Below are 63,802 nucleotides of genomic sequence, written 5' to 3'. Positions count from 1 at the left end.
TTGTTTGTTTGGGGGTTTTTTGCTTTTCTTTCTAGGCCTGCGGCTCCACACATATTTGAGCTTGATTCCTTCGCCGCTCAATTCTCCAGGGGAGTTTAAATTTTTGACCTATCCGGCATCCAAAGCATTGAGGTTACATCAAATCTGAATGATGCGTTTCACAAACTTCAGATAGTAAGTGTGTAAAGATATTAAAGTTCGTTCCTGTCCCATTGTGACTGGGTGGGACATGAAGCTTCCCAGGTTCTGCAGCTCGCGCTGTACTCTGGTTCACAAACGCCTTACCTTGCGTCTTCCCCTCACCTCGACGTGCACAGAGAGCTCTACTAGACGAAGGCTGTAAACGTTGCTCTTGTTAATAATCTTCCTTTCACTTTTAGAATGTCTTGCAAAGACTAATGGTACCCGAGTCACAGCCAGGAAATCACCCAGGTGGAGGAGGTTTTGTAATAATCCACAGGACATGCCTTTAGGGTGGGGGACATACCCACAGGAGGACGCTCTGGCTTGTCCTTCTTGTCCAAGAATGTTTTCCAAAATGGTTGAGTTTTTGATCTTGAGAAACAACAGATTCCAGAACACAGTAAAGTCAATCGCTTTTTCTCCCCCTTCTTGTTACCAAATGAAATTCCCTTGCAAAATATGTCTTCTGTGGTCCGGATTTAATTAGGACGTTCAAAGTATGACGTTTGGAAGGTTTCTGAATCACCTGTGTACTGTGATTTACATCGGCACTTCCTTTTGAATCTGGAGGCAGAGGATGACTGCGTGTAGAGGACGCACAGCTGTCTGGACAGATGGGCAGGTAATTCCCAATTAATCATTGCCCTACAGCAGGTCTTGAGTAACGTCTTCCAGAGGTGACCTGGACTGGCAGGGCGGTGACGCCAGCCTGTCGTCAGCATGTCATCAGCATGTCGTCAGCATCACCTCAGCATCACGTCCTTCCTCTAAGGGAAGTGTCAGACTGCTGAGTGAGCCCGGCCTGGGATGGGCTGCGGGTGGCGGGCAGGGGGAGCCCTCCTAGGTCACATTCACAGCCTTGCCTTCCTCCAAGCTACCCCTGGGAAAACACTGTGCAGCGGGTTTAGTAGGACGTTCTTTCTGACGTTAATTATATTTTGATTTGAAATTCTATTAAGAAAGGTCTAGGGGATCCCTGGGTGGCTCAGTGGTTTAGCGCCTGCCTTTGGTCCAGGGCGCGTGATCCTGGAGTCCCGGGATCAAGTCCCACGTCGGGCTCCCGGCATGGAGCCTGCTTCTCCCTTCTCCTATGTCTCTGTCTCTGTCTCTGTCTCTCTCCCTATGTCTGTCATGAATACATAAATAAATCTTTAAAAAAAAAGAAAAAGAAAGGTCTAGAAAATGGATTACTTGCTGTTAAGATGGGGGTGGGGGATGGAAGCTCAGAAATTGGAGGTTTCAGAAGGGTTTAGAATTTTTTAGGGAGAACAGCATATTTTATTATAGGTACTGTTTTTATTTGTTTAAAGGAATTGGTCTTTTTTTCCTCTAGGAGTCAAATGCATTTACTTTTCGATACCCACCCAACGAACCGCTTCATCCTCACTCCGAGATTCCTTGACATCTTTCTGTTACTGCAGAACTCTTCCAGGATGTAAGGTTAAGGAAAAGCCATTTACCAAAAAGCTGAAGTGCCTTTAACAGTATCCGTCTTCAAATCTTATAATTTTGGGTGACACAGACTTTTGCGGGCTTGACAGATTCGGGGCGGCCTCAGACTTTGTGCGGAATCAGGGTGATCCTGCTGTCTGGGTACAGCAGCAAGGGGAGAATTTAGCCTTCTTCTTCTTTTCTGGAACGCCCCTTAATTTTGTATTGATGTGGGGAGCTGATGGTCCCCACCTCGTCCACTTACAAACCACTTAGGTCAAAAAAAAAAAAAAAACAAAAAACAAACCACTTAGGTCCTGAGCATCTCTGATGAATTAGAACAGGTCAGAAGGTCCTCAACTGCTCCACTTCCGAATGGGAAGCACACGCGTCGGCACATTTTAAGATCGGGCAGCATGTGGCTGGGCTCGCATGACCCAAAATAAAATCTGCTGTCCGACTAATGATATTTTCCAAATTCGAGGCCCTGTTCACAGTAGCTTTTCTCGTGGGAAATGTCAGTTGAAATAAAACAGCTTCTTCTGTGCACACACACACACACACACACACACACACACTGATTCACAAATTCAATCCAAGTTCTAAGATTTTCGGTTAGCATTTTATTTTATTTTTTTTCAAATTTTATTTTATTCATTGACTTAAATAATCTCCATGCTCAGTGTGGGGCTCAAACTTATGACCCCGAGATCAAGAGTCTTGTGCTCAATGGACTGAGCCAGCCAGGCGCCCCTCGATTAGCATTTTAGAACAGATTTTTTTTAAAGATTTTATTTTTTTATTCATGAGAGACACAGAGAGGCAGAGACACAGGCAGAGGGAGAAGCAGGCTCCATGCAGGGAGCCTGACGTGGGACTTGATCCCGGGTCCCCAGGATCATGCCCTGGGCCGAAGGTGGCACTAAACCGGTGTGGCTTAAATATTCATTTAGTTTGTCTTTGCAAGTAAGTGTTAAATATGAGTAAGGGGATCCCTGGATGGCTCAGCAGGTTAAGCATCTGCCTTCATGGCCCAGGGCATGATCCTGGGGTCCTGGGATCAAGTCCCACATCGGGCTCCCCACAGGGAGCCTGCTTCTCCCTCTGCCTGTGTCTCTGCCTCTCTCTCTCTCTCTGTGTCTCTCATGAATAAATACATAAAATATTTTAAGAAATAAATAAAAATTGATTAGAGTCTACCAAAGCCACAGAATGAACTAAGATGAATCCCCAGAGAAAGTGAACACTTAATTTTTTAGAATAACGACAGTTGACGCTAGATCCTGAGTCTCCCTGTAATGAGGAGTTTTATGGGGTTGTTCCTTGGCCCGTGATTTGATGCTGAATAGCCTAGAAACCAGTCTGGTTTGCCCAGCAATGACTACATCTCTCTCAATTTCTAGGTTTGCCCAATGGCTGTTTGCAACTTTTGTGCCCATCTGCCCTGTGGGCCGCCCCATTCTCCCTAAGCTGCCTTTAGAAGTTGCCAGAAGTAACCCCCACAAGTAATTAGAGCTTATGGGAAACAGAATCTGTACATTTATTCCAGACAGTGGACATTCCTTTAATAATCTTTGATACCAAAGTAGGCTTTTGGAAAAAAGCTTTTACGTATTTATTTGAGAGAGAGAATGGGGCAGGGAGAGCAGAGGGAGAGGGAGAAGCAAGCTCCACGCTCAGCAGGGCTCGATCCCACAACCCCAGGATCATGACCTGAGCTGAAGGCAATTGTGCCCTAAAAGCAGGCTTTTTAATAAGGCATACAAATTTCACGGTGGTTCCTTGCAGAGGCTTTTGTTTTGCAAATAGGAGAGTTGAAACCTTGAGTCAGAAAACCTGTCCTGGTTTAAGGGTTCCCTTGGTTTCCTTCTCGTCGGCTGTCGGAGCGCGTTGCCCACCGTGCGGTGTGGCTTGCACGTGTCGTCTCTGACACGTATGGCCTTCGGCTGTGGTTTCTGTGATACCCGGGGAGCGTCGAGGGCAGGTGGGGAGACCGGGTAACAGCTTGGCCGTAGATCGGGGACCCGGGTGGCGGGGCTGCCAAATGTCCACGTGGGACGTTTCACGGACCCTGTACCCCGAGTCTTCTGACTGTCCTGCAGGAGGGTAAGTAGAGTCCACAGAATCTGCAAGCAGGGCCAGGAGGGCAGGTTCCACGTCCTGGGCCTCTCCCTGGGGCCTGCGTCCCCACTCCCTGGCCTGCATCCACCTGGCCACGCAGCTCCGCAGGTGCCAGCCCTGGCCGCGTGCACCCGGCCTCCTTCTCCCTAGAACGCCTCTGCCCTTTCCTGCGCTCGCCCACAGATGCTTGCTAGTTTCGGGAACATTCCCTCCACAGAAAGTGAAAGTTTTTAAACCCTGATCTACAATTGCGGAGAAAGGAGAGCCTTAGGAAGCGTCATTCACGTATTTAAAATGGTTTGTTAGTTTAAACGTTAATGAAAATTTCTGAGCCAAGGGTCAATAATCGGTGCTGCTTCATAACTGGGGACGAAGTACCACATTCACGCCAGATGCCAGTAAGGCCGGGCCCTGGGCGACGGCGAGGGAGCCAGGGACCGAGGGTAGATGGGAATCCTGTGCTTTCCGCGTCACGTTTCTAAAACATCACAACAAAAGCCGTTTTAAAACCGCTCTGAGAGAGGGATCCCCAGGTGGCTCAGCGGTTGAGCATCTACCTTCAGCCCAGGGCGTGACCCCGGGGGTCCTGGGATCGAGTCCCACATCGGGCTCCCCTGCTCCTCCCTCTGCCTGTGTTTCTGCCTCTCTCTGGGTCTCTCGTAAATAAATAAAATCTTTTAAAACAAAAACCTGCTCTGAAAATGAAGTGTGCTGTTTTGTTAAAAGGCAATTTATTATTTTAAAGATATGGATATAAAAATAATAAAGGTATGGATATATATGCAGACATACACGTGTGCACGCATCTGTGTGTGCGTACGTGTACGTGTATGTATATGCCTGTGGGTGTGTGTATAAGCGTGTGTGTGGACGTGAATATGTCTGTGCCAAGCATCCGTGGGCGGCCAGAAGGGCCAGGCGCCTGTGGCCTGAGGGTCTGTGGGTGACCCACATGTCTCCCCCTGCAGCCGAGCCCCGCGGCCGGGTTCCCCCGGGTGGGGGGGGGGATGCAGGCACACTGGGGGCCCCCCGAAGGCACGTGCAGCAAGGGCCTGGGAAGGCAGGGGTGCGGCGCCGCCTTCTTGTCCCCTCGCCTTTCTCAGGCTGGGTTGGGTCCCGCTTTCCGGACAGCGGCACACAGCATGGGCCGGGGGGTGCTGGGAGCGTCACCCAGGACCAAGCCGCGGCCCCCTCCCTCCCAGCCGGGCCCGCACGTCGGCGCCTCCCCTCTGGCTCTTGCGGTGTCTGCAGCGAGGCCTCGGCCTTTCCAGGTTCAGGGTTGGCTGTCATCTGCAATTCCTGAGACTTCTTTCTGCTTTGGGAGTCCTCTCTCTTCCCACAGCCGTGTCCCAGTGTCGCCGGTGCCGCATCTCCTCCCCGGGGTCACAGGGCTTCTGGAGCCAGGACGCCAGCCCTCCAGCCCGTGTCTGCACGGTGTCCTCCCCCTCTGCTTTCCTGATTGCTTTCTCCCTCTCACGCTGGAGGAGCTCCCCAAATCCCTGGGTCCTGAAGGTTCCTCGGGGACACATAAGGTGGCCGAGCAAGGTGCTTCCACACTCACTTGCCCAGAGCACCCCCAGATGCGGGATGTGGGACGTGCGGGGCTGCCGTGTGGCGGTTGCTGGCTGTGGGGCTCTCCCGGCTGTGAGCTGGCCTGGGGGTCCCGTGCAGCCGAGTGGGGAGACTGGCTCAGGGTCACACACATGTGCACGCATGCACACACAGGCATGCACACATGTGTACAAATGTGCACGGGTGCATGCATGTGCACACACGTGCACTCACACACGCGTGTGCACACACAAGGACACGTGCAGATACACATGCATGTGCTTATGCATGGGCACACACTTAGACGTGCACACATGCGGGTGTGTGCATATACTCACGCATGTGCATACGTGCATACACATGCACATGCATGCACACACATACACATACGTACACATGCACGCACACACAGGGTAAAGTCCATCTGACCACAGGAGGGAGGCCGTCTACAGATAAAGTTTCGCATAAGTCACTTTTTTCATGTACTCTACAGTCGTTCCTTTGATCTCTTCCTGCTTCCGACGACACAGGTTTCACATTTGAGTCATTTTCCGGAAAAATAAATATTGGCTTTTCTCTCAACAAATTCAAAACGAGCATTTAAATGGCGCACCATTTGTTTAAGCTTTAAAGTACACACGAAATCAGTCGTCGCAAAGCAGGGTTGCGCTGCAAAATAACTGAAAGATCACAAAACTGAAGTCGCTTTCGTCTGAGCCCCTCTAAGCTGTAGGACCACGAGCGAGCGCGTCCGAGCGTCGCGTGGCCCGTCTCCTGGGACAGGATGGGGGTGATTGTACCGCCCGCACCTCCCAGACCTTCTCATCAGGACTCAGAACGGGAACTGGTCACGGAAAGCAGGCAAATCCCAATTCCTGCAGAGCCCATTCCGCACAGTCGCGTGTGTAACGTGGACCTACTGTCGTCTCGTGACTTTTAAACGATAGATTATTATAGAAAAATGAATATGTTTTCTCTGGGCTCCCCCATCAATAGGGAACATAAAGTCCGACAATCTGCCCATTGTTTACAGATGGATGTCTTTCACCTTGTGTTCTCAGAAGGCCCTAAAGTTTCACTACACTAAATCAACGCAGCTCATTTAGGTAGAAATGGGAGTTTCCTGTTTATATAAAATCAGTTGGCAGGAGGGGCAGAGGGAGAAGAGAGAAGGTACTGCTGTTGGAGGAACCACCCGACCCCCCTGCTGCAGATTCACACTTGGATGGATAACTGGCCCGAATCACAGCATGTTGGCATGTTTTTTAAATTAATTTTGCGTATTATTCTGTGCTATTTCCATGACGAATTCGAGGCTCCTAACCTTCTGTTCTCACATCAGATATCTCCGTTCCCCGTGACACAGGTGATGATAGAGTCTGGGCATCACATTTGCTTTATCCCTCAACACATGCCAGTCCCGGCATAATCACACCCACAGCATAACTACTGGGAAAGGTCCAAGGTTGCTCTTGGTTTTTCATGGTTCTTTTCTCTTTGTCATGTCTTTTCCTAGAAGAACTTTCTCACCTCCACATTGTCAACGCACTTGGAGCAGCTCCCTCTGGTTGGTGAGGCCACCCAGCGCGTGGATACACACTCGGCTCGTCTTATTTTATTTCTGATAGATTTCGATATGCTTCTAACAAACTTGATACGTTTTTGCTTTTTAAGAGTTAATTTTGGGGAGCGCCTGGGTGGCTCAGCAGTTGACCATCTGCTTTGGCCCAGGGCATGACCCCGGGGTCCTGGGATCGAGTCCCGCATTGGGCTCCCTGCAGGGAGCCTGCTTCTCCCTCTGCCTGTGTCTCTGCCTCTCTCTGTGTGTCTCTCATGAATAAATAAAATCTTTAAAATTAATTAATTATTTAACTTAAAAAGTTAATTTTGTTTTATAAGCATGTGAGATATTTACATGGTCCTCAAGTCCCATCTATAAGACAAGGTGCATACAAAGAAGTTTTATCTCCATCCCACACCCTTCAAAAATGGATAACCTCCAAAAACGCTTATGGATTTTTCTCCCACTCCCTATTTTTTTAAGATTTTATTTTTTTTTATTCATGAGAGAAACACACAGAGAGGCAGAGACACAGGCAGAGGGAGAAGCAGGCTCCCTGAGGGGAGCCCAATGCGGGACTCGATCCCGGGACCCCAGATCACGCCCTGAGCCACAGGCAGACGCTCCACCACTGAGCCACCCTGGCACCCCCACCCTTATTTTTAAAATAGAAGCAGATGAAGAGGTGACAAATACATAGAAGAAAGATGATAGAGAGTAGATAAATTGTAGATAGATGATGGATGGATGGATAGATGGATGGATGATAGATAGCTGGCTGCTTTTCTATTCTGCTTTTGCAAATTATATGGTATTTTAACAGAAATGGGTCTCATTTTGGAAATGGCTGCAACTTGCTCTTTCACTGAATACATTTTGATATCATTGTATTTGTCCACGTTGATGGGCTTAGTGGGAGATTGCACGGCCTCAGAGCAGCCCTGAAAGCGCCCCCAAGAGGGAAGACAGTCGAGGCAATGCTGGCCTAGGGCCCAGGGCATGCAGACACTGTGCCGGGAACATGTTCATTTATTAATCCCCACAGCACTGTGAGGTAGGGACCCTCAGTTCCACCTTCTCATTCTACAGAGGGAGGAACTGAGGCAAGAGAGCCCACTTCGCCTGCCTCCTCTGGGCTGGATGCCTGGGATTTCACGGAAGCCTGGATGGAGAGACCCAGGAGGGCAGAGCCAGGCCACCATCACTCGTCCCTCATCCCTTGTCCTGAGGGCAGCGCCTGGGCCTACAGCAGGTGCACCGCAAATATTGGTCAAGTGAATAAAAGACCGCGTGGCTCCTCCACGGATTCCCCGGCCGCCCGGCTGCAGTTCCCACGCTCCATCCGCAGATGGCAGATGGCCACCTCGTGGAAACGCTCCCTTGAGAATCTGGCACGGCCACCAGGGTGTGTGTGAGAAATAGTACCCGAGGAGCATTCCTTTCCAAATAGATGTCTTGGGGAGAAGAGTCTTGGCTGGTGATGTCTGATGGGGAGCCGCGATAGGAGAGACCCCGCTGGCAGAGCCACACGCGTGCAGGGCTCACAGCCCTGGGGTGGGCGTGACTCACGTGGATGTTGGCGGGGAGGGCAGCCCCATCCTGGCCCAGGGCGGTGGGAAAGCTCAGCAGAGCCCGGCGGCTGGCCGACCGTCAGACGCCTTGTGTTAGGATCCTTTCAGTAGGGCTGGTTCGGCTTCCGAACGACAGCCCCTGACTTCCCTGCCTCTTTTTGTCAGAGGATGTGCCCAGACAAGTGAAGTTTCCTGCCCTGCGACTGCTCATTTCACTGACCTTGAACTACTGGTAGCATCAAGCTTCACTGCAGAGGCTTAGAAATGACTTCAAAAAAACAAAAAACAAAATAGGGGCACCTGGGTGGCTCCACCAGCTACGTGTCTGACTCTTGGTTCTGGCTCAGGTCATGATCTCAGGGTCCTGAGACTCCTCAGCAGGCAGAGTCTGCCTGGAATTCTCTCTCTCTCTCTTTTTCTCTCTCAAATAAATAAATTTTAAAAATCTTAAAAAAAAAAAAAGAAAAAGAAAATACAGAACAGCCTGCAGAAATGTGAGGCTACCATTTGGGCCGACAAGAAGACTGGCCTGGCTTCAGCAAACAGGATTGAAGTTAAACGGGAAGCTGCAAGGCCCTGCCTGAACTGGGGCTCTTCGGGGGAGCGGAACCCCTGGGTTCAGTCTTACAGATGCAGAGATTTATCATTAGGAACCGGCTCACACGATTTTGGAGGTTCACAAACCCCGAGATCTGCAGGCCGTGAGGTGAGCTCCAGACCCTGGAGGGCTGATGTTTCAAAGGCCGTCAGGCCAGAGGAATGTTCTTACTTCCTTTTTCTATTCAGGCCTTCGCCTGATTAGACGAAGCTCACCCACAGATGTGGGGTCAGAAAGCTGCCCTAGCTGGTCCAGCGATCCCGAAGTTAGTCTTATTGAAAACACTTCACAGACACACCCAGAATGTCGGACCACCCTGTGGGCCAGTAGGGTGACACGTAGAATTAACCACACATTTCCCCCCCACCCCACCCCCCCACCCCCTGAGATGACTTATTGACCAGCTACGGTCAGCCCAGAGTGAACACAGAGAAATTTAATATCTCTTGTTTTTGGACAAAATAAAGGATCCTTAGACACGTGGATGGGGCTGGCTCTGTCAGCCTCCCGAGGCTGCTGTACTCAAGCGCCAGGCACCGGGGCCTTAGCCATACAGAATGTTGTTCTCTCCCAGAAGTGTGAGGTCCAGGCGTCGGCAGGGCGAGGCTCCCTGTGAAGGCTCTAGGGAACATCCTTCCTGCCCCTTCCAGCTCCTGGCGTTTGCCAGCTCCTGTTGGCTTCCAGATGCGTCACTGCAGTCACATGGCCACCTTCTCCTTGTGCATCTTCCCGTCACCTGTCCTTCGTGCATATGGGTCGAAATGTCCCCTTGTAGGGACACCAGTCACACTGCAGTAGCCTCCTCCCGACCCCCATGACCTCATCATCACTTGACCATCTGCAAAGACCCTATTTAGAAATAATGTCACCTCCGCATTTAGGAGCACAGAGGGTCTTTGTGGGAGAGTCTTGGGGTCTGGGCCATGCTCCCTGCCTCCATCGTCGGGTCCCTGCAGACCTGTGTGCTGGTTTGGCCACCAACGTCCTGGAAACAGCTCTGAGGACCCCACAGGCAGCTCGCAGCTTTAAGACGATGCCGATGAAACATGGGGGGCTGCCCCGTTCCTTTCAGCTCTGTGTCCCCGGGTCTGGGAATCAGTCGGGGGACCCGGCTCACCAAGCTCTGCTCAGTCTCTGGGCTGTGTTCGCTGGCCTTGAACCTATTCCCCACAGGGCCCCCCTCCTGAAGGCCTGGCCCCCGCAGGTAGGCCCTTCCCCACAGCTCAGGCCGGTTCATCATCCATGACCACCTGGCCCCTGAGGCTGTGAGCTCAGCAGGAGGCCCACCAGCTCTCCCCAGTGGGTGGTGTAACTGTGCAGACGTCCCCCACGTGTCCAGTAAAAATAAACCAGGGTCACTTTCCGGTCCCAGTCCGGTGCTGGGCTCTGCCGACCTGCTTTTTGAAATCAGTTGGGCCTTTGCAAAACTGCTCGAGATAGGCATCCAGCTGCTGGAAAGGACCATTTGGCTGCGATTCTGGAACCCCCACCCCGACCCAGGGCGTCTCGCCAGCCGTAGATAAGATGGGTCCAGTCGCTGCTTCGCCGCTGAGATCATCACCATTTCTGACACGAGATCTGGTTCCGATCTTTACAGCCCAGAGCGGACAGCTTCATCTCCAGCTCTCAGCTCCAGGCCGGTGATAACCTGGGAAGTGAAACGCTCTGCGGGACACACCTGTGACCACGCGGATGCAGGCCGCTTCCTCCGCCAGGTGCCTTCCCTATCTCCTCTCACCCATCCGGCCCCCCGGGGGACACTTGGGTTGTCTCAACTCCTGTGAATAATGCTGCTAGGGACGCTTGTGTGCAAAGTTTTGTTTGAATTCCTGTCTTCTGGGTATGCACCTAGGGGAGGTGGCTGCGTCAGGTGGGCCTTCTCCATTTCACTTGTTAAGGAACAGCCACGCTGTTTTCCCATGAATGCTTTTCTTTTTTTTTTTTTTAAGATTTTATTTATTTATTCATGAGAGGCAGAGACACAGGCAGAGGGAGAAGCAGCTGGGACTCGATCCCAGGACCCTGGGATCACTCCCTGAGCTGCAGGCAGATGCTCAACTGCTGAGCCACCCAGGCGCCCCTAAAGTTGTTCGATCCTAAGTACCTAATAAACGGAAGTGCTGGGCATTTCTTTGTCCCCAGGGCCGCTGTAGAAAGATCCTAGAGGCACAAAGCTTGATCCTGCTGGCCCAGGCCCTGGGGACGCTCTTTCAGTGACCACCCAGCACCCAGCCCGGAGTAACGGAGCAGCCATGCATTTCAGGATGCTGTGAACAGAAAGAGAATAACCTCCCAACCTCCAAGAGGCTCCAAGGGGTGGCATCCAGTTGGGCTGGATGGGTGCTTTTTAGATGGGTCACCTGGGAAGGCCTGGGGGAGGTGGTGACATTGCACAAAAGAGGGGAAGGCAGGTGAGGCCCCCTGGGGGTGAGTGCCAGCATATCCTCTGAGAGGAGCTGCAGGAGTGTGCTCAACTTGTGGAAGAAGGAAAAGACTGGTGTGGCCAGGACTGGGAAGTGTGATGGTCAGTGTTGAACCCGGACAGCGGGCAGTGGAGGGAGAGGGGACGGGTGTCATACAAGAGCTTCTGCCCGAGGAGCGGCCCAGAGTGGAGGAGCCAGGTATTCATCAGCAGACCCAATAAACACGCTGATACGCCCAGCTACGTGCCCCATGAGCTTGTTACGGAGGAATCTGACTGAGGTAGGCTGAGTGGGAGTAAACCAGGCATCAGCTGAACTTTCCTGATTGGCAGGACAGCTGGTGCAAAGGCCCTGTGGAGCTTGAGTCAGACCACTTGGGGTGGGGGCAACAGCCAGAGAGCTGAGAGCAGCAGACACCAGAGGATGAACCTAGAGAGGCAGGCCATTTCCACCCTAAGACGATGGGACGCCTGGGTGGCTCAGTGGTTGAGCGTCTGCCTTTGGCTCAGAGCGTGATCCTGGGGTCGTGGGATTGAGTCCCGCATCGGGCTCCCTGCAGGGAGCCTGCTTCTCCCTCTGCCTGTGTCTCTGCCTCTCTCTCTGTGTCTCTCATGCATAAATAAATAAAATCTAAAAAAACTTAAAAAGAACATCCAAAACATATACAGAACTAATATAACTCAACACCAAAAGCCCAAATAATCCAACTAAAAATGGGCAGAAGACACGAACAGACATTTCTCTGAACAAGACATCCAGATGGCCAACAGACACACGAAAAGATGCTCAACATCTCGTGGCATCAGGGAAATGCAAATCCAAACTACACTGCGAAGCTCCCTCCCACCTGTCACAATGACCAAAATCAACAGCACAAGCAACGACAACTGTTGGCAAAGATGTTGGGAAAAAGGAACCCTCGTGCACTGCAAGCTGGTGCAGCCACCGTGGGAAATAGTACGGAGGTTCCTCAAGAAGTTAAAAAGAGCATTACCCTATGATCCAGTAACTCCACTCCTGGGTATTTACCCCAAAACACTACTTCGAAGGGATCCACGCCCCCGTGTGTTTACTGCAGCAGTAGTTACAACAGGAGGGTATGGACGCAGGCCCCGTGCCCAGTGCCGATGATTGGATACAGAAGTGGGGTGCACACACGATGAAATATTACTCAGCCCTGACAAAGAATGAGCTCTTGCCACGTGTGACACCGTGGACAGACTTAGAGGGTATGAGGTCAACAGAGAAAGACGGATACCATATGATTTCACTTGTATGATCTAAAAAGTAAAACATAAATGAGCAAGGGAACAAAAACCAGAAAAAGATGCTGAAATAGAGAACAAACTGGTGGTTGCCAGCCAGGGCTCGGGGTGCGCGGGGAGGCGGTGGACACATGGGTGAAGGGGGGCAGGAGGTCCAGGCGCCCAGCCCGGGCCGGTGAGTCAGGGGCTGAGCGCACAGCACAGGAATATAGCTAATGGTACTGTCACCGCGTGGCCTGGTGACAGGTGGTGGCTGCACTTGTGCTGAGCCCAGCAGGACCTGCAGAGATGGTGAATCACCGCGTCCTACCCTTGAACGCAACGTTGTGTGTCACCACGCTCCCATTAAGAGCAAGGACAACACCTGGTGAGAGCTGGGAGCTGGGAGTCGGGCCCTCTCCCCTCCTGGGGCGGCGGTGGCCACGGGGGCGCGGGGGGCGGGGGCGCGCGATCTGGCTCCGGGGCCCTCACAAGCTAGGAACACGGAAGGCGGCGGGGACGAGTCCTGCTCTAGAGCAAGTAACGTCCAGCTCCTGCAGGGAATTCTCAGGCACAGCCGAGCAAGTCGCAGCAGGAGGCGAGCGAGGCCACCTTCCTGGGGCGGAGCCTGCGGGGCGCGCGGGGCGGGACCTGGGGGAGCCTGGGGGGGAGGGGAGCGGGGGAGGGGCGGGGGAGGGGAGGGGAGAGGCGAGCTTGAGGCACCTGGGGGAGCCTCCCCGGAGATGGAGAGGGGCGGGGGAGGGGACGGGGCGGGGGCGGGGCCAGGGGGAGCCTCCCGAGGAGTGGGCGAGGGGCGGGGCGGGGGCGGGGAGAGGCGAGGAGCAGGAGGGGTGGGACCCAGGGGAGCCCCCCCGGGAGATGGAGAGGGGCGGGGGAGAGGGGGCGGGGCGCGGGAGGGGGCAGGGGAGGGGAGAGGCGAGCATGGGTAGGGGCGGGACCTGGGGGAGCCTCCCGGGAGTGGGGGAGGGGCGGCGGAGGGGGAGGGGAGAGGCGAGCATGGGTAGGGGCGGGACCTGGGGGAGCCTCCAGGGAGTGGGGGAGGGGCGGCGGAGGGGGAGGGGAGAGGCGAGCATGGTGGGGGCGGGACCTGGGGGAGCCTCCAGGGAGTGGGGGAGGGGCGGCGGAGGGGGAGGGGAGAGGCGAGCATGGTGGGGGCGGGACCTGGGGGAGCCTCCAGGGAGTGGGGGAGGGGCGGCGGAGGGGAGGGGAGAGGCGAGCATGGGTGGGGGCGGGACCTGGGGGAGCCTCCCGGGGTGTGGGGGAGGGGCGGCGGAGGGGGAGGGGAGAGGCGAGCATGGGGAGGGGCGGGACCTGGGGGAGCCTCCAGGGAGTGGGGGAGGGGCGGCGGAGGGGGAGGGGAGAGGCGAGCATGGGGAGGGGTGGGACCTGGGGGAGCCTCCCGGGGAGTGGGAGAGGGGCGGGGGCAGGGGAGGGGAGAGGCGAGCAGAGGGCGGGTTCCTGGGGGAGGGTCCCGGGAGCCGGGCGGGGGCAGGGGTGGGAGAGGGGAGCCAGCAGCCGGCCCACGCCCTGCGCCCCCCCCCAGCCCCGCGGCCACCGGAGGCAGGGGCCCCCCTCGGCGGGGCCAGGGCGGCAGTGCCTCCCGCGGTCGCAGGACCGTCCGGCACCTGCCTGCTGCGGGGCGGCGGGGTCGGCGGGTTCCCCCCGAGGGGGAGAAGGGGACCTCCGGGCACCCCGGGGCCCTGGACGGGGCTGGGGGGGCGCCCCTCGCGCTGCAAGGCCCCCGAGGTAGGACGTCGCAGCCTCGCCACTCGGTCGGGGAAGGGCCGCTGAGTCCCGGGGCTCGCCCTTCCCTCCCAGGGCCCTGCCCGCCTCGGCCACCCACCTGAGCCCGGGGAGGTCGGCTGTCACTTCCCCGGGGGCTCCCCTCTCCCCTCACCCCGCCCTGGAGCCCCGGGGGGGGGAGTCCCACTTCTGCGTTGAGTTCTTGGGGACGCGGGGGCCACCGGGCTGTGCACAGCCTTGGCCACTAATCCTCCCCACGGCCACTCCAAGTCTGGGCTGCAAGACTCGCACTCACATATTTGTCAGTCCATTTCTATTTTTCCCTGAAATATGTTAGAAGCGAGGCAAATATATTATATGCCTTGATGAAAGGTTTTCATTGACCGCGTAGTGGATTCAATCATTTCAGAGAATAGGTGTGCTTACAGAATTATGGATAAGCTTTCTCTTTTGATGATGAAAATTGCTACCGCTCATTAAGATGGAAAATTCACCTCAATGTACGTTTTGTCTTATTCGATAATATTTTGATGACTTGCTGTATTTTAAAGCTAAGTTAAAAGCTTTAAATTCCAAGGTGTTTATGCTCAATCTCATACCTAAAATGATATGTTTAGTATTAATTTTTTTAAAGCTTCTAAGTGATAGAAGACTCGAAAATGACGATCTTTATATTGTGTCCTTTCAGTGATTTAGAGCACCTCAACTAAGTGATTTGCCGTGTTCATTTTAGATCTTTTTACCTGTCACTTGTACTTGCTATGTGTTTGTGTTACGTATCTGCACAACAAAATAAAACTAAATATTTATTCTCTTTAAGCACTTGAGTGTCACCATACCTCAGTATAAAGCAAAGTTGTTGTTTTTTTTTTTTTTTCTGTCAAAAAACGGTAAGATATCTTCTACTTCTCCACTATCTTTGGGGTTTTCTTCGATGGGCACAGAGCAGCCACCAAGGCTCGTCTCCTCACATTATAAAATACACAATAGTAAAATAATCATTAAATTATTGAGACTGTAAGTTACTTTTATACTTAGAAATGCCCTCCTTACCAGCCTGTGACCAGCGACCATTACCATAAACAACACTATAGGCTCTAGAGCCTGGGCTCTGTTCACAATCCTGCAAGCTACTTTATTTTCCTTTTACAGATTAAATTACTGAACTTCCTACTGGGGTGAGTGGCCTGCGTGAGGAACACCGCCAAGTCCAAGGAGGAGCCAGCCGGGCCCACCCAACTCTGGCCTTGATCTTTGTACCTGTCGGCTTGCTGCTGGGCTTGCTGCTGGGGACCGTCTACCCAGGCTGCTGCGGGCTCTGGTTGTCGGCCCAGGGACCCAGCACGGGGCCTGCAGCAGCCACTCCATAAATATTTGTTAAGTGAAGCACCAGATGATTAAATAAATGAAATTGCTGTATTTTATTACTAGAACAGTGTGGGCGGTTAGTCACTTATGCGGCTGAACCTCTTGCAGGAAGATTCTAGAGCACAGGAAGTCTGGAGAAAGGTGCCTCTAGCTGAGTTCCGGAAACAGTGTCGCCAAGTGACTCATTTTCTAGTTGTCGATTCATTGTTTTTCTCCACCAAAACAACCACTATGTTTACTTTCACGTGATCTTGGTGTCTTTAAAATCCCAATTATTTTTAAGATGTGAGTGTAAATGTTTAGTTACATTTGCTACGATCCATAACCACTGGCAGCTCCAGTCTCCTCCAGGAGATCAATCCTGAGTTTAAGATTATGGGGAGAAGGAGGAGTGGGCCTGGGCTTCCTTCCTAAGAGGCCCACGGTGGGTGGGAGGGTGTGGGGGTGTGCTGGAGGGGTCAGCACTCTCCCAAGAGCACCCCTGTCAGGGAGGGGGCAGTCTGCAGCCCCAGAGTTCCATTACTGGCTGTAAAATAAGACAAACATGCCCCGTGGAAGGTAAAACCCATAGAAATAAGTTTGAGGCTTCCACATGCCAGCTAGGTTCTCCTTCTTTGGGTAACACAAAAATAGCGCATTAGAGTACCCCCTCCTTGACCCCCTCCCCGGTCCTACCTCCATTCTTCACCTCATTGGGCCCAGAACAAACCTCGCCTCACTCTACACTCCTGCAGGACTGAATGTACAGTGGTTTTTAGGCTGGAAGTTTGCAGTCACACTGCTTGACCTCTGACTTAGATATCAGCTCATTCAGGGCTGGGGACTTTTTTTTTTTTTTCTCCCAATGGTGGAAAAAAACACATCTCTCCTTCCGATTTATTCCACGTGTACAAAAGATACTGTTCTCTGGTAAAGGATGCAGGAACCCTACTGTCTTTCAAGCGCGCTTTAGATTTGCTGTCGGGGTGATTAAAAAAAGAAAAAAAGTTACTTCCAATGTGGAACCTTCCATGTAGAAAAAAGCAAGACAACTAATTTCCAGGAGTTATGCTTCGTTAAAAAAAAAAAAAAAAAAAGCGAGTTCCAGGGGCACTTGGGTGGCTCAGGGGCTGTGCATCTATCTGCCTTCTGCTCAGGGTGTGACCCCAGCGTCCCCAGATCTAGTCCTGCATCAGGCTTCTCGCAGGGAAGCCTTCTCCCTCTGTGTCTCTGCCTCTCTCTGTCTGTGTGTCTCTCATGAATAAATCAAATCTTTTTATTTATTTTATTTTATTTATTTATGATAGTCATACAGAGAGAGAGAGAGAGAGAGAGAGGCAGAGACACAGGCAGAGGGAGAAGCAGGCTCCATGCACTGGGAGCCCGACGTGGGACTTGATTCCGGGTCTCCAGGATCGCGCCCTGGGCCAAAGGCAGGCGCCAAACCGCTGCGCCACCCAGGGATCCCCTAAATCAAATCTTAATAAAAAAAAAAAAAATCCAGTTGCAAAAGATCCCACGCTGTGTGATTCCTGTGTGCAAACACGTAACATATTTCGAAATAACACCATTTTAGAAATAGAGGGAAAAGACGCGTGAGGGCCAGGGCTCGGGGGTTCAGCTCTAAAGAGGGGTGCAGGAGGGGTCCTTCGGGGGTGGACCAGTTCTCCATCGGGACAGCGGTGGCAGGTCCGGGAGCTTCCGCAGGTGCAGAGCTGAAGGCCCCCTGATGAGAGAAGAGGTGAGCCCGGGGACCTCCCAGCAGGATCCGTGGCCGGTGGGAAGGTCAGTCTCCGGGGGGGGGGCGGTGGTGGGGGGGGTGGCTACCTTTTCCCTTTTTTGGCAAAGCTGTGCCCAGTGGCGCTGGCCGCCGAGCCGCCCGCTTCTCACCACCGCGCAGGACCCCACGCGCGCCCCGGGGACTCCCGCGGGGGCCCCGGGCCGGCCCGGGTTGGGGGTGGGGGTGGGGGTGGGGGGTGGGGGTGGGGGTGGGTTGGGCGCGGGGGGCGGGGCCGGCGGGCGGCGGAAGTGGCGTCAGCGGGCGGGGCGCACACCTGGGCACCTGGGCGGCCGCGGCGGCGCGGGGCGGCTGCGAGACGCGCGCGATGGAGGGCGAGAGCGGGCGCCCGTGGGCCTTGGGGCTGCTGCGCACCTTCGAGGCGGGCGAGTTCGCGGGCTGGGAGAAGGTGGGCTCGGGCGGCTTCGGGCAGGTGTACAAGGTGCGCCATGTGCACTGGAAGACGTGGCTCGCCATCAAGTGCTCGCCCAGCCTGCACGTCGACGACAGGTCAGCCGCCCGGGCGGGGGCGCTGGGGCGCTGGGGCGCTGGGGCGCTGGGGCGGGCGGGTCCCGCGGGGGGTGCAGCGGGGGGGGGTCCCCTCGCCACCTGGGTCGCCGCAGGTGCGCGCGGAGGGCGAGCGGGGCGCCCCCGGCGGGGTCCGCGGAGGCCGGGCCACCTCCGGGGCCCCCGGGCACACTCCCGCGAGGGGTCGCGTCGGGGGTCAGCCTTGCGGGGCGCCCCGGGGGCTGCTCCCTGGGCTGCGGTCTGCGCTCGGCTTAGAAAAATTGCCGTGTGGGGATCCGGGCTTTGTGAGCGAGTTAGGCTCCGTTCGACTCACTTAGTAATTTACGCCGGAGCACAAATTGGTGTAAGACGGTAATTATTTCGGTCGGAAGCCCTGGCTTGGCTCGGCCGGGCTTCCCCGGCGCCGCGGGGCTCGGGCTGGGCCCGGGGGTCGCGGGCCCCCAGCGCCCCCTGGCCACACGCTGCAGCCGGAGCCTCCGGGGACGGGCCCGCACTGTGACCCCCTGCGCCCCCGCGCCCCGGTCCCAAAGCCACAGCAGAACGGCTGCCCCGGAACAGGGGTGCTCAAATGAATCGCGATTGGAGAGCACGGGAAGCCCTCCCCGCCCCCCGTCCACCACCGCTTGAACCCAGTCGCCGCATTGGGAGCTGTGCATCATTTTGGGGGGTGGAGGTGGGAGAAGCAGGTGTGGAGCAGCAGCCCTTGTGTTGTTTCCAGCTTTTACGTTTGCATTTTAGTCGTTTCCGTGTAAGCCCCCGTGGAGCCCTTTCGAATGCTCATTTGGTGAAAGTTCGCTTTCTACGCGGGCGGGCGGGGGAGGTCGTGTCTGTTAATATTCTGTGTGGAGATTGCCCTTCCTTGCAGAGTCAGCCCCGAACGCACAGCCGTAAGGAAATCAGCTTGTTTATTTATTTAGGATTTTATTTATTCGTGAGAGAGGCAGGAGGCAGAAGCAGGCTCTCTCCCCTGCATGTGAGCTTGAGCCCAGGACCCCTCCCCCCCCCATCAAACCTGACCTGAGCTGAAGGTAGTCGCTCAACCACTGAGCCACCCAGGTGACCCCCAAACGCCTCCTTTTACTTTATTATATATATATATTTTTAAAGATTTTATTTATTTATTCATGACAGACACAGAAAGAGAGAGAGGCAGGAGGCAGAGACAGGCAGAGGGAGAAGCAGGCTCCATGCAGGCTCCATGCCCGACGTGGGACTGGATCCCAGGGTCTCCAGGATCACACCCCGGGCCAAAGGCGGCGCCAAACCGCTGGGCCATCGGGGCTGCCCTTACTTTATTATATTTTATTTATTTATGAGAAACGCAGAGAGAGAGAGAGAAGCAGAGACACAGGAGGAGGGAGAAGCAGGCTCCATGCAGGGAGCCCGACCTGGGACTCGATCCCGGGACTCCAGGATCACGCCCTGGGCTGAAGGCAGACGCTAAACCACTGAGCCACCCAGGGATCCCAAATGCCTCCTTTTAAACCCCACATAGCCTTTGCTGTTTCAGACACCTGGTTTTTAATCCTTGGCCTATTGAATGTTGGGGCCTCGGAACTGGTGGGCTGGTTGGCGGCAATGCTCTCTTTTCTCGGGGCTGTTTGGGTGCCCAGGACTAAGGCAGAAGGATTGCAGTGCTTTCTGCGGCACCCTACGGTAGCAAATGGGCCCTGGGTGCTCGCTGCGCTGTGTATGTGTCCCGGCCTAGGAGCTTAGACAGTGCAGCCCGTGGGGGTTCCTTGCTCTAAGCCTCAAACCCAGAGTTCCTGGGAAACCTCCGTAGAGTGGTGACAAGTGCTGGAAAAATAGCACCAACAAAGATGAGGTGGTGTGCAAGGCCCTCCTCCCTTCTTTGCTGGGGAGCCTGGGAACTTCTCAGGCCGGGAGGGGCGCTGTGGTTATTTTGATAAAATCCAAACCACTTTGAATAGCAGCCCAGGGTTAGAGCCTGAAAGGCAAGACCCTCGCCCTAGAGGCCTTTTTGTGCTCTTGGGGACATGTGACTGACAGGGAATCTTCTCCTGAAAGCGAGCTTTATTCATCAGCAGTGCTTTTCACACCAGCTTCTTGTGTCGGGAGAGCAAACAAAAAGTACACAAGCCCGGCCCGGGCTGACTCATCAGCCTGCATCCGCAGAATCTGTGATTTCCAGCCACCAGGCCCTCGTTCCCTGGGTGGCCCAGCTGGAGGTAGGGTTTCTCCACTTGAGGCGGATCACTGAGGATATTGCAGAGCCTGGGTGAAAAGTGTTTTGTCTTTTAACTGGAAGCCTTTCCTGCCCGGCCCGAAGCGGGCAGGTGGTGGCATGTCCTGGGCGGCCAGGCCGAGGTCAGCATCGCCCAACAGGAAGAGATTCACCTCTTGCACTCTGCCGGCCGGTAGGGCAGGCTGGAGTTCTTCTGTATTTGCAGCAGTGGCTGATTCCTCCGACTGAGGAGATGGCTAAGGCCTGCTCTTGGAGCAGCCGGCTCCCCTCTTCAGCTCCAGGTTGCGGGCAGGAATTTGCATCCCCTCCCGCAGTGGTGCTGCAGGAGCCGCAGTGGTGCTGCAGGAGCCGGGTGTGCTCAGGCCTGCAGAGTTGCGTCTAGGCCTCGAAATGGTGGTTGTGTGACGTGTCCTGCCAAATTTTGGCAGGTCGGCCTCTGCTCTTTTGATGAACTGCCTCCCATCCCCACCCCGCTTTTTGCAAGATGTCCCTTGAAGTGGGGAATAGGATTTTCATGGGGTTCTGGGTGCAGCCCTCACTGCTGCTGGGGCCACCCCAGCCCCCGCCCCACGCCCCTCGGAGCAGCAGGCTGCCTCAGGCCTGTGTGCATGGACTTCTGTGCAGGGGAGGTCAGGGGCCCCAGACAACCCTCCAGGGTCCGCGGGGGCAGAGAAGCACCTGCCAGAGGAGCTTCCAAGGGGGTCTTCAGGGATTTCACAAGTGATACCCTATTGATTTGTGTTTCCCACTCCTTATGGGCATGTCTGGTGGCTTTGGGGAGATGGGTGGTCTCCCTGGCTCACCTTGATTAGGGGGTCACGAGGGCTCGGGTGGAATCCAGGGATGGACAGGTTACTATTTAGATGAGCACAAGTGACCCCAAAGGCCCCATTTTTCAGCCCGCACCCCTCCCTTGGGCTAAGAGGAAGCCCTGAATAACAGAGCGCCCGGCCCGGGTGCCGGCCCCGGCAGCTAATGCGCCATCGGCACCGGCTAGCCCGGACGAGCCCGAGCAAACCCCGGGTTTGCAGCTACAGAGCTGACAATCTGACAAGCCCGTTTCTTGTCAGTTTTAAAAATAGCAGTGTGGGAACCCGCGGAGGCTCCCTGGGAGCTGACTCCGGCCCGTGCGCCATGGGAAGGCCTAGCCCAGAGGCACCAGCTAACACATGATTAAAGCACCCATTTTCTCTGCTGCCTTTCCCAAAGCTGGCTCCTGGGTCCTGGCCCCCTTTCACCACACCCCATCCTTCCTCTCCTCCTGCAGTGACTGCTCCCCTGCCATCAAGAGATCCCACTGCGCGTCGCCTGGGTGGCTCAGCCCTTGAGCGTCTGATCATGCCCCAGGGCATGATCTCGGGGTCTTGGGATCGAGTCCCGCATCGGGCTCCCCGAGGGGACCCTGCTTCTCCCTCTGCCTGTGTCTCTGCCTCTCTGCCTCTTTCTCTTTGTGTCTCTCATAAATAAATAAATAAAAAAATTTTTTTTTTGTTTTTTAAAAGACCAAAACCATTTCGTCCCGTTCCTTCCTCTTTTCCCCAGTAAATGCCTCCAGAAAGAGAAGCCTTGGTGTCCCTCCCCCACGACCTGTCTTTGGAATTTCTGATTGAACTGTGAGGAGAGCCCCTGGCTTTTTAGAAATGGTCTGATGCTATTTCTGGTATTTCCCCCTGTCCAGATGCCCTAAATGAGAAAAAAAAAATGGAGTTAATATAAGTTCTATTGAGAAAAAGGGGATTGGACGCATCGAACCCCAGCTTGGCCCTGGTAATGCCCAGAGATTTTCCACGGAGGACCAAGAGGAGGTCCTGGGGATGGGGGTGCTTTGTCCATTCCTGCCTCAAGTGGCGAAGAAAAGGGGCCGGTTTGGAAATGATCACAGGAGGGAAGCGTGACGCCAGCCCTGCTGAACGGTGCCTGGTTTTAGATACTGTTAGCGCATCACAATTCTTGGGATGCTTTAACAGAGGCTGGTGCCAGGGGATTCGGGGGGCCTCGAACTTGACTCCTGACACCCCGGAAAGGGATTTGCTGGTGCGGACGGTGACCTGGGTGGAGGTGGAGGCGGAGGCTGAAGTCCCACGGGCCTGGCTCCTCCGGGAACACTAGTGCGCCCGGCCCTGGATCTAGAGTTTCTCCGTCGTCCACAGAAGCCAGAAACACAGCTTGGAGGGAAAGTGTATTTAAAATAAATAATTGCTGTTGACAAAAAAACAGCTGGTGGTTTCTTTCTGTGTGAGGAGCGCCCTGTCTGGTGGCTCCCTGAGAGGCCTGATTTCAGGTGCGTTGCATTGCACATGCCTCCAGGGTTAGCCAGCTGGGCTAGGGGTGTCGCTTCCCTAAGCCCATGGCTCCTGCTGGGGCTAAGTTTGGGGGTGGGGGTGTCCCTGGGGCAAATAAAGAAAACCTGAGAGGTTGGGGTCGTTTGGATTTGGGCTGAGTGCTGAGTAGATAGTAAAGCATTTTTGTGCCAACGCTTCTGAGCAGAACCAGTGCTACAGCTTAGGGGGCTCCGGTCAACCCCACTCCCACTCCCCAGGCCCGTGCAAGGAGTGTCCTCTCCTTGTGCCCTCAGACCTCCCTGGGACTGCCCCGGGACCCCCTTCGTTGCCCCGGGGACGTGTGGTGACGGCTGGGGTCCCCTGAAGAACATTTGTCTTTGGAAACAGACTTATTTTCCAGGCCAGCTGGTTTTCCTTGATGAAATGTCCTTACCTGTGTGGTCAGTTGTGCAAAGCCCGCCTGGTGTTCCTTCACAGAGGGCTCGGGGCTCCTGGAACATTCAAGCTGTGATTAGCATTTGGGAGCAAGCCAGCACTGGGAGCCCTTTTTTGACTTTTTTTTTTTTTTTTTTTGAATTCAGGTGCTTGGGGGTCTCTATTCAGTGGGAAGGGCCTGCGGCAGGGGGAGCTGCGAACCTGCTGAACTCCCCGGGCTGTGGGGAAGCAGGACTGAGTGATCTGCTGCCAACCAGGCTGTGAAGTCTCTAATGAGCTCCACAATCAGAAGTCACCCTGGTTTTCTGCATTGTGCCCTTTGGGCAAATGGAAGAAAACATTTTATTTGCTGAGTAGCTCGGAGCTTCCAGTTAATGAGAAACTGCGCCTTGATGTAATTGGCTTTGTTCTCAGAATCCGCATTTGTTATCTGTCAGGCTTGGGGTGGAGGCCTCATCTCAGGGGGTCTCGGGCAGGAAGGTGACCCTCCCTCGTCACCGTCCAGCCTGTAGTCCCCGAGCCTTGCCCGTTGCAGGTGGGCCTCTGCACATCCCGGGGGCAGGACACGGGGCCCCGTGGACGCAGTGCCCTCCGAGCACGCACACGGGGAGGCCCGGGGCGACAAGCCTTCATTAAAGGAAAATAAAAGGGGTAGGAACAGACAAGTTCTGACACTGATTCGTCACCAAACAGGAAACAGAAGCGGCCGCCGGTGCTGCGTCCACTTGCCAGAGCTTAGGCGTGAATCCTGTTAGAAGCGGTAGCCAGTGGTGGTAGGGAGTGTCAGAAGTGCTGGTTGTCCTGGTTTAGTGCAGATAATTAGGTCTTCCCAGGAGGAGGACAGAAGACAAGAAGAGCCCAGGGGGATCGTTTTTCTCTCTCTTTTAAATGACCGCTCTTCTCATGATGCTCGATGCTGGCTCGATCCAGCCACTCCCTCCCTTAGATGCCCCTGGAGACCAGGCGCAGGGGTTGGGGTCTGCCTCTGTGTGGGAGGGGCTGGCTGCCCTGGGCTGGCACCAGAACCTGTGGCTACAGTTTCCACGGGGGGGGGGGGGGGAGCAGCTCCTCGGCACCCCCCCAACCCCCCCCCCGCCCCTGTAGGGACCACCCCACAGGCACCATTGCACTCTGGTGGGCATTTTGCTTTCCATTCAGGGGCCACGTAACCAGAGGGCTAAGAAAGCAAAGCCATGCCAAGCTCAGGTTTGCTGCTTTTTTTTTTTTTTTAAGATTTTATTTATTTATTCATGATAGACCTAGGGGGAGAGAGAGTCAGAGACACAGGCAGAGGGAGAAGCAGGCTCCATGCAGGGAGCCCGATGCGGGACTTCATCCCGGGACTCCAGGATCGCACCCTGGGCCAAAGGCAGGTGCTAAACCGCTGAGCCACCCAGGGATCCCCTCAGGTTTGCTTTATAATAATTTCATTCTTCATTCCTGATACGTGTTTCACTTGCTCCTGAGGCCAGTTGGGAGTCTTTGCTCCTTGAGTTTGTTCAAAACCAAATTCTCAAAAAAACCAAAAACAAAACAAAAAAAAACAACCAAAAACCCACCCCCACAACAAATTCTCCACCTTCTTTGAGGTGTTCCGCCCCCAGCACAGGTGAGGAGCCGCCCGCTGACTCCCACTGGAGATGGGGGCATCCTTGCTCCTCTCTCTCCTCCATCCCTATCAATCATCAAGTCTCATTGATTCTTCTTTAGAATGTGCCCTGCGTCTGCCCTGTTCTCCCCCCCCCCCGCCCCGCCCCACCTAGAGCTGTGGCTAAGAGCTGGGGCAGAGGTGCTCCATGCAGGTGGAGTTTGGGTGCTGCAGTCTGATGAACAGTGAAATCTGAGGTTCCTCTTTGCCAGCGGGCCCTCCTCCCTGGGAAGTGCTTCCGTACGCGTACGGGACGCGCGGCGGCCTGAGGTCTCGGAGCCGAGGTCTGTAAGAGATGGACTTGTTTGGTTGGTACAGTGTTGACTCCCCATCAGGCTAGCAAACGAGCGCAGGTGCAAGAACATGCGAGCTCCAGAAGAGCCCCTGCAGAAGGGTTCTGGGCAGGACCGCTTGTACTGGAACCTGCATTTTTGGGGGAGTCCCTGAGGCCACCCCAGCCTGCTGCCTGCACGCAGCATGCAGATGCTGGATCTCAGCTCAGTCCCCAACTGCAGTAGGGCATGTCTGGCCTGCAGTTCTGGACCCTTCCTTTAGGGTTGGTTAGAAAGCATGTTCCCCTGCATGCACCTGGAACCCATTCTCCAGGAAAAAACAGATTCACTTTTTTTTTCATTGGATAAGTTTGACATTGTGCACCTTTACGGTGTGTAACTCTGATCTGTTTCTATATTGCGACGTGGTGCCATTGGGCGGATATTTCTCATATCGCGGACTTACTGTCTGTGTAGAACAAACTACATATTTATTCGACTGCGTGTGGCTGTGTCAGCTCTTGTTACAAGTTTGTGCCCTTAAACGACCTCAGTCTTACCCCCCCCCCATCCTCCTTCCCCGGGTCACCACCATTTAATTCTTTTTTAGACAAAAATGGGACCGTACAGTACTTTCTCCATCTGGCCTACCTCACTGAGCACAGTGTCCTCGAGGCCCATCTCTGTTGTTGCCACTGCTAGGATATCCTCCTTTCTCATGGAGGAATAATTGTCCATTGTGTGTACGTTCCACACTTTTTTTTTTTTTAAATCCACTCATCCATTGATGGGCATTGGGGTTGTTTCCGTACCTTGGCTATTGTGAACAACGCTGTGATAAACACGGGTGCGCAGCGATTTTCTGGAAATGTTGTTTCCGTGGCCTTTGGGTATACTATACCCTGATGGAGGATTGCTGCCTTGCGTGACAGTTCTATTTTAACCCTTTGGAGGAACGCTCATTTTGTTTCCCATCGTGGTTGAGTCAGTTTACGTTCCCACCAAGAGCGTATTAAGGATTGCCCTTTCCTCCCCGCGGCCTCGCCAGCCCCTGTTTTTCTCTTCTTCTTGATGTTAGCCCTTCCGACAGGTGTGAGGTGAGAGCTCATTGAGGTTTGGATTTGCAGTTCCCTGATGGCTGGCAATTTTCACAATTTTTAGTATCTTCTCATGTGCCTGTTGACCATTATGATGTCCTCTTTGGACAAATGTCTATTTAGTTCTCCTGCCCATTTTTAAATCAGATTTTTTTCTTTAGGTTGTGTTCATTTTTTTTTTTTTTTGAATTCATGAGAGACACGCAGAGAGAGGCAGAGACACAGGCAGAGAGAGAAGCAGGCTCCCTGCAGGGGGCCCGATGGGGAACTCCATCCCAGGACCCCGGGATCACCACCTGAGCCAAAGGTAGATGCTCAACCACTGAGCCACCCAAGGGTCCCAAGTTGTGTTCATTTGTTACCTACCTCGGATATTAAGCTCTTATCCATTATGTGGTTTGCAAAATTGTTCTCCCATCCTGTAGGCTTTCATTTTGTTCCTTGTTTCCTTTGCTGTGCAGAAGCTTTGCAGTTGAATGTGGTCCCGTTAGCTGATTTCGGCTGTTGTTGGTGGTGCTTTTGGTATCGTGTCCAAAAGACCATCACCAAGATGGATATTAATGAGCTTCTTCCAGTGTTTTCTTCTAGTTTTACTGTGGCAGATCTTATTTTTAAGATTTTGATCCATTTTGAGTTAATTTTTGTGAGCGATGTGAGACAGGGTTGCACCATTGTCCTGCCTGTGTTTCTCCAGTTTTCCGAGCGCCATTTATCAAGAAGACTGCCCTGTCCGTATTGGGTGCTTGTGGCTTCCTTGTTGAATATTAGTTGACCATAGAAACAGAGTAAAATTAATATAAATGTTGGGAGGGGCCACCTGGGTGGCTCAGTGGTTGCACGTCTCTGCCTTTGGCTCAGGACATGACCCCGGGGTCCTGGGATCGAGTTCCGCATCGGGCTCCCCACAGGGAGCCTGCTTTTCCCTCTGACTGTGTCTCTACCTCTCTCTGTGTCTCTTTCATGAATAAATAAAATCTTTTTAAAATATATGCTGGGAGTACTTAAGTGGGCAATTCCCAGACTGTAGTGGTTTATTTTAAATTTGGCTGAGATGCACCTAGCTCACTCTGTACCCGGGGTTCTCAGACTTGGCGCTATTCACATTTGGGGCTGCATAATTCTTTGCCTTGGGAGCTCTCGTATGCATTGTGGGATGCTGAGCAACATCCCTGGCCTCTACCCACCGGATGCCAGGAGCAGCCCCGAGTCGTGATGCCCAACACATCCCAGACGCTGCTCAGGGTCCCTGGGGGCACAGCTGCCCCTATGTGAGAATCACTGACCCACACTCAGGGGTCCTCTCCCCGAGACCCCCACTGTACAGCTACTTGGCCTGTGCTCACCTGAGACTCCCAACCACAGTGGTTGGATGTGTGGGCAGAGGGGCTGAGATCCTGCTGGAGCACCTGTTGCCCACATGGGGACGGGGCCCGGGAGTCTTCATCTCAGCCAGCTTTCTGGGTGCTTTTGACATTGTCTGGTTTTGACAACCACTGACCCAAATGGCACCTGGTCAGGCCCCGTCCTTATGCGACTCAGCCCTCTTTCCTGGATGCACGCTGGGACTTTTGCCCCACGAGGCTAACACAGACCAGGATACGGGGATGCTAACCTGTGAGTCCGCGGCTGCACCAGGCTGTGACCTTGGGCCAGGGCTGGTGCGTCACCTGTGGACGGCCCCGCTGGCCGTGGCCTCTGTGCCATGGGGGCTGGTCTCTGTGTTGAGTGGGAAAGCCGTCACAGCCATGCGGCCTGAACAAAGGAACCAAGGGTGGGCTGTGCACGGTGGTTGGTGTTTCTGAAAACGCTGGACATAGAACTAGCACGTGACCAGCCATCCTAGCCCTGGGTGTCCAGCCCAAAGGGTCAAAAACAGGGACGTGGACGGATATTTGTGCACCAGTGTGCCCAGATGTTCAGCGTTATTCACAGTAGCCCAAAGGGGGCAACAGCCCAGGTGGCCCTCCTCAGATGACTGGGTACCTAAGACGCGACGTGTTCATACAATGGAATATCACTCAGCCACAAAAAGGAATGAGGTTGCACACACACTTCAACACGGGTAAAACACAAACACGTTATGCTGAGATGCTGAGTCAGAAAGAAGCCAGTCACGGAAGGACACACACTGGGTGATTGTACCTATATGAGGTGCGTAGACACGTTCATGCAGACGGCAGGTAGCCCAGGGGTGAGTGAGTGAGAGGAAGGGGCTCCAGTTGAGGGGGACAGAGTCCCTGTTGGGACGAGGTTTGGGTGTAGAGTGTGGGGATGGTCGTACAGCCCCTTGAGTGCACGCGATGCCTTCGAATTTTACGCTTACCGATGGTTAAAATAAAAACTCTGTTATGTACATTTTTTTAAAGATTTTATTTATTTATTCATGAGAGACACAGAGAAAGAGAGGCAGAGACACAGGCTGGTGGAGAAGCAGGCTCCCTGCAGGGAACCCGATGCAAGACTTGATCCCAGGAGCCCAGGATCATGCCCTGGGCCAAAGGCAGACGCCAAACCGCTGAGCCACCCAGGGGTCCCAGGTTATGTACATTTTACTACAACTAAATTAATGGTTAGAAGAAGGTGGGCAGCAGCCTGCAGACTCCGGCCTCGCTGGCTGACATTCGCCAACATACGTGTGGGGCTGGGTTCAGGGACACCTGGACCAGATGGAGTGTCGGCCTTCACGAAGAAGGTGACCGGGGTTCTTCGGACGGATGCTTTGTTACAGCTTCCGTCACACAGAGACTTCTCTCCTCCCTCGTCCCAGGAGAAGGGGTCGCCAGCGTCACTCGGGGGCCCCAGAGGGCAGTGGCTTATGGATGCTCCTGGGTTTTCAGATGATGATTAGGATTTCTCTCCTCCCTGCATATGATAACCCAGGGTGGGGGCACCTGGGTGGCTCAGCGGTTGAGCATCTGCCCCCAGCCCAGGGCGTGATCCTGGAGATCTGGGATCGAGTCCCACGTCCCTACAGGGAGCCTGCTTCTCCCTCTGCCAGTGTCTCTGCCTCTCTCTGTGTGTCTCTCATGAATAAATAAATAAAATCTTTAAAAAAACAAACAGACCCAGGGTGCACAGAAGTGTCTGGTTACCTGTAGGGCTGCTGACCTCGAGAGGCCCCAAATGGGATCATGCGAGTGCGTGGGGGTGGTTTTCTCCGGTGGCCCCTGGTCGTGGTGCTTTGTGTCATTGCCTGGCTGAGCCCCGCCCACGTCTCATGTCTCCCAACTTTTTCAGGGAGCGTGTGGAGCTTCTGGAAGAAGCCAAGAAGATGGAGATGGCCAAGTTCCGCTATATCCTGCCCGTGTACGGCATTTGCCAGGAGCCCGTGGGCCTGGTCATGGAGTACATGGAGACGGGCTCGCTGGAGAAGCTGCTGGCGTCCGAGCCGCTGCCGTGGGATCTGCGCTTCCGCATCATCCACGAGACGGCCGTGGGCATGAACTTCCTGCACTGCATGGCCCCGCCTCTCCTCCACCTGGACCTCAAGCCCGCGAACATCTTGCTGGACGCCCACTACCACGTCAAGGTGGGGCTCGCCCGGCACCCCATGCAGGGGTCCAGGCGGCCGGGGTGGCGCAGGGCGGACAGGGGACGGTTCTTGGGGGAAGGCATTCGAAGCAAAGGCCTCCTTCAGCTTAGGGGCTCCAGCGACCCCCAGGTTTGTTGGGGTCGGGAGAAGCCCCACGGAGCGTGTCGCTGGGACATGGACCTTTATGCACACGGCTCACTCCTCTAGATCCCGGAGCAGGAGTCTAAATTCGGGGCACCCTGGGAACAAAAGAGCTTACGGGTTTGCGGATCCCGGTCTTGCTGGATGTCACAGGAAATCCGCTTGGGAGTCAGACCGCGTGGGTGGGCAGTGGGTGGGCTGTCCCTGGGGGGCCTCGGGCCCCATGGTTATGGCTGCGTCCCCATCGGTGGTCTTGGGCATGGTGGTGGGCTGGAGACTCCACGGAAAGAGGCTCCGAAGGGGCTCATTCTGTCCTCACCACGTGAGGCCTCTGAGATCTGCTCCTTTTTATTTTTTATTTTTTTTGGATAAGTTTATAAAACAGAAAAGCATGAGGAATAATAGCTAAAAACCAAGCACCAGCCATGTGGAATTATAAATAGTAAGGTTGTCCGGTATGTATTTCTTTGAATAAGTCTCTCCTTTGGAATATTTTTGTGTCCTGGGTCCCGTGGTTGACACCGGTGTGTGTGGGACACATGTCGTGGGTTTTCTCCATGTGAGGCACACACACGCTCGCTGGGGAGGCCCAGGGCCGGATGCCCTTGCCACCTCCCTTCCCCCCACACAGCCCAGGAGTGAGTGAGAAGGACCCACAAGCAGTGGCCTGAATCCCTTCCCCCCGTGGGGGCCGGGAAGGGACTCACCTGGTGCTCCGACACTTGGCTGTTCCCGGATGGTTGCACAGCACTCGCGGGACCCCCTGCCCTGCTGGGTGAGGGTTAGGAGGGGCCTGAGTTCAGCCCTCCCCAGCCCCCCGGGCTCTGTCCGGAAAGAGAGGTGCGACCAGGTGACACACACCTGCAGGCAGCTCCTTGTGCTCCAGCTCAGCAGCAGGCGCTGCCAACCTGAGGCCGACGGGGAGACCGATTTCCACGTTGGACCCTGACTGCAAATGTCCCTTGAATGGGTGTCGCCCAGAAATCAGGTCGTAGCGGGCAGATGGGAGTCCTCTCCTCACCGCGGGTCTGGTTTGAATGAGTGCCATGGGGTCCCCGGTTTTTTTCCGGCTGGTGTTTGGCTTCCCCCGTGGACCTGCTGCCCCCACCGACGCTACAGGGTTGTCAAGGAGTGTGCGGTCCTCTGGGCACTAAGTGAAGAGGGAAGCTTTTTTTTTTTTTTTTAATTTTTATTTATTTATGATAGTCACAGAGAGAGAGAGAGGCAGAGACACAGGCAGAGGGAGAAGCAGGCTCCATGCACCAGGAGCCCGATGTGGGATTCGATCCCGGGTCTCCAGGATCGCGCCCTGGGCCAAAGGCAGGCGCCAAACCGCTGCGCCACCCAGGGATCCCAAGAGGGAAGCTTTTAAGCTCAGGCTTGAATACACACAAGGAAGAGGTGGCAACAGCAGACCCTGTGGGTGCTAGAGGTCCCGCCTGCGGATGAGGGCCCCTGGGTGGTGGCCTGGTTCCTGCTAAGCTGCGGCTCAGAGGGGTGAAACCAGCGGCCAGGGTGGCCCAGCTGTAGGTCACCCAGCTGAGGGGACATCCGGGTTCTGTGCTGGGCACGAGATGCTCGCAAACACAGTGGGTGGCACAGGGGTGTCACATGAGGGTGGGAGAGGCATCGGGGGGCAGGTGTCCTGCAGGCCACCCATGGGTGGGGTGGGGGAGGAGTCACTCCAGCTGCCGGTGGGGGTGCTGCTGGGTGGGACTGGGTTCTTCGGGGAGGATCAGGCTTTGCAGCTGTCAGGAGGTGGGGGGGGGGGCCACAGACAGAAGAGTCGCGGAAAATTCTAGATTTCTTAGCGGGAGGAAGAGCAGGAGGCTGAGCTAGACTAGGGGAGGGGGTGCTGGAAAGCTGTAGTGCTAGAGGCTGCCGGGAACACACCGTTCTGAGGGAGGGCCGCTGGTGGGTGTGCACGAGGGATGTGGATATTAGGGCACAGCCCCACCCCCGGCTCCGTCACCTGGAGGGGGGGGCGTCGTACCTCTGTGTTGTTGGGAGGGGCCAAAGGTGATGATGAAGTGCCACTGGGGCCATCGGTGTTGGTGCTTCGTGGCCAGATAGCTGTGTTTTGCACACCGGGGACATTGCCCTCCATCCAGGGAGCATCTCACGTGCTAGATCCACAGTAGACACTCACTATTTGCTCGCTAGGGAAGCGAGTGCCGCGCGACACGCTGGGGACTTGCTTTCTCGGTGGCTCATCCGCCGCTTTGGCTCTGAGCTCCCTCTCCTTATGCACACCCGGCCCTGCGGCCCTGGCGCTCATGGCAGTTTTAGGAAACGGGTGAAGATTCCTGGTGAAGAACCCAGTGGGTCTCAAGGAGCCTGGGGCGGCCGAGGAGGGGGCTGTGCTGAAGCCCAGGGACCTGTCTCGGCAGACGGGAAGCGCAGTGACCCCCCCAGCACCCTCAAAGGCCCTGGTGGGCCCTTTTCTGTGACCGCTGCTCAGCCCCAAACAAACAGAGAACATACGTCCATCACACATTTCCTTATTCTCAGAGACGGGGCGTGGAGGGCAGTGCTGGGTCCAAGTTGGCTGGAAGCTCCGTGCTGATTGCTTGGCCTCTGGATTCCCGGCCGCTGTGCAGTCTGCGGTTGTTTGGAGCAACGAAACTGTAATCTGGGATCTTGCAATGAGATCCTAAGTCCCTGGGGCCCCTCAGGACCCCCTCTCTGTACGCAGCAAGGGTGAGTGGAGCTCAGAATCTCAGAGCAACCCCCTACTTTGCAAAGTGTATCAAAGAGACTTAATAATAAAGCAATACTTGATGTCGGTATTAACTAAGTTAAACACCAATGGAGTAAAAGCCCATTTCAAGTTGAAAAGGAGCTTAGTTTATTGTTGCTGTATTTTTTTTTTTTTTTATGGACGCCACACCCAGCCTGGGGCTTGAACTCATGATGGAGATCAAGAGTCCTATACTCCATCCGCTGAGCCAGCCAGGCAGCCCCACCCCAAACCTCCCTCAAAATGGCTTAGTTTAAAATCTCAGGCTGCTTCTGGTCCAGTTCGCCCAGACCAGGCTGGATCCATAGGGACCCTGTTCTGTGGCCAGGCCGGGCCCTTCCTTGGTCTTGTCCAGCTGGGCCTAGAAGGTGAAGGGACCCATGACCCCGGGGGCACCTGTGAGCACCGTACTGAGGCGGATGCTGAACGCGAAAGTGTGTTTGCAGGTTCTAGGACGTCTGCTGTGTGCGCCGTATCCGCTGGGACTGCCAGGGCCGCAGTGTCCAGATCAGGGCAGGACAAGTGGGAAAGGGCAGGAGGAGAAACCCGGCGGGGCGGAGGGTCAGAGGCCACCAGAGAATTCGGATTTCGGATTTGCATTTTGATGCTGTAGCTTTTATGTGGAATTCAAGCTCTTTTTTTCCCCACATTTTTTTTTTAGAGATTTTATTTATTTATTCATGAGAGACACAGAGACGAGAGAGAGAGAGAGAGGCAGAGAGCAGAGACACAGGCAGAGGGAGAAGCAGGCTCCCTGCAGGGAGCCCAATGCGGGACTCGATCCCAGGACCCTGGGGTCATGCCCTGGGCCAAAGGCAGACGCTCAATTGCTGAGCCACCCAGGGATCCCCCTTTTCCCCACATTTTGAGCCAGCTGGCTGCACCTGCAAACAGCAGACATGAAGGGAAAGGCTGTGAGCGGGTGGGAGGCGTGGGGTGAGACCCCCGTCCCCCAGTCGGTCTCCACTTCTCGACCTCAAAGTTTGAAGCTGCTGAGTTTGGACAGAAACACTTTCCCTCATCAACTTGTTGACGGGGTGCCACGCATGGCTCTGTCCCGGCCCCGAGCCGCTTCATGGATCTGCAGGGCTGGGTGATGCCAGACGGCAGCGCGAGCAGCCGGGGGCCCGGGAATGGCCAGGCCGGCCCTCCTGGCGTGACCTGTGCCGTCCTGGCCGGCCCACTGCAGCGAGGGAGGCCCGGACCTGTCCCACGGGCTTTGTCCCGCCAGCTCCCTGCAGCCGTGGCCGGAGAGCCCTGCAAGGATCGGGTCACAGTCATAAAGTCTCCCTGTGTCAGCAGTGAGGACATCAGCCTGTGGGCTCCCCTCGAGGGCACAGGGAGCCCAGAAGGCAGCCCCACTCAGCCCGGGTCCCTGTCCCTCCATCCTCAGTTTGAGGAGCAGCCCTGGAGTCAAAATGATACCTAAGCCTTGGAAGAGAACATAAAGGGGCACTTTTTCCCCGTGGTTCCCGGGACCCTTATGGCCCCAGAGCGTGACCTAAGCCTACACCCAGCCCTTCCTCCAGCTTCTGAGGATCCCAATTGACCCCAGAGCTGGGGAGCAGCTGGGGGGGGGGGTGCTGTGATGCCTTTCCCTCCCTCACCATGGGGCTCAGTGAGCTTCGAGAGCTTTCCGGACCCCTCAGGCCAGAGGCAAGCAGAAGGCAGAGCTGTGGGGCCTGCGGAGCTGGGGTCCAGGTGCTGCAGGTGGGTGGGCCCCGCACACGGAGGAGGTGTGCGTCACACCTCGCGGGGGTGCCTGGTGTTCGGCGAAGGAGCCAGCCAGTGCCTGTTTATCACCGCCGTCCCAGGTGGAAGGCAGATCCCCCTTGAGGTTGCGTGGTTGTGTGTTTTGTTTGCTTTAAAGGGCGTCTGAAGGCATATTTCCCTTTAAAGAACCTGCTGCCGCTTGCCCGCCTCCCCGGCTGGGCCACGGCATAACCCTTAGCACCGGGCCTCACTTTTCACGTGTCACTGAAAACCTGTAGACTCCGAGGATCGCTTTTCCCCTTCAGGCCGACTCGGGCCGTCCCCAGTGGTGGCGGAGGTGCCACCTGCCAGGACTGAGATTGTAAAACTTCTCCCGGCAAATTCCTTCCTCGGAGCGTCATCTTTCCCCTGCCCAGCAAGCTCCCCGCGGCCCGGGCTTGGCTCCTCCGAGGCCGGCTGTGCCTCCCTGCCTACCCCCCCTCCACCCCGAGGAACACAGGACCCAGCTTTCGGGTGCAGGTCCCCGGGTGTGGCTGCACAGCAGGGTTGGGACGGAGCCGGGCAACACGGCAGAGGGGAGGTGTTGCTCCAGCTTCTGGAAGGCAGCCCTCACTCGCTGTGCATCAGCGGGCGAGGCCCCAGGAAGCCCGCTGAGCCCCGTGTGCTTGCTGTGTTGCAGATTTCCGATTTTGGGCTGGCCAAGTGCAACGGGCTGTCCCACTCCCATGACCTCAGCATGGACGGCCTGTTTGGCACCATCGCCTACCTCCCTCCAGAGCGCATCCGGGAGAAGAGCCGGCTCTTCGACACCAAGCACGACGTGTACAGGTGTGTGTGAGTGACAGGCGTGCGTGCGGGCCGCGCAGGGGCTCTGCACCTTGTTTCTCCGTGCTCCGAGTGGTTCGGTCCAGATGAAAGGGCTTGGGGTCTCTAGCTGGTAGGTGCAGGCCACCCCGGGTGCATGAGGCAGTTGTCCCCTGCAAGCGCGGCCAGCCGCGGGTGGAGAATGGCAGTGGTTGGGGCCCGTCAGACACAGTGATGGGACCAGGCTGGCAGCCCTGTGCTGGAAGGGCTCCGGGGTTTTTTATGAAATTGGGATTTTCATAGCTCGTCCGCTGCAGGAGCCTGCTGCTCTAAGTGCTCCGTGTCTCTGTACGTGGGTGGACGTGGGCTCCTGACCCAGGCCCCTCCAGCCTGGCCGCTTAGGCCTCCAAATGTCTCTTACGTGTGACCGAGGAGCACAGACACGCCAGGAGCCGTTCTCAAACGAGCGTCAGCGGGATTTTTGTGCTCAAGAATAATCCCCAAGTCATTGGTGCCTGCCTTTTACGAATTGCAAAAGTCTTAATCACGCAGACCTGTTGGAGGAGAAGAGAGGAGGGCGGAGGGTAGGGGGGGTGTGCACCTAAGCCCCTCATTGTGGCTCTTATGCATGATGACTGTGACCTGAAGCGCAGCGCCTGGCGGCCTGGCAGACTGGTTTGACGGTGACCGTGGTGCGTGTGCTCAGCCGGGCTCTGAGCTGTCCGTCCCTGCCGGGTGGCACTTTGGAGGCCAGTCACGGCTTGTAGGGCTTGCGGAGGAGAATAAGGTCGGTCCCGTGTTTGTTTTGGAGCTGAGAGCTTCCACTTTTGAACTTGCAGACTTCAGTACATTTTCAACGGAGAACTCTTGCGTCTCTGTCGGTAGCTGCTCTCCACTCCGTGCGGGGGCAGCTCAGTGTTTGGGCTCCTGGTTTTGTTTTTTGTTTTTTTTAAATGTATTAGATTGTGCTTTTCCGGGGTGTCTCCAGAGTAATTCTATACACTACAGAGAAAGAGAGAGAGAAAAGAAAGTGAACGTGTAATTTCCAACAACCCTATAAGGGCCCCGGGAAGGTCGGCTGGACCGGCCCGTGTGTCCTCTGCACGGCCTTCTGGGGCATCTCAGCGAGCAAGCACACGGGCCGCCGGAGCGGGGGGCCCTGCACCTGCCAGCACGCAGGTGCTTCTCCCCGTGAGCTGGGGTCCGGCAGCAGAGGGGCGATCCTTCCCCTTCCCCATCCCCACTCCCCCCGGTGCTGTCTGAGCTTGCACGAGCCCGGGCAGTGGGATCATGTCTGTGACATCTCAGCTACCGCCCTGATGCGCTCCCCACGAGCAGCGCCCGTTTAACAAATCCACAAAAAACATCTAGGGGTCCCCCGCCCCCTCACGCCCCTTCTTTGGAAGGCCCTGGTTTTCTTCAAGCTCGTTGCTGTGTGGGAGAGCGTCCGGCTTTGTTGGAGGGTGAGGCTCACAGACACTAACCTGGCCCATTTTCCTTCCAGCTTTGCCATCGTGATCTGGGGTGTGCTGACCCAGAAGAAGCCGTTTGCAGGTGAGTGGGCTTGTCCTTGAGGGTCGAGCATCCGTGTGTCCCGGAGCAGGGGAGGGCGGTATCTGGGGTCCAAGCTGTGCCTGCGATCTGTGTTCCCACAGTGGGCAGGGAGGGGTGGCTCTGGGCCGTGAAGCTGACGGGACCATCCTGCGGGTGGTCCCCGCGGAGCCCCTTGCAGCGTCATTCACGCACAAGAAAAGCGGCGTTCTGACGGGGTCTGTTCAGTGGATTTCTTTCCTTAGGTGCCAGCTAATTCTTGCATGTTTGTGATTTTATACACGACATTAAATGAACCCTCGTGTCCATTTAAAGTGTATAATTCGGTGGCATCAAGTGCATCGGCCGTCATGTAGTTGCTACCACTGCCTGGTACCGGCACATTCTCATCCCCCTGCAAGGAAACCCCAGGCCCACGCAGCAGTTCCTCCCCCTTCCCCCCACCCCAGCCCCTGATGACTACCTGGCTCCTTTCCCCTTTTTTGGATTTGCCGACTGTGGATATTTCCAGCCAATTCTTTTTTTTTTTTTTAATTTAAATATGGTAAAATATGAAATCGACCATCTTCTCCATTTTAGAGCATACAGCTCAGTGGTGTGACGCACATTCACACAGCTGTGCAACCGTTCTCCAAAATCCGGGTGGATTTTGGCACAGCTCTGGGCACCCAGGTCACCAGCACCCCGCTCGAGGGCTGTGACGTCTCTTCCTCCTTCACACACCCGCTGTCCTGACGTCTGTCCTCAAAGTGCCAACGCCTTGACCTCTACAGGCATGTGTGGGTCATTCACGCTATTCTGTGGTTTGATCAGAAAAATCTGAAAATTCAGAGCAGAGTCAGCACGTGGCCCCAGGTCAGGGATCCCCTTCTGCTTGAGGCTCCGAGCGGGAGCCAGCGTGGGTCTGTGTCCGTGTTGTTGGTCTCCCTGGCCCCTCCTCCTCCTCCTCCTCCTTCTCCGTGGAGGCTGCGGTCTGAAGCCTCCATGGTGTGGCAGCGTGTCGCTCTGACCCGAGATTGTCCCACAGTCCCGGCGCCCGAGGCAGGTACATGACTTAAATGTCAAGAGCCGAGGCCCGCGTGTTTTATTGCCGGGGACGTAGGGAGTTCAAGGTACGGGAGTGGAAGGTGTTTTTTGCATTTTTTCCATCTGTTTGGCAGCAGAAAATCCTCCTGGTGTTTACTTGCCTCTTATTGGGAGGGCCTGCTGGGGTTTGGAAGTCTGTGCTGTGGAAGTCACGTGTGGCTCCCTGGGACAGCGGTTGCACAAGACTTAACAGGAAGGCAGGTCGGAGCGACACAGTCGCATCCTGGTGGGCGGCGGGGACTTTGGGCCAAAGTTCCACACTTGCCAACATGTGGCGGCTGCCTCTGCACAGCTCCCTGGCCGTGGGCGTGTTGGGAACTGCGGGGCGGGGCGAGGGGCCTGGGAACACGGAGCTCGAGGTCCAGCCCAATGGGACATTGTGGTGTCAGGCTGAGCCGGGGGAGGGGGGCAAGTCTGCCTCCCAGGGGTCACCTTGGGCCCCTTGGTCTGTGAGCAAGATGATGATGATGCTGGTCGTGGGTCCGTCATGCTTATGAAGGTCGCCAAGGATGAAAGGCAGGGCCCCACGTTATGAATTTGCCAGAAAAAAGTCCCCCGTTTACACAGCCCAGGCCTGAGCCCGTGTGGAGGAGGCCAGGCGTCCCGGCCGGTGCTGCGGTGGCCGCTCCCCACTCGGGGCCCCCTGGGACCTGCACTTCAGTGTCCAGATCAGAATTTAGGAAGGGTTTTGCGTCATCACAGGGAGATTTGGGTTCACTTGGAGGCTGCACCACGTGACTTTGTGATTTATACGTGTTGCCTCTCTTTGGCACGCACCGGCCACTTGGGAACATGTCTCATCAGATCCTTTTCTTCTTTGAACCCTGTTTTCCTTTGAGTTTGAGGCCCCGAAAGATCCGCCCTGTGATAGGGTGCGCTGGTTCCATTTGGTGCATCGCAGGGCGTTTGTAAAACCCGGAAAAGGGAGCGTGGCCGTGCCCCGCAAGGATAAGGATTAGAGAGAGCTCTGGGCTTTGCAAAGGAAGCGAGGTGGCCCCCCAGGTGACGCTGTGTGGACGGTGTGGGTGACGCGCACCCCTCCCCCGGAGGGTGAAAACCACGGCCCCCCCACCCACCCCGGCCCCACGGAGCTGCCCTGACTTACGCGCTTCTCCTTTGCAGATGAGAAGAACATCCTGCACATCATGGTGAAGGTGGTGAAGGGCCACCGCCCGGAGCTGCCGCCCGTGTGCAGAGCCCGGCCGCGGGCCTGCGGGGCCCTCCTGCGCCTCATGCAGAGGTGCTGGCACGGAGATCCCCGGGAGCGGCCCACCTTCCAGGGTGAGTGCCCGGGGGACCTGCTGCTCGACTGTGCCGCTGGGGGCATGGGGGAGGCTTGATGAGCAGGACAGGAGGGGCAGCCGCCCAGATAGGGCAGGCGGTGCAGACACAGGTGCCTGGGGCCGGGATGGGCGGCTGGCGTTCGGGGGTCGGTGGCAGCGCCCGCCCCAGCTCCAGTCCAGGGCAGCCTTGCTCCCCGGAGGAGCATGTGCTGCAGTCCTGCAAGTTCAGGTACGGCGGTGCCTCGCTGGGGGTCTGATGAGACCGCTCGCCCGAGGCTGTCTTTGCATCTCCCTTGGGGTCTTGTCCACCTCGGATGGATGTATCCTCGGGGTAGGAAAGTGATTCTGATGAAATCAGAATTTGTTGTTATATTGAAGACACACGGAGGAGACGACAGGAGCCTCCCCTGCCCGGTGCCAGCCACCCGGGGCCGTCGTGGGCACGGGGCTCCCCCCGGGGAGGGCTTCTCTGGGAAACTGGAATGCTGTGGGCCCTGCCTGGCGTCTGCAAGACACTGCAAATGGTGGCTAACAGGACGCCCCAGAGTGGCCCACGTGGAGGCTACGGGGGATCCTCTGCGAGCGCCGCCGAGCCAGCAGCCTGGGAAGTCGGGTGCTGGCCAGTCCCCTGGGGTACAGCTGCCCCGGCTGCTGCCTCTTCTGTCCCTGCCTGAGGTCTACACGTGTGAGGAGTGGGTGTGGAGGTCATCGAGTGACCTGCCCTGTTTTGTTTTCTCCCCAAAAGAAATTACCTGTGAAACCGAGGACCTGTGTGAGAAGCCCGACAGTGACGTGAAGGAGACGACACAAGATCTGGACACGAAGCAGCCCCCCGAGCCCAAGAGCCCAGTAAGAGCGACCTTTCTGGAGGCCATTTCTTGGGGGGCCCTTCCCCTCCTGCAGACTGGCCTGCCAGCCTGGTCCAGGCCCTGGGGTCACCCCCACACGGAGAGAGGCCTGTCCCAGGTCGGTTGGCCTTGTGTCCCGGAGCCAGCCGCAGGGTCCTGTGCCCCAGAGCAGGAGGGCAGGTCGGTGGCCGGCTGTCGCAGCGCCAGGTGTCTATCCTGTCCAGCTGCATCCTGTCCCCACCTCCCATCTGTGGTTAAGAGTGGACAGTGTGGGCCTGCTGGCCGGATGCTCTGGGAGCTGGGGGGATGCAAGGCCCATGTGGGCTCTGCTGGTCCAGCGCTCTCTGCTCCCCTGACTCGGGAATCTGGCCGCTTGCCAACCGCTGCCCATAAATGATTTGTTCTGGGAGGGCCACATGGGTTATGTAAGGTGCAATAACTAACTCCAAAGGCTGGGGCTCACCAAGTCCGCGGGGTGACGGGGCTGTGGCAGACGTGCGAGGCGAAGCCCAATGTGTTATCTGCTATCGGGCGGTTTAGCCCCGGCTGCCGGCCGCGTAAGGCTAGGAGATAAGTCATTGTTTAAGGCGTGCCCGCTGTCTGAACATAAAGGGGTGTGTGTGTGAGGCTGGGGGGCAAAGGTGCCCGGGGTGAGGAACCTGGTGAGGAAGAGCCAGGCACCCAGTGCACGGGTGTGACTCTGCTCCGAGCCACCGAGTCAGAGCAGATCTGCAGTTCCCAAGGAGAAGGGAGGATGGGGGGCACGTGGGCTTGGGTCGGGGAGAGTTGGAGGCCACCTGGGGCTTAATCATTCACCAGAAGTCTGCCTTCCTGGAGGCCCATGAGGGAGGCCCTGGGAGAGGCCGCGTTGGCGCACATTATATTGGAGTGCCCCTTTGTCGCCGTAGTTGGGCCGCCCCTCGTGTGGCCCCCACACAGCCCCCCGGCCCAACTCCCATGGCTAGGAGGAGGGGGTGCAAGTGGTTGGCAGGAGGGGGCCCAGCCCCAGTCCCAGTCGCATGTCCTTCCTTCGTTTCTTACCAACACTGGCCTGCCAGGGTGTGCATGGCCCAGCACTCAGGCTTCACACCCTCCCGGCACCCTCACATCCTGCCTGTTGTCTAGGTGATGCTGCTTGTGCCACTCTAGCAATGGGCCAGGGCAGCATGGTGCCAGGCTTCCCATGTTCATCTGGCCAGCATTGGCTCACACGGTTGGCGTTGGCTCATGATAGCCAACGTTGGCTCATGATGACCAGTGTTTGCTCATGATGGTCGGTGTTGGCTCACGATGGCCAGCGTTGGCTCACTATGGTTGGTGTTGGCTCACAATGGCCAGCATTGGCTCACTATGGTCGGCGTTGGCTCACAATGGTCAGCGTTGGCTCACGATGGTCAGCGTTGGCTCACGATGGCCAGCATTGGCTTGCCATGGTCAGCGTTGGCTCATGATGGCGGCATTGGCTCACCATGGTCAGCCTTGGCTCACAATGGTCACTGTTGGCTCATGGTGGTCAGCATTGGCTCACAATGGCCAGTGTTGGCTTGTGATGCCCAGCGTTGACTCTCAATGGTAGGCATTGGCCCATGATGGTCAGCGTTGGCTCATGATGGTCTGCATTGGCTCATGATGCATTTGTGTCTCCCGGCTTTGGGCTCCCCTGGTGCTGTATCCATGGCGATGGACAGAGTGCCCCGTGTGGCTGTCCTTTGCCCTCCGCCTGTACCCCCTGTGCCCTGGGTGGGTCTCATCTACCCCACTCTGCTCGGTTTGCAGAAGCCTGTGTGCACGCCCCTCAAGCGAGCCTCCGCGCCCACCTTCGACAGTGACTACAGCCTCTCGGAGCTCCTGTCCCAGCTGGACTCGGGTACCTCTCAGACCCTGGACGGCCCGGAGGAGCTGAGCCGCAGCTGCTCGGAATCCAGGCTGCCGTCGGCCAGCAGCGGCAAGAGGCTCTCAGGGGTGTCCTCAGTCGACTCTGCCTTCTCCTCCAGGGGGTCGCTGTCTTTGTCCTTTGAGCGGGAGCCTTCAACGGGAGGTAAGCGAGGCCCCCAAACCCTGGGAAGTGAGGCCCTTAATCACAGGGCTGGGGGGGCAGGCAGTGTGGGTGGGAGTCCGTGTGCACCCGAAGGGACCAGGCACCCAGCTTCTGGCCCCAGTTCTTCATTCCTGTATCGTGTACCCAATTGTTTTGGGGCGTCAGAGCATAGCTAGCTCACTGAGCACAGGTCCGGAGAGGTACTCGCTGAGTGGCCAGCCAAGGGGCTCTGTGCGGTGTCACTTCAGGGTAAGGGGGCCGGGCCGGGCCACCTGGCTGTGCAGGAATAGTCCTACCTGTGCCAACCCCGGGTGGTGGGTCTGACCTCAGGTTTGCAGATTGAAACCCTGAGTTCATCAAGTGAGTCCAGCAGGTGAATGGAACCCCGCACCTCGAGCTCTCTCTCTGTAGAGGCCAACCCCATAGCCCCTTTCTCCGAACCCCTTTCCCTTTTGTGAACCTTCCCCCCCCCCCATTTATTTGAGCCATGCGTTGTAAAGTGTGAGTTATCCCTAGACAATTTAACACACTGGTCCCATCTCTACCACCTGCTGGCGTGGGGTCCTTCTCAGGTCACCTTCTATCTTTATGTTAATTTTGATGGGTTTTCCTTTGGAAGCGGCTTCTTCCCTGCCTATACCCCAAATGCTGGTCCCTGGGTGCAGCGGCTGGTGCTCGCTGCAGTCCCATGAGGAAAATAGGGATGTTCACGCTCAGGGCAGCGGTGGCAGAGGGGTGGTGAGTGCCAGAGGGCTGTGGGAAGGGTGCAGACGCCAGGAGGACGGGAAGTTGGCTTTTCCTGGTGGGTCAGGGAATTCCTTCTGGAAAGGAAGCCTCCTCCTACAGGCTGTGAGCCTCCTGGGATTTTTAGAGAGGAATATTTGGGGCAAAAGAGGGCATATTGGGTTAAGGAGATGGCTCAAAAAGACACGTCAGTGGGGAAGGTCTACGTGGACAGCTTGACGGGGCGATGAGATTGAACAGGAAAGAGAAACCCCATCTCCGGGGAGAAACATGTTCTAGAACTCTCTCTCGGTCTGATGCTCTCAGATGGCCTTGTGCTTGCAGGCGACCAGTTCCTGGCTCAGCTCTGAAGCCTGTGTAGTGACACTCATGTAGATTGGGAGGATTGTATCTTCTGGAATTCCACCTGTAACCCCCTGCCCCCCAAATGCAAGTCCCCTTGAGAGCATTTCATGTGAGTGAGAAGGGTCCTGCTCCATGCAAGCCTGAACCCAGACACTATAGTGTCCTCTGTATCAGGTGACTCTTGAGTGATTTCAGGCACACGGCGACCCCGGGGGCCTCCGGGGAGGCATGGGTCAATGCCGGGCGCCTGCCAGGCCTCGGGAGTGGCCAGTGGCCTGATCCCCGCCTCTCTCTCCCCACAGACCTTGGCACAACCGACATCCAGAAGAAGAAGCTCGTGGACGCCATTGTGAGCGGGGACACCAGCAGACTGATGAAGATCCTGCAGCCGCAGGACGTCGACCTGGTCCTGGATGGCGGCGCCAGCCTGCTGCACTTGGCCGTGGAGGCCGGCCAGGAGGAGTGTGTCAAGTGGCTGCTCCTCAATAACGCCAACCCCAACCTGACCAACAGGAAGGGCTCCACCCCCCTGCACGTGGCCGTGGAGAAGAGGGTACGGGGCGTCGTGGAGCTCTTGCTGGCTCGCAAGATCAGCGTCAACGCTGCGGACGAGGACCAGTGGACGGCCCTGCACTTTGCGGCCCAGAACGGGGACGAGTGCAGCACCCGGCTGCTGCTGGAGAAGCATGCCTCCGTGAGCGAGGTGGACTGCGAGGGCCGGACGCCCATGCACGTGGCCTGCCAGCACGGCCAGGAGGGCATCGTGCGCATCCTGCTGCGCCGCGGCGTCGACGTGAGCCTGCGGGGGAAGGATGCCTGGGTGCCGCTGCACTATGCGGCCTGGCAGGGTCACCTGCCCATCGTCAGGCTGCTGGCCAAGCAGCCGGGGGTGAGTGTGAATGCGCAGACGCTGGACGGGAGGACGCCGCTGCACCTGGCCGCCCAGCGGGGGCACTACCGCGTGGCCCGCGTCCTCATCGACCTGCACTCCGACGTCAACGTCTGCAGCCTGCTCTCGCAGACGCCCCTGCACGTGGCCGCGGAGACGGGCCACACGAGCACTGCCAGGCTGCTCCTGCACCGGGGCGCTGACAAGGAGGCCGTGACGGCCGAGGGCTATACCGCCTTGCACCTGGCTTCCCGGAACGGGCACCTGGCGACCGTCAAGCTGCTTGTGGAGGAGAAGGCCGACGTGCTGGCCCGGGGGCCCCGGAACCAGACGGCGCTGCACCTGGCGGCTGCCCGCGGGCACTCGGAGGTGGTGGAGGAGTTGGTCAGCGCCGATGCCCTCGACCTGTCCGACGAGCAGGGGCTCAGCGCGCTGCACCTGGCGGCCCAGGGCAAGCATACCAAGACTGTGGAGACGCTGCTCAAACACGGGGCACATGTCAACCTGCAGAGCCTCAAGTTCCAGGGGGGCCGCAGCCCCGATGCCGCGCTCCTCCGGCGAAGCAAGACCTAGCCCGCTGCCCGTGGGGACGGGGGGCCCGCGTGGGGTTCTTGTTCCGTTGTTGCGTTCTGCTGTGGGGACAGAATGACGCTGTGCTGGTCGGCTCCACTCGCCTGGTCTGTGGCCTGGCAGAACAGTGACCGAGGGCCAGCAAGAGGCAGGTGGCTGCTGACTCTTCGTGTGCGTGGCATCTGCGTGGGCGTGTTACCCTCCGGAGGCAGTTGGTTAGGATGCACTTGGCAGTCGACCCATTCCCCCGATCGGCATGCCCGCTCTCAGAGGGACGATGGGTTGGAATCATTTCTCTGGGCTCCTTGCTCCTGGCGTGGACGGGAGCGAGTTCGCCCTGCCGTGAGCCACGCTGCCCGTGATGGCCCAGAGCACAGCCGCGTGGGGCAGCAGGTGCGGAATGGGCTGTGTCTTCTATCTTCGTATCCGGCGGCAGGCTGCAAAAAGCCTGTTTCGGAACATTTTAGTGGAATTCTTGTTTGACAGCGTGTCTTTCATGGATGAACATGGGATCCACAGTTGCTTTAAATTTGTCAAGAACGTTCACGTCATTGGGCCGTGTAGTCTGTGAAGATCGAGTGTAAAGTAAGAAGGTTGGTTTTTAAAAGCAAGCGGACGGTCATCCAACCAATTCTTTTATACCCAAATTTGTTTGTCCTCTGGTTTGGTGCTCGTGCAGGGGGCCGCACCCGTGCCCTGACACCGGTGTCAGCTCTTGCTCACCTCTAGCTTGCCCGAGAAGGTTTTTGAACTCCAGAGCAAAATGGATTAAGAGTCATTAAAAACCTCAGACTCTGCTCGTTTCGGTTTTGGACGGCCATCCGCGTTCCCAGCCAGATGGGCCACCTTCCCTGTTGGTCTCCTTCCAGCCCTGAGGTTTGCTGAGGTGCTTATTTGTGCAGGGCGCTGCCGTCCTGGGGTTCCGGGGCTTTTCTGAGCTGCCGGACGAGCACCTACTCCGCGGGGGAGCCTTGGGCTTTTGGGGTGTAGCCCCCGGGGCAGCACACTCTTGGATACAAAAGACTGATTTTTATCCCCGTTCCTTCCTTGGCTCCTGTGTCCCGCGTGGCGCCCCCTGATGCGGTCCTCTAAGTAGGTTTGCTGCGGGACACGACCCTGTGCGCAGACACACCCCGTGGCCTGGTGTACAATACAGAGATTGATATTAATGTACCGTGTATGTTAATGTGAATCTGTGGACAGGATACTTCTTTTCTATGACAGGAAATATCCACACTGCTTAGAACTGGCTATGTTTTAATATGCCTCGTGCTTTCACTACACTGTACCACCGTTGTATATAGGACGTGTGGAAGACGAATAGTTCTGTTTGATGTCAATAAAACGAAACCCCCTTCTACCTTTTTGGGAGTCAGCGAGATTTATTATTATTATTTTTTTTTATGAAAGAATGCGAATAATCTGTGATTTTTTGAAAACCAGAGATTTCGGTCAGTCATGTGGTTGGAGGTGCCCTTCCGGAAGGGTAGTCTGGGGGCACTGAATTAACCTGTGACATGAGGAGGGGACTAAGGTAGGGGAGGGGTGGCCCCAGGTTTCCTGGCCCCTCAGCTAGGCCCTTCCCTGTGTGTGAACCAGCAGAGATGACCTAACCTTCCCAGAGGAAGCTCCTCACACCAGTGTTTTTTATGCCTTTTTAAGAGCTTACAATTCTTATTTTACGTGTTAAACTTCGGTTTTGAAATAGTTACAGGAAAGTCATAATACATAGATCTGTGGTGTACCTGTTACCTAGCATCCCTGTTCATTTATGTTTACCTCATGAGCCTGATCATTCTCTTTTCTTTCATACCTACCCAAGTACCTATTTATCCATCCATCCATCTGTCTACTCACCTACCTACCCATCTACCCATCCACCCACCTGCCAATCCACCCATCCATTCACCTGCCCATTTACCCATCCACCTATCTCCATCCATTGACTTGTCTGTCCATCCATCCATCCGCCCATCCACCCATCTGTTCACCTGCCCGTTTACCCATCCACCTATCCATCCATTGACTTGTCCATCCATCTATCCATCCATCTATTCATCCATCCTTCCATCCATTCATCCATCCATCCATCCACCTCCCCATTTACTCATTCATCCATCGACCTGTCCATCCATCCATCCATGCATCTGTCCATCTACCTACCTGCCCATCCATCCACCGATCCACCTATCCATTCACCTGCCCATTTACTCATTCATCCATTGACCTGTCCACTCACTCACCCATCCATCCATCCATCCATCCAACCATCCATCCATCCATCCATTTGCCCATCCACCCATCTATTCACCTGCCCATTTACCCATCTCCCTATCCATCCATTGACTTGTCTGTCCATCCATCCATCCATCCATCCATCCATCCACCTATCCATTCACCCACCCATTTACTCATTCTTCCATTGACCTGTCCACTCACTCACCCATCCATCTATCTATCCATCCATCCACCCATCTCCTGTCCACCCATCCATCTGTCTGAGTAGGTTGCACAGAGTATGCCCCATGACCCCTAAATACTTCAATATGTATTTCCCAAAAATAAGGACGGTCTATATAGCCATAGTGTATCCATCAGAATCAGGAAATTGACGTTGCTGCAAATACTACCATCTAATCCACAAATCCCTTTCAAATTTTGTTGACTGTCTCAAAAATGTTCTTTATAGAAAAAAACTACCAACAAGCGAATCTTCCTTTCCCTTCTCTGGCTCAGGACCCCACTGTGTTTTGTTGTCCTGACTCTAGAGTCTTCAGGACTCTGTTCCTTGGTCTTCTTTTATCTTTTATAACTTTGCCTTTTGAGGGGGAAACACAGTCAATTATTCTGTAGAATGCCCTCAATATAGGTTTGCCTTAATTCTCACGATTTGCTTTTGTTATATATTTTTGGTGCAAATAACACAGACATGATATGGGGTATAAAGGGTAGCTGTTCCTTTCCTCTTTAATTTTAATTTATATCAGTGTGCAGTCACGGAGTCCCACTTAATCAGTGGGTTCTAGTCCATTATGGTCATTTATTTTCATGTACAAATGATTCCCAGATTGGCCAATTACAGTGCCTCCATGCTGACTCTTGTGTCCCTTTCATGCGTCCCTGTCATCCTTTGAGCTCTTCTTTTCTGACACAATGGCAGTTCAGAGTCCTCTTGTCTTTCCTCCACCCCAGCCTCAGATGCAGTCAGTTCTCCAAGGAAGGTGGTTTCTTTCAGTGAGTGGTATTTAGATACCAAGATCTGGGGCTTAGATGGGCTCATTGTTCCAGGGGTGTCATTACCTCTGGGCTTCAGCAGACAGATCTGGAAAACAGTGGATGTAACCCACATACACATACACACACACAGATCTCTGTATCCTATTAGGGAGCGTTGTTTCACCTCAGTGCCTTCAATTCTAATCCAACATCCCCGGGTTTCATCTGTATTTGTGTCTACTTCCTGTGATGGTGAGGTTAGTTCCCATTGTCCTGAACGCATGTGCACTTGTGCTCAGCCCCTGCCTGTGTGACAAACCTCCCTGCCATGCTGGCTGCTGCCTCAGCCTGTGCCCCTTTCCCTGGGCTCAGCCAGCCAGGATTCACTCAGCCCCATGCAGAGATGGTGCATCAGCCAAGTTCCCTGGCCCTGCAGAAATGAGGGTTAAAATGAGGATTCCCCCCTTTTAAAAAATTTTATTTATTCATGAGAGACACAGAGAAAGACATAGGCAGAGGGAGAAGCAGGCTCCATGCAGGGAGCCCGATGTGGGACTCGACCCCAGGACTCCAGGATCACACCCTGGGCCGAAGGCAGGCACCAAAACCACTGAGCCATACAGGGATCCCTGGATTCCCCCTTTAAAAAAAAATCCATTTGTGAGAGACACAGAGGGGGGTGGAGACATAGGCAGAGGATTCTTTTAAAAGCGTTTTATGCCAGGGATCAAGACTTAGGAACCCTTACTTACTAAGACTGCCACTGGGCTTAACTTTCCTTCCTCTTCTCCCTAGGTACCCACATCATTTCAGTTCCTGCCTTGAGGTAGTGATAGTTTAACAACATTACATGTTTCCTTCTTTGCTTCTCAGAGAACTTGAGCATTTTCCCCTCTGTTTCCTCTGATCCCTATTCCATGCTTTTTTATCTAGGAGCTTCTTTCTGTTTGAGGACTGCGTGAATCTTTTAGACCTTCTGCTGTAAGAAGAAGCTACCCCTTTGATCCTGGGAGGACCCAAAGGGGAGTCTTCTATTTCGTGTGTTCTGCTATTGCTCTAGGACCGAGGGTCCCTTAGGGCACCCCCAGCTGGTCCCTCCTGCACCCTACCCCTGAGCAGCATCAGAAACCCATGCCAACCTTTCTTCAGCAGCTCTGGGACATGGAGCTGGTAGTAGGTTCTGGAAGAGAAGTGGTTCGCCCCTGGCTGGAGCAGGTACAGGGCAGCACCCTCATGCCCTGACATTTAGGTTCACAGACTCCCACCCACAGCACCCTGGGATGATGTCAGAACCAGGAGAAGGGGGACAGGGCACCAAATATTTTCTTGTTACTGGCCAAGATATCCAGCTTGGGGACTACCTGGCAAGTGGTAGCAAAGGCCTCAACCCCAGCCTCGGGTTCAGAGCTGCCATGGTTCCCACTCTGCAGAGCCGGGCACAGAGGACCCTAGTCCAAGCACCGCTTTCTTCCCATGCCTGCCCCTGCTCACCTCCAGCCAGATGAGAGGTGCGGGCCTCTGGGCTCAGGTGCATCGTGACTTTCCTGCCAGCGGATCTCCTTTCTTGATGTGCACCTGAAGCCCCGGAGAGGTTGGGCACCTGGCTTCCTCAGCAAACAAATGGCTCACCACTTGCCTGCCCCACTCCCGGCGCTGATTAGCCAAGAGTCACCATCTTTATCCAGGTCACTGAACCTGAATCCAGTTCTTCAGGGACTCCGATTGCCGGAGGCATTTCACCGTGCCCAGCTTTAGCTGCTTATTTCAGAAGCGTGGGTGTGGCGGGCGGTGTTATGAAGGCCTCCTGTTGACACCGCAGCGGAAAGGGAGCGGGCGATGGTAGAAGATGCCATTCAGAGGAGAGAGAATCCTTGCCCCTAAGCTTACACTTTGGTGGCCGGTTCTTGGAACCAGTGGCTCCTAACCCCGGACGGGTTTTCCTCCCCTCCTTCTCCTTGCTTCCTGCCCTCCCTGTCTCCCTGCCTCCCTTGATTATTAATTATCATTGTGAAGTCAGGAGTTCACAGGCCCTGCACTGGATGCTCTCAGGTGTGAGAGCTCTAGGCCTTCTGCTTTCTGTGCACTAACATCTGAGAAGAGGTGCACGGTGGCACCGACAGTGATTATGACATGAGGAGAAGCAGCAGATGAGCAGTCCCTTCCATGAAATGGCACTAGTCACTGATTTAGGCGCCCTGGCAGACGGTGTACTACCTCATGAAAGGCCAGTGTCAGGAATGGCTGGATCCAGATGTTCCCAGAGTCACCTTACCTTGATGTTGGCTTTATTAATGAGCAGAACATGATCTGACGTCTCCAAGCTTGAACAATCTTGGCTCAAGGATTCCAATAGAGAAGCTTTTTCTTCCAATAGTTTGTTTTTCCCAAAGCCCAGATGGAACATAACTCCTAGATTCTTAGCCACCCTTCCCCCATCACCCCCATGTTTTAACAACTGTGAGAGATGATGGCTTCTTACACTTGAACTTGGCAGAGTATTTTCTCCTTTGGAGATGCTTGAGATAATGGTACATTTTACAACTTGTTGGTGTCTCAGAATTTTTGCAATGTGGTGGCCCATCTGCCCTGGCTGTGCCCATCCCCTAAACTCCAGCATGGCAGCCAGGGGAAGAGAATATTCTGGTCAACCGGGTGGGGTGGGTCAGGCTGATTGGTCTTACCCCTGAACGTGGGATTGGTAGTTTCCTGAAGGAAAATCAGGATGTTCTTACTGGAAAAGGTGGACTGGGGGCTGGGGAGTGACAGCCACATGGGGGGACCCTCTGTGGAGAGTCCACAGAACACCTGGAGCCACCTATGAGTGCTTGGAGTTGTGCGGGGTGTGTGTGTTTGCATTTTCTCAGGAAAACAGATAGTAGGCTCCCCGATCCAGAGCACTCCCCCTCAGAACCCTGCTAGAAGGACAGTGCATGTTCTGGAAAGCTATTTGGGAGCCAGGCAGCAGAGCCACTGCCCAATGGCTTTGAAGGTGCAGCAAGTGGGTCAGAGAGAGAGAATCTGGGATCACCTGCTAGATGCATCAGAAATGGGGGAAGAGATCTGGGGGCCAGTACTCAGGGGAGCCCCCAAATGACATCTAGATGGGGAAGAGAGTTCTCTTTAGTCACTGAGCTCTGCCTGAAAGGGGAGGCACAGAGCCAGCATCCCTGCAGGAGCCAGGCTGCCCAATGGGGGCATGAGTGGGTGGGGGGCGGGGGGGTGGGGGGTAGTGTTCCCAACCCTAGCAGCACCTAAAAGATCGCCCACCTAACTGGAGGGACAAAGCCACGGAATAAGGGGCAAAGGCTTGTAGGAACAGTTCCCTTGCTCAGGGCAACCACTCTGCCGAGCGCAGGAGGGAAAGAACATTCTGGAGCCTCCTGGGTTGGTAGCTGCCGTGGGCCATGACGATGAAGAGACTAACACAGAGTAAGTTGTCTCCCCGGACAATGCAAAGTGCTAAAATCTATATTAAAAATGCACTAGGGATCCCTGGGTGGCGCAGCGGTTTGGCGCCTGCCTTTGGCCCAGGGCGCGATCCTGGAGACCCGGGATCGAATCCCACGTCGGGCTCCCGGTGCATGGAGCCTGCTTCTCCCTCTGCCTGTGTCTCTGCCTCTCTCTCTCTCTCTCTGTGGGACTATCATAAATAAATAAAAATAAAAAAAATGTTTAAAAATGCACTAAAAGAAGTAAGCACAAATTTTAAGAAAGTGTTTCGATGCTGGGGAAGGAACCAGGCTGCGGGGCAGGGGTGCTCTCTGCTCGTCACCCCCACGCAGGGCTATGCACAGTTAAAACAACGCAGGTACAGTTGTGTGTGGTTCTTCCTCAAGTGTGAGTGGTGCTGCCCCAGAGAGTGGGGACCCGGGGTGCTGGGGGTACCCCACTTTTTATATGACAGTATCTAGGTCAGACCTTGCCACTTGGGATGGGGCCTGGAGTTTGTCCCCTCTGTGACAAACAAGAAGACTGAGGTCTCCCTGCAAGTGACCCTCTTCTTCCTCCCTGCCTGGACCAGCTGTGCCACTGGAAAACGAGGCCAGGTGAGGGGGCACCTGGAGGGGACTGCAAGTGGGGTCGGTGCGGAGGTGGCCCTTGGGCAGAACGCGCATCACAGGGTGGCTGGGCCACGGGACTTGGTTTTTCTGTCTTTCCTGGGTGGCTGGGGGAAAGAGGCTGGCACACGGTGGAAGCCCTGCTAATTCATGAGGGCCAACCAGCTCCCCAGGAGAGAGCCCCTGCCCCCCCACTCCCACCCTCCCCCACCCCTTCCCCTTCTCCCTCAAAGCCAGGAGAGGAGGAGGGACTCGCTGTGGGGGCTGCCCTGCTTGGGCCTTGGAAGGGCACAGAGCGGGGGGGGGGCCTCCCTGCCCCCAGGGCAGTGGCAATCCCGAGGGGGATGGAGAGGCGTGGAGGGCGGTGTGGCCCCGTGCAAGGTGGTGTGGCCCCAGCCCACCGGCTCTGTGAGCTCAGAGAGGGAGACAGGAGCCAGCCCAAGCTGGACTTTCCACAGCGGGTGGGAAGGGATGGGTGGGGAGCTGAGGCGTTCCTCCTGAAGGTAGGATCGGGGGCGGGAGGAGGGGAAGCAATGGATACACCTCAAGAAAGGAGCTTCGGAGCACCGGGTGTGTTTTCAACACAAAGGAGACCCATGTGTCTGTCTCGAGAACCACCTGCTCTGCCCGGGGTAGCACATCCCAGCCAGGGCCTGGATGCTGTCACCGGCAGACCCGCCATGGGCCAGGTGACACCACGGGCCAGGCGACACCACGTGGGAGATGGCACCGATCCATCTGCCGGCGGCGTGGTCTGCAAGCTCGGCCTTCCCAGTCCACAGAGACAGGCCCAGAGCCTGAGAACGAGCACTTAGGAAACGTGGAGCCGGGTGACAGAGCAGTCGTGTGACCGCTGCACCCGGCAAGAGTAGGGGGTCTTCAGGGGTGAGGGCACCGGCTTCTGGAGGCCGAGGAGAAGCCCAGGGCGGGCGTGGGGGCTGCCGACCGGCTGTCGGGGAGCGGTTTACTAGGCCTCTGCCCACCCTTCCCTGCACTGCCGCCGCCGACTCTCTCCCTGCCCACTCCTAAGACGGGACCAGCTCGAACTGGAGGTGCCTGGACCCGATGACATCTGGAGAGGGGCTGGGGACGGGGCTCGGTGGAGATCAGGTCGGTTCCAGAAGGTGGGGACCCACCAGCCCGCTCTCCAGCCGGCTCTCCAGCCCTCACCCCTGTCTCAGCACCCAGCTCCTCCAGGGGGAGGTGATTTCAGCCTGGACAAGGTAGAGGCCCCACCCCCACCGTCCTGCAGAGACCAGGACACAGGGTCTCCAGGGCCTCAGTCACTGACTCGCATCTGCCAGATAGGCAGGGAGCTCACTAGATGCAAAGAACGTTCCCTCACAGCAGGAGAGAGACACCACCCCAACCCACCAACAAGCAGGGAGGAAAAAAGTGCAGATGAAGGACCAGGAGAAAAGTTCTTAAAAATCTACAATGATTTTAGCGAGAAAACAGGACCCTTTATTTATTTTAAGATTTATTTATTTATTCATGAGACACGCACAGAGAGAGGCAGAGACACAGGCAGAGGGAGAAGCAGGCTCCTCACAGGAAGCCCGATGCAGGACTCAGTCCCAGGACCCCTGAGCCGAAGGCAGGTGCCCACCTGCTGAGCCACCCAGGTGCCCCAAAACAGGACACTTTAAATAAATGGCAAGCAGAACGGGAGTTTGCATGTGCACATGTGCCTATCGACATCTACACAACAGAAATGGGGAACTTCGGAAATGTGATGAGAGAAATAAAACTCTTAAGGAAGGAAGGTCAGAATCATGCCAGGTGGCCCAACATCCCCGTGACAGGTGTCCCAGCAACAGAGGGTGAGCTGAAGGTCAGGGGTCCGCAGTGGAGGTGGCAGCAGATGTGCAGAGCGCCACGGGCAGGACAGCGCCTACCACTCACGGTGCCCCGGAACAGCAGGTTGGGGCTCAGTGGCCAACCTGACAGCCCCGGGGGCTGGGGGATAAATCCATTGTGTCAGACTTCTAGACAGAAAAGGACAAGCCAGCAAACAGCCACTGGCATCATCGACATTCTGAGGACAGTGCTCTAATTTTCTCCTTAAATCTCAGCATCCCGGCCGCATTCCCACCTCCTACCTCCCCGTGCTACTGTCTGCACCGCCGGCCACACAGGAGCCGAACCTTCTCGCCGCTGAGTGGATCTGACCTGGCCGTGAGGAGGCTGTGTCTAATCTGCAGCTAGCCTGCCCACCGGCACTTTTCTCTCAGTCCCTGTGTATTTAATTCCTAAAAGTCCTCAAAAGTTGTCTCCAACTCCCTGTTTTACATCTGTGATCACTGTAGATGTGTTTAACCTAAAGCTGTTACTGGATCATCTGAATTCCTGAGATTCTTAGGAATCTCATTTCTCTCTTTACCGGATCTGCAGGGGGATTGTCCTCCTTGTGTGCTGTAATTTTGGATTGTGAGCTCATGTTCAGCAGAGTGGTGCCCGTGGGAACCTGTGGTGCCTGGGCTGAGGATTCGTGGTTGCCAGACTTGGGGTTGTCCTGTCAGCCTGGGATCAGCCTTGTGCTGAGTTCAGGGCTGGGAAGGGGCCAGGCCCAACCCCACCAACTCTCAAGGGGGATTTTTTTTTTCCATCCACAGCACCAGCCAAGATCAATATGCTCTTGGGTGTTGTTCCTTTGCTGCTTGGGGGCCCTTTAAGGGTTTCACCACCAACCATGGGCCAGGCTTACCTCCTGCCTCTGAGATGCTCAACCCAAGCATCACGTAAAAGGAGACCCACATGTTATCCGACATTCCTCACTGTGTGGTAGGAAAGTTCTCATTTGTGCCCATATGGGCAAGGGGCAGATCTCATCGTATTGACCATCACAGTGATGTACAAACAGTGAATTTTGCTTTCATTGTAAGCGGCGGTATGACTCACCGAGTGGCTGTGGGCATGGGCGAGGTTGTTGTGAACAAGCTAAATCTCCATCTTCCATAGTTGGAAATTAATACCTAAAATATCAAACAGGAGAAGCAAACCAACAGAGGGGTAAACATGTGATGAACAAGTGCTAGAAGAAACGGGGGCAAGATTTGACCGCAGCCGACTACGTGAGAGAGCTGGTGTGGGGTGGGCCAGACATGAGCAGGGGACACCTTCTCCCTGTGGGGTCTTGATGTACCAGAATCAAGGGGATCTGCTTTCACCTTTTAGGGCAGTTTCCATGACTTTCCCCATCCACGCATCGAGTTTTCTCTCACTTCCCCCAGCGCCAACGACTGGGGCAGGCGTGGAGAGCTTCAGCGCTCTCGTGCGAGAGAAGGGAGGGTGCACAACCATGACGCCCTCATCGATGTGCATCACAATTGACCCCAAGACCTGCCCCATTGATTTAGAACTGGTCGCCTGGTCTTGTGATTAATCCATACCCGCTTTCCCTCTCCCTGCAGATAAGCCTCAAAGGCTCACAGTGGCTTCTTGGGAAGGCAGCATGACCAGGAAACTTTCCTTCTCATCCCTTTAGCCCCGAGTGGGAATAATAGATGTTTACTTGGCGCTGAGTAACCGGGTGGGGCTTCCCTCATAAGCTCGTTCCTCCTGCTTGCCTCCCTCCACCCAGACTCAGGATTAGCCTCCCAAGGAAACAAAGGCCTTTGCCTCGGACCATGGGATCCTGCACTCAGGCCCCAACCAGGGCTCTTCCAGTTGCTCTGGCGTGTGGGCAAACCAAGCTACTTCACGTGGCCTTGGTGGGCGGTGGAAGGCCACGGGGCTGGCATTTGATGGCATTGCCTGTGGCCGACCTGGTGGCTGTTAGGCCAACCTACTAAGGCAGGTAAAACACACCTCCCATTTCCTTGCACGGGGACCTTTATCATGAAGGTGGCTGCCACAGAGAGAGCACGGCGCTCGGTCAGGACAGCTCAGTCCTGGGCCTGGCCCCACCATGCCTGACCGGTGTCCTTGATCAAGTCGTGATGCCTGAAAACTGAGCAGGTCTGAAATTTGATGAAGTGTGAAACACCACTGGTGGTCCGTACCTCGAAAGAATTGCAGATAGGGACTTAAATAAGCTCCCGTACACTGTAGCACCACCCACAACAGCCCAGGGGGGTAACAAGCAGACGTCTATCCGTGGGTGAAGGGATAGACAAATGTGCTCCATCCGTACGCTGGCATATTATCAGCTATAAAAGAAGTGGAGTCCTGCTAAAAGGTCACATATTATACGATTCGACGCACGTGAAATGTCCAGAATGGGCAGATCCGTGAGATGGACCGGCAGCTGGCAGGCACCGGCGGAGGGGGAAGGGGGAGAAACCACTGGATGGGTGGAGGGTGTCACGTTGGGGGACGGAGATGCAGGAGCTAGATGGGGCCGTGGTAGCCCAATGTTGTGAATGTGCTGCCACCGATGGTTCACCTGGAAATGCGGTGTGCATTTCACCTCGATAAATTAAAGAAATGTACATCGGCTCCTCACCAGAGGCAAGTTGGAGGACAGCGGGAACCTGAACACCTCGGTTCACGTCCCTCTTGCCAGCCCACTAACAAAGTGGGTGGTGAAGCAGCTCACCAGGCACGAAGCCCGGGTGCTCCCATTTCTTGCATAGACTTTCTTCTTGTTTTTATGATTTGCCCAGTTGCTTTTACAGGCGCGTTAAAGCCACAGAACCCCAGCTATGCAGGAGGAAGGAGCCGGACTGGAGTGTTCACTCATCATGCATGTCCTCTTCCTTGGATAGGTGTCTGTCGCACAGGACTGTGTTCCTGTCGAGCACTGTGGGTCATTTCCTGACCTCTTGGTTATAAAGGGCAGCGCCGCCGAGCCCCACTGCCTTCCCCATCCCTCTGTCCACTTTCTGAAGGACAGTGGGTAATGGAGAGAGCTGGCCTCGGGGGTGGGGGGGAGTGAAGGGAGGAAGCCGGAGGTCCCCAACCTGGAGAGTGAGACTTCGGGTGGCTGCTGGCTGGTGGTCCTGGGAGGCCGGCATGCTGGGGTGTGTCGGGGCCAGGCTGTGGGTCTCACCTTGCTGCTGGTGGGGAATGGGAGCAGCCTTGGGTCACCCCCAGAGCAGATCCTGGACCCTTCCTGGAGCAGCCTGGCAGTGGCTGAGAACACCATTCTCTCCTTTGGGACGTGAATGGGGTGTCCATGAGGAGGGAGCCTCCCGGCCCTTTCTGGACTCTCCCCAACGGGTCAATAAGCTCCTAGGACCCAGCTTCTCTGGGCTGGAGGGATGGGCTCCCACCAAGGTGGCTGTTCAGGTCTCCCCATCCCCTGCCTGCGCTCCTGCTGTCTCCACCCAGGCAAACTCCACGATGGGACCTTTGTCTCCGGGAAAGGGTGAGCTCAGGTAGTTGTGCCCCAAACCACAACTTTTGTGGGAGTGCTTCTGAAACAGAAAAACAAAAATACTCCCAGGGAAGCAGAGGAGACTGGCACGGAGCCCTGGGGAGGTGGGAAGCACAGTGTGGCTGCAAGGGGCTTGGTGACGAGGAGCAGCGACAGTCATGGTCCCCACACTCCAGCCGTGGAGATGTTGAGGATGGAGGGCCCTGGCCAATTTGGGGGCGGAAGGAGGGGGTCTTCTGATGCTTGTCACCAACACTGCCGAGGGCCTGGCCTCCCTCCTCGTCGTGGGGGAAGGAGCTGCTCAGCCGGCCTGAGACTCCCTGTTTGTTGGGGATTTCCAAAGAAACAGCACAAGAGGAGATGGATATATAAATATTTAGAGGTTCAGTTTAAGGACTTGGTTCACACAAGTGTGGTGGCTGCTGTGTCCCACAGCTGCAGGGAGAGCCCACAGTTCGAGTCTGAAGGTCCTCTGCGGGCAGCGTGGCCTCTTCTTCAGGGGAATCAGTTTTAGTGTCATTAAGTCCTTCCACTGATTGGACGAGGCCCACCCACGTTATGGAGGGCAATCTGCTTGACTCAAAGTCCATCAGTTTAAATGTTCACCTATCTCATCCCAAAGCACCCTCGCAGTAACATCCGGAATAACGTCTGACCAAATGTTTGGGCAGTCTGGCCCAGCCAAGCTGACACGTACGATTAACAGTCCCATTCCCCTGACCCTCAGGAGCAGCCCTGGGTGCTGAGGGTGGCCCAGGATGGCTAAATACTCCACCCAGGCTCCTCCTGGGCATCCCCCTCCCCACCACTGGATGAACGTCATTGTCCTCACTTGGCATCCTGGTGAGCCCAGGAGACCAAGGGGACCAAGGGGGCCAAGGGGGCTGGCTGCCCCGGGGACATGGGGTGACTGGGTGGCCCCACTCGGTGCTGGGCCACACCTGCCACCTGCGGGGGAGCATTAGGAGGGAGGGGTGGATGCCGATAACCACGCAGCTGCTGGGGATGCAAGTCACCAGAACCGCTTCTACTTATCTGGGCACATTTTTCTGTCATTTATCAAAGCTGGCAGTGGCCTGTTGGGACCTGTCATGGGAAGCTGTCACCCCGGCCTACCCAAGCAAGGCTTTCCTGGGGCGGGCCAGCCTCAACCTTCTGGTGGCCTCCCCAGCGTCCTCATGGCCAGCCTCTCTGCACTGTCCACCCAGGGGGAGGGCTCCCCAGGGTCCCACCTCCCCTGGAGGGAAGCTTCTGAGCTCCCGCCAGAGTCAGGGCAGTCCAGCCGGGGGCCACCTTGCCCTGACGCCGGTGCCACCCCTCGTCCCCTGGGAGGGCGCCCTGTCTGACCCCACCTGGGAGGCTGAGTGTGCCTCGGCTCCTCACACACAGGGAGCACTGCGGTCAAGGGCATGGGGCCGGGTGCTGGGGAGCCCCGGGGCTACTCCCACGCGGCACACGGGACCCCATGGAGGGCCGTCCGCTGTGCTGGTCTCCCCGCCTCCTTTCCCCGCACACCTGCCTCTTCCTCCCCGCCCAGGCTAGGACCCCTGCAATCTCCCTCGGCCTTGCCCTCCTGCCCCTCTGAGGCTTAACTTCTGGCACCAGCCCTCGGCTTTCCGCCAGGCCTTCTCTAGGGCACAGAATCTCACTCTGCTTCTTGTCGTGGTTACGTTTGGAAAGAAAGAAAGGAAACAGAGGAAAGGGAAGAGAAGAAGCAGGGTGGGGGGGAGGCAGGGAGATGGAGGGAGGGAGAGGGGAGGGGAGCGGGGAGGGAAGGCATGGGGCTCGGACCACATGCGCAGGGCTGTTTCATTCTCGGAATTGGGGGGACGGACGTAACCGTGTCATCACGGCGGGTCCGCTGGTCTCCCAGCTCCGCTCTCAGGTGGGGGCCCTTCTGCCCCTGGGGAGGGGAGCGACTCCTCTGGGGAGGCCCTGGCTGGGCCGCTGAGGACCCTGCTCTGTGCAGGGAGGGAGGCCCACGGAGCCCCGACACCTGGCCGCCGGGCAGCCCTGGCCTAGAGACGTCCCCGTCCTCCACGATGCCTCTGACGTGGCCAGTTCAACACGGGCTTTTAGGGAAACTGAGGAAAGCAATTCTGAGCTCCAGAAGCCTCTGGAAAGAACAGCATGCATCGCGAGGAAGGGTGCTGGGTTGGAAAACAGACTCAGACTGGCCGTGAGCCGTGGCCGGCATGCTAGACATTTGGTCATGGAAGGAAGCACCCCACCCCCCCGAAGGGACAGGACCCGCTGGTGTCTCCCCAGCATCAAGACGTGGCACGTCCGGGGCTGCCTCCCCCTGGGGCGCACAGCTCCACCTCATACCCTTCTCCCATTGGGACAGCTCCTGCCCGATCTGCATGTGGGGGATGCAGATGGGAGTGTGGAAGCGAGCCCGGGAGGGAACCGGTGCCCCCACCTTAGAGGTGCTGACACCAAGGCCAGAGAAGAGTGAGGCCAAAGCCCAAGGCCCAGAGCCTGGACAGAGCTCCGTCCACCTGCCACCAGCCGACCACCACTCTCTGGTGGCGTCGCCCAGCGCGTGGCCACTGGATCGTCTTGCACACCCCATGGGAATGTGTGAGCGGCAGGTGGCAAGACACACCTGGTCCTTACAAAGGGCAGGCCCGTCCCCAAGCTCCCTGGCCTGGTAAAGCTCCTTGGGGGCCGAGCAAATAAAAACACAGCACAGGAAAGAGTACAGGGTGCCCGGTTTACGTTTGAATTTTGGGTAAATGGTGAATCATTTTTTAGTTGTACGTATGTCCTACATGTTGCATAAGACAATATCAGAAAGTTATGCATAAAAATAGTTAGTTTTTATTAAAACTGAAAACTCTTGTTTCTACTAACATCTTATCTGAAATTTGTCCTAAAAATTATTCATAATTTTAAGCATAAGTATATCCCCGATGTTGCGTGGGACTTCTCAAAGTTTCTAACTAGTTTATGAGTATTCAGAGTTTATACCTGTACTTTATTATTTATGAATGCTTATGCTGACAATCGTTTCTTAATCCGAAATTCATATTTAACTGGGCGCCTCGTGGTTTATCTGGCAACCTTATTTACACAACATGTTCGCAGCAACGCTTGGTGATTTGATAAGTATTAACGCTTTGTTTTTAAGTGCTCCAGAATGTGGATTTCTTCCAAGGAGGTTTATGCTACAGGCTTCGCTGTAACCCACACACCTAGGGTAACTGTGTGAGCGAAGAAGTTACGTTACCTACATTACGAGGAATGCATTCTTCGTTACTTGCAAAAATGGGCATAAAATGAGGGGATCAGGATTCTTTCCAAAATGTTAAGTCTCAGGGCGCCTGGGTGGCTCAGTTGGTTAAGCATTTGCCTGTGGCTCGGCTCATGGTCCCCAGGGTCCTGGGATCCTGCCCAGCGGGAGCCTGCTTCTCCCTCTCCCTGCCCTCCCTGTCCCCACTCACTCTCTCTCTCTCTAATATAAATAAATCTTTTTTTAAAAAAATGCTAAGTCCCTTAGCGGCTTGTTCCTGTCTTTGGCCACCCCGGGCTGAGGACTCTGGGGGTGCTGTCGATGTGATGGGGTCTGAGGAGACGCGGCCCCTGTGTGCAGAGTCTGCCAGACATCACTGGGAAGGGACCCCGGGGCTGAGCCTGACCACGTGGCCGATGGGCCAGGAGAGGCCGAGAGGAGGTGAGGATGGACACCCCCAGGGTGTCGGCAGGGTTCCATGGGGTCCTGGGCGCGAAATGTGCTGGATAACATAAGCCAGCAGCGAGCACTCGGCTCCTGTTAGCTGCTGGCCAGGGGCATCTGCTTGGGGCCCTGCGGGAACTCGGCTCCTGAGGGTGTCAGGACAGTCCCTCGGAGAGGTTCACGGGCTCTGTCTCGCCCCTCTGGGTCCATCCCCCCCGGCCCACAGTGACCAGCAGACCCTAAGGGAACTGGACTCTTGCTCCCAGGCCCGAGGCCCCTGCAAACCTCTTTGCCCCATGAAGGCCCCCTTCCTCTAACCTGCCCCCTGGTCACTGTGCCCAGCCCTCCATCCCAACCCCCGGGGTGGGGGGCAGCTCCCACATCCGTCTCCTCCTTCTGGTGCATCCGGCCCGGCCTGCAGCCCCGCCCGCCTTCCTCCTGGACCGGCACAGCCACTTTCTCCAGGAAGCCTCCCCACCCCATGCCCAGGTGTGTCCTGTCCCCACCTCGGACCCTATGGGAGGCTCTACTTGGTCACCTGATTGCACTTTCCCACATGTCTGCGCCGGAGGAACCAGCGAGTCGTCCTCCCGGAGATCTCTCCCCCAAAGCACCAAAGAATCCCACAGCGGGGCCACCTCCCAGCGGGAGACGGGTCTCTTTCTTTCCGGCAGGTGCCAGGCAGACGGAGGTATCAGGTGGCCGGGGCCTGGGGGGAGAGCCAGGGCAGGGGACGTTCACGCAGACTGCTTTGAGCAGGTCTTCAGATAATAAACTTTCACATTCGTTGAGGAGCGGGAAGGGAGGATGGTGTGTGTGTGTGCCTGTGCGTGCGTACACGCGTGTGTGTTTGGCGCTTCCTAAAAAATTCTAACCGTCCAGAACTCGAAGCCCTCCTGCTCGCCGGCCACTAGTCCCAGAGCCCCTGCTGGACATTCAAGCCCTTTAAAGAAACAGGAGCAGGGTCAGGGGCTCCCTGAAGCTCCAGTGTCTGCAGTGAACATCCCAGAAACGTCCTTTAAGCCCAGGAGCCCGAGATGTGGGCTGCGGAGGGTTCCGTGCACTTCTGTCCCGTTTTGTTCCCTTGGGTATAGCGGGGTCAGTATAGAAAATCAGAAGTGTCCCCAGTTCCCGCCGGGAGGCCCCACCCCAGCTCCGGTGGGAGGGGTGCGGGGCCTTGAGGAGCTGGTCAGGGGCCCTCCCTGTGGAGGGTCCTGGAGGGGACGCCAGAGTGGCCGGTGGGTGGGTGGGTGGGTGGGGCTGCGTCTGGCTGCAGAAACAGTCAGGGGCTAGGTTTGCACGTGACCCTGGTGACCGTGACCACCAGCGCCCTGCGAGGTGGCCTTGGAAAGGTGGGTGCAGACAGAACCAGGGGGTGGGGCTCGCTCCCCGCTCACAGACCAGTCGCAGACCCGGGGCACAGCGTGACCCCGCGAACCCTGGAGCGGCTGCCGGCACGGCCTGACCTCTGATCCCTGTGGCTGCCAGATCCTCACGGGGCCCCCGAGGCCTCCCACGAGGGTTAATTATTCACGTGGCCCTGGGACCCACAGTTGTCAAAGTCCACCCCCCGCCCCCACCCCCAAGCCCACAGATGCTGCCCTTTGAGACTCCGGAGCCAAGGAGGAGGGAGCAGCTGGTACTGTAACCTCCGGTTAGCCACCGCAGGCAAGGACCAAGGAGGAAGTGAAAACGACCTGCAAGCCCACTAACGGGAGACAAAGGCCATTAACGTTCCGCGTGTGTGTGTGTCCAGCGTCCCCACGAGGACGTCGAGGCCTCTCTCCACGCTCAGCACGTGGTGCGGTTCATGCGTTTCCTGACGGCCCGAGAGCAAGCAGCAGAAGCAGCAGCTGTAAGACGCCAGGGGCAGCTTAGGACATCTAGTTATGTGTGAATTCCAGATGAACCACAAAGAGTGGGGTTTTGGGGAAGATTTTATTTATTTATTCATGAGAGACACAGAAGGAGAGGCAGAAACAGGCAGAGGGAGAAGCAGGCTCCCTGCGGGGAGCCCGATGTGGGACTTGATCCCAGGACCCCAGGATCACGCCCTGGGCTGAAGGCAGACGCTCATCCGCTGAGCCACCTGGGCGCCCCAGGAGTATTTTAGTATAAGTATATCCCACTCAATACTCAATACTCAATATCTGAAACTCAAGCTCAAATGTAAGGGGGCATCATTCTCCCTCCATAAATCTGGCCACGCGAGGTGGAGAGGAGCCCAGGGACAGCATCCCCAGGGGCACCCACATAGAGCTCACACACGCACGGACACGTGCACATACGTAGAGCGCACACGCGTCCACACACACACGAGCATCCATCTGGAGCATTCCCCCTGCGGGTCCTGGCAGGTGTTGACAGGGCACAGAGAACCAGGTCAAGGCTCCGTCTGCTGCTGTGAGAAAAAAGACAGCCCTGCGTGCGGAACCGGCCCCGCGCTGCCCAGCTCCGTGGGCTTCATGAGATGCCAGCCCCCTGAGCCCCGGTGTCTTCCTCCAAAATTGGGGCTAGCAAATGTCTACATTGCAGGGGTTCTGGGGGCACGAGTGGAATTCTGGGTGAGGAGTCTTGGGCCCCGAGCAGGTGCATAATGGTGCATATTCTTTGTAACCACGGGCTGCGTGGGTGGTCGTTTGGGAGAGCTGAGTGGGAAGCTCCCCTCATGGAAGGTCAGGGGGTCAGTCGATGACTCCGGGGCACAGGCCTGGGTCATCTGTGACCTCAGGGAGGGATGGATTCCACTCAGCCGAGTCATCTGGGGCACTGGCGAGCAGGGGGTGCTGCTGTAGGGGCCCCTGGGAGGAAGGGGCGGGCAAGAGGCAGTCGCTGTCAGCCCGAAGTGACCAGCTGCTGTCCTGGGTGGTGCCAATAAGGATGGCGAGGGACCCCAAGGTGCAAGGGGAAGGAGCCCCCGGTGCAGATGTAGATGGTGGAGGGGGAAGACCCAGTGAGAGCAGCGGGCTGGGGTGAGTGGGGTGCTGGTCGACTTTTACGCACCCTGCGTGCAGTGTCCCATCACCCACATTGCTCCTGGGTGGCTTGGTGGTTGAGCGTCTGCCTTCAGCTCAGGTCATGACCCCGTTGTCCTGGGATCGAGTCCTGCATCGGGCTCCCTGCATGGAGCCTGTTTCTCCCCCTGCCTGTGTCTCTGCCTCTCTCTCCGAGTGTCTCTCAGGAATAAATAAATAAAATCTTTCAAA

The 63,802-nt window shown here is 56.1% G+C and overlaps 1 protein-coding gene across 1 annotated transcript; it reads left to right on the top strand.

Annotated features, from left to right (window-relative positions):
* Nucleotides 1-17,855: 17,855 nt before the first annotated feature.
* Nucleotides 17,856-45,683, top strand: RIPK4 (receptor interacting serine/threonine kinase 4). Its single transcript, XM_055313636.1, has 8 exons — nt 17,856-18,081; nt 29,277-29,568; nt 34,845-34,993; nt 36,474-36,523; nt 38,729-38,887; nt 39,635-39,738; nt 41,514-41,775; nt 43,167-45,683. Exons 1-8 carry the CDS (start codon nt 17,900-17,902, stop codon nt 44,324-44,326), a joined length of 2,358 nt encoding a protein of 785 aa, XP_055169611.1. The 5' UTR covers nt 17,856-17,899; the 3' UTR covers nt 44,327-45,683.
* The last annotated feature ends 18,119 nt before the right edge of the window (nt 45,684-63,802 follow it).

Source organism: Nyctereutes procyonoides, unplaced genomic scaffold (assembly GCF_905146905.1).
Source record: "Nyctereutes procyonoides isolate TBG_1078 unplaced genomic scaffold, NYPRO_anot_genome, whole genome shotgun sequence".
Taxonomy (NCBI): domain Eukaryota; kingdom Metazoa; phylum Chordata; class Mammalia; order Carnivora; family Canidae; genus Nyctereutes; species Nyctereutes procyonoides.
This window is presented reverse-complemented; position numbering and strand designations above follow the sequence as displayed.

What these genes read in the sequence shown, in the direction of transcription:
- RIPK4 (XM_055313636.1), top strand. Translation starts at nt 17,900, where the DNA reads ATGGAGGGCGAGAGCGGGCGCCCGTGGGCCTTGGGGCTGCTGCGCACC. An exon ending in ACGCCCACTACCACGTCAAG is followed by an intron (nt 29,569 to 34,844) that starts GTGGGGCTCGCC and finishes GCTGTGTTGCAG; the next exon opens with ATTTCCGATTTTGGGCTGGC. An exon ending in CCCCCGAGCCCAAGAGCCCA is followed by an intron (nt 39,739 to 41,513) that starts GTAAGAGCGACC and finishes CTCGGTTTGCAG; the next exon opens with AAGCCTGTGTGCACGCCCCT.